The 72089-nt window shown below is 36.8% G+C and overlaps 1 protein-coding gene across 1 annotated transcript; it reads left to right on the top strand.

The window, feature by feature from the left end:
• The first annotated feature begins 29952 nt into the window (after positions 1-29952).
• Positions 29953-42542, top strand: LOC149234818 (uncharacterized). Its single transcript, XM_089371951.1, has 3 exons — positions 29953-30894; positions 39865-40040; positions 40133-42542. Exons 1-3 carry the CDS (start codon positions 30243-30245, stop codon positions 42269-42271), a joined length of 2967 nt encoding a protein of 988 aa, XP_089228077.1. The 5' UTR covers positions 29953-30242; the 3' UTR covers positions 42272-42542.
• The last annotated feature ends 29547 nt before the right edge of the window (positions 42543-72089 follow it).

The raw sequence follows: 72089 nt of genomic DNA, 5'->3' as shown, positions 1-72089 counted from the left end.
CCTTTGTACAAAATAATTGTAAATGTTTTTGTGTGTTTGTTGAGTCATTTTCAGTTGTCCTTTGCAAAAGTAGCGTAATCGTACTGTCGTCCTTTGATTTGAAACTGTCACAAGTGTTGATTTCAATCATAGGAAAGAGTTTGATTGCTGTTGATAGTCGATTATCCTATTACTATTGTTTTTGGTCTGAATTTGTAAATTTTCTAGTGTCGAAAACAAGTATTCATTTCAAAATCGTAAGGTGTTGTGATCGTCTCCATTTTTTATTTCGAAAGGAAACTTGTTGATATTTGTCGCTTGAAAAGAAATTCAGATTTGTGCATCAACTTTCTTTTTAGCATTCATATACTAAGAAAGTCGAAAACAAATACATGCATGTGCATTTTCATATAGACAGTCTGATTGGTTTGATTTAGCAAAGTGCATTTAGAGTGTGCTCTTTGCTCTTTGTGAAAAGATTTTGTCTTTCTTTCCTTAGTAGCTAGGATTTTCATTGCACAAAGAAGATAAAAATATTGTTTATCATCTTAGATTGCATTTTAGGAATTACATCTACATCTCGCAGTGAACCTGAAAGGCAAACTTCATAAACAAGATCAACTACAAAATAAATTCAATGAATCTAACAACACTTTGGAACTTAACGCACAACATTTAGAAGTCTAGGCTAGAGACGTATTCCAGTGTCGTAAAGCCTGGTAACTGTTGTTATCACTGATGGTTGGGTGATTCCTCCACTTTGGGGCGATAAGTGCCAGTACGGACTTGTGCTCCCACGTACCGTCGAGTATACTTTGGGAGACCCCAATAGGCTTAATCCTTTATCCATAGGAAGCCGTGTCTGCCGCCCTATCGATCGCAATGCACTAAACACAGCATTCGGGAAGATTGACTGCTGTACCGTAAAAAGTATTCTGCAGTTTTGCGATTGGTTTGGTAATCCCTCTACCTAGACTTCCAGAGCAATCCCTTTCGTTCCTTTTCAGACTCTTTAAGAGAAAAGGTCCATCTGAGCACTTGTCACTTCAGGCTCATTAAAAATCAAAGGAGACTATAGTCATCTTTTGTTTTTTCTCGACTCTTAAAAATTGAAAAAACAAGTTGTGTCAAAGCGTCTAAAATTTATTTTAAACGGAATATTCATTACCCTTTCCTACGTTGATCTTGGGTTGAGAAAATGGAATCCACCAACCAAGGAATTCCCCTTGGAGGAAATCCTAGTCCCTTCTCCTCTTGGGGAGATGTTGGTGCACCCCATATGGCCACGTTGTCGCTTCCAGGACTGACAATTGGCCTGCCTGTATGGCTCTTCTCAACCTCTGTCATTCAGGACACCGCAATTCCTGAATAATCGAATCAGCAACTAGACGAGTCCAGAGTTACCCACCAACCTTCTACTTCCTCTAATTCTTCCTCTCCTCCTTCCTCTTCGCTTGACGGGGCTGGTAAAGCCAAAAGTCAAGTACCCAAGAAGAAGAAGGAAAAGAAGAAGAAAGAGAAGAAGAAGAAGGAGCCAAAAGCGAATGGGGGCAAACGAGCGTCGTCTAGCGAAAATCCACACACTACACCGACCAGGCCTAAATCACCATGTGTCATTTGCAAAGGAGACCATTATCATAGAGATTGTCCTTGCATCCCTCGGATCTTAAGGGACTGGTCTCCTCATTTGCACAACCCGGTGTCGTCAACCTCTGATGATCATGTTGAAAACACACTGTCAACTAGTGAAAGTGAAGCCCCAGGACAAAAAGGAAAGTATAGATTTCCTTGTAAACTGTGAGAAGGCGATCATGTCGTCCACCGTTGTCCCTTATTAGATGAGGCTAAAAGGGTTTTGGACGATCGTCCGGTTTCACCGTTACGACTTCCTCCTGGATATAAAAAACTCTTGCCAAGTCCGTCACTAGTTGAAAATCCGGTTGGCCTGCTCAGGTGGTCGTCTAAAGCATCTATCATTGAAGACAAAGCATCTAACCCATACCAGATGAAAGTCAAAAGGTCGAGGCGGCAGTTGACCCGGTCTTGCCTTCAGAGGTTCCATCTTCAGATGATACAGTCACCGAAGAGAACAAGGATGATACCGTCCAAATTCTTTTCATAAGCACAGACTCCAACGAACATGGGGGCAATTTACCCATTCCTTTACCGCAGGAAGGAAGTTCGTCAGAGTCGTACCCAGCCATCTATTCGGTCCCACCTCCAAGCAACCTAGTTGTCTCCTTCGACTGGAATCAACTAGGCAGACCCCGTTTACCAGCTAGTATACCATTCCGAATCATTGTTCAAATATATAGAATGGTTATGGCCGGTACCATCATAGATGAAGGGGCTTCTGTGAGTATCCTTTCCTCAACTGCTTGGAAAGCACTTGGTTCTCCATCGCTTTTGCTTGAGATGAGAAATCTAACAGGCTTTGATAAAGGAACCAGTCGACCGTTAGGGATCCTTCCCAATGTGCCCATAACATTGAGAGGAAAAACCATTCACATGAACGTAATGGTAGTTCAAGGACCCCTGGATTATAATCTACTCCTTGGACGAGACTATATTTATTGCATGGGAGCCATCGTCTCCTCACTCTTTAGAGTAATGTGTTTTCCGCACGAAGGAAGAGTGGTCAAGCTCGTAGACCAGCTTTCATTCCCTGGTTCACGCATAGAAAATAGTCATATACCATCCCTAAATGGTCTTTTCACGCAAGAAGTGTCTCAATCTCCAGTTCATCCGCCCGATGAGCGCGAGTGATTCGGGGGACATGACTAAAACCTAGGGGGCATGCACCCTGGTTTGCTTCGACAGGAAAACTTCGGGTATAGGGTAGGTTTCCGCGAGAGAATATGACTAGTCTGTACTCCTGTCCGTGATTGGAAGAGGGGGTTATTCTGGAACAAGATTCTCTTGTCAAAGTTATGTGGGTTGGCAGACATTGCCACTCACCTTTGTTTATTTCGATAAACATCGCCGAAGAAGTGTTTTGTTTACGCCGTAAATAGAGCAATCTTTGGTAACCTGTAAGAGGTAGGCCTCTCCTGGTAAAACAAATGTTTTAACGGAAGAAAGAAGGGGTAACCTTGAAACTTTGTTTTATACCTGGGGGCATGCAAACCTTTTGGAGTGCAAGCAAAGAGCGATCATTTATCTGTTTTTTGGATTGGTCATTTCCTAACTTGCATAAAGAAAGGATGTGGGGCAGAACTCTAAAAATTGTTGTTTTATATGAGACATTATTATCACACGACTGGATTAATCAAGCAGTTTTAGCGCATAGTTCAAGCTCGTTAAAAAATAAACATAAGACATGAGCAAATGTTTCCCCATGCGTTTAAGCTCATTAAAAAATGAACTATTCCCCGGTAAATAACCATCGTGAATGTAGTACTTCAGCCATTAAAGCCTTGGTCATGTTTGCACCATCACCTCCACTTTTGCATTGGCCGATCATTCACCTCCATTTGATTGTTTACCCATTTTGAGGAACAGATGCGAAGAGTGATCTCACTAACCATCCTTGTAACACTGTCGTGATTGGAAATTCCAAACCTTACCTGGAATCAGCTGCTACCCATTTTATCACTCGTTCCTCAAAAGACGAGTCTCCTTTAAGCTCTTTTCAACTGACTCGTAAAATATGAAAAGATTTCCAAGCCATGGGCCTCTCCAGCTCGTTAAAGGGACCGGAAGTGCTATCTCTCCTCTAAATTTTAATCTTTTTGGACCTGAGAGATTATTACACAAAAAGGTCGAGCGCTTGTTTTTTTGGCTCGTTAAAAGTATCGAAAATTCATCCCTTCTGTATTGTTTTATACTTTTTCGAAATTAAGGGATTAGATGACGAAAAAGGAATTTTGGAGTTTCCTTTACGTTCCTTTTCAGACTCTCTAAAATTGAAAAGGACCGAGTTATCTTTGTCGTTAAACTCGTTAAAATTTTAATAGCGACAAACTTGTCTATAGACGAGAATGAGTTTCACTATCGCTAGGCTCGTTAAAACATAGCGATGGGTTTGCCCAAAGGGAAAATTATAGAACAAGCATATGTTATCCTCCTCAAGCTTGACAAAAATAAAGAGGTACTGGTCAGCAATGACTGGGGAAAATTGGGAAGAAAACTTGAAGAAACTTTGTTGGTAGCAAGTCGCTCTTGAACATGACACTTTCACTCCGCATCCAAGTCGGGTTGGGTTGTTTCATTCACCGGTCACATCACCATGGTCCCATCACACCATCCACATTTGGAGTTAATGCTACCAATCCATCACATCAGTGTCACCGATATGTTCAAGAGAAGTCATTCAGAGAATTCACCTGTGTCTCACCCACTACCATACATTTACACTCCATTCTTTCATGACTGCCACCCTGAAACTTATATCACCAGATCATTTTCACCTCCATTAAAATCGTTTGCTCTGTTCCGTGTCATTGATGTGGGATTCATTAAGGCCCTCCTGTGACAGATCGCTTATTGTCGACATCAGCTCATTATCCAAGAAGTCGATCTAGGAACACCCCATTCAGTACTTTGAAGCTTGCATACCTCAATGGCAAGTTTCTCACTTCCGGCGACAGGTTTACATCAATGGCCTTCGACCGAAAGATTTTGCGTGGTGTTCGACGCCAAGTCCTTTATTCACACCACGTGAATTGTACTGCAGTACCTTGAGGGTCATTATCATTATTGGTGATTCCTCTCGCGCCTGTTAACAGCTTACATCATTGGCTGGTAATCAGGCGATGTCTTTCCATGTTCGACTCCAGAACATCTTTCACATGGATCGACTTGTACTTCGAGTGAAGATCGAACGAGATTGAAGACCCCAGATCTAGTTTCATCCATCCGGGCTACGATATATATTCAGGGAAATAAAGACATCAAATGTACATCATTGCTGCACAGATAATCATCCAATAAAAGGGATGATGGCTCTACCAGAATCATCAGTCTTCACTCAGATGATTGTCTGTCCTATGCACATGAAAATGAATTTATAAAGCTGAGCATGGGAATGCCCGCCTCAGCTAGATCATGAAAATATTATGAAGATAATGTATTGTATTGTATCTTATTACAGGTCTCCTCCCAGCTTGAAAGAACTTCAGATCCTCATAATAAAGAATTTCACCCGACATCAAAAGATTAACGACCTCATGCTTTAGGGGGCAACTGTTATAGACATTTCTGGGCACTACAACCCCAAGCATGAAATTTCCATAAACCAAGGGCTCCTAAGTCCCTAAAAGTGTTGTTCTAACCCCTAAAGGAACAAGGTCAACAGATTATAGCTTCTCCCAGAAGTTCTCCATGAAAAACTGCTCAGAATTGGTCAAAACAGGATCATTTCAGTTGCTCCACTGGCCAGGTGCGTTGCATCTCACCTAAATACACTGTGTGGGTGCGTTGCATTTCAAAAATCCCTTCTATGGGGTGCGATGGGCGAGAAATGGCAAATGGCAATGTCATTCCGCGAGGTGGAGAGGCAACGGAAGCTTCCAGAAACTTCTCCTGTGACACTTGCCTCTCTGAATTCGACCAAGGATGAGTAAGAGATCATCAATCTCCAAGTGGAAGCAAGAACTATCAGAGGGAAGATACTAATCAAATCATAAGCTGACTCATCTCCATTACAAACATCTATATATGGATCCCTCATCCCAGAGATCCAGAGGCTGGAATTTTGCATATTGTAAGGAATTTTTGTTGGTTTCTTGAGACAAACATCAGATTGTTGGGTGATCTAAGCTTTGTATGAGGTGAAGAGGGGCTTCCTTGCTGGGAGGTTGATGCTGGGTCAGAACAACTGGTTGTAACTCCTCTTGGCTCTTTCTTGTTTATCAATAAAAGCTATTTAAGTTTTCCTCCATTGTTGTTTGCTGCATTTGTATGGTCAATTTACATCTGATCCTAGATTGTTTATGATTATAGATCCATGTCTTTGTATAGTGCAATGCTACTGTGATCTTACATGTACTTTGTGAAGCTGGGCGTGCAAGAGAACAAGTAGTGAAAGACTATCAAGGAAGAGAGGAATCAAATCAGGAGATTAGCGCAAGACAAAGGTTGGTCTTTATGTTCCTCTCTATCTATAATTTATAAAGGAAAAACGAAAGTAGCTTTACTCTGTTTGTTTCTAAGGTAGTTGTCACACCTTAGTGGGATAGAGCAGTTCTATATAGACACTTTTCCCTGTAACACCATGAGTGTACTACAATCTGGATTCTTTGACAATGGAGTCTTTGGATCAAGTTGAAACTTGATTGGAGTTGCCAGGTGAATGGTTCAGCCTTCTTATGTCTAATCACAATCCACCATCAACAATCAAATCTGAAACTTGATACTCTTTCCTGAGGATGATGAAACCTTGTTCCCCAGTATGGTCGCTAGAATGTTATCACTCTGTAATTTCCCAAGGTTGTGAGAGAAACCCAAAGGTAACCACAAAACCACTTTGGAAGCTGGGATCTAGCCCTTCCAGCTTCAGAGAGGGATCTCTCTATATGATTTAGATTTGTTGATTTAAGATATTAGGCTAGTTATTGAGTTCTGAGTTTGGTTTTTTCAAAGATTTGGTTGAAAATGCAAGGAAAGTCCATTGGGAAATGGAGTCATAAGTCTTAGGGTGATCAAATACAAGAATGTCAGAACAGATGTAACAGGGCAAGGTAGGCAAGCTTTTGGATCTTTAGAGCATTTGTGGAGTGAATGGGATGAAAAGATTTAGATTCAATTAAATATAGAGCATACTAGGATGAATTATATATTTAATATCAGAATGAAAACATAAATATTGTTTACAAGCTAGAGTAGAGTGTATTTAAATAAATTAATCCCTTAATCTTCTTTGAACAATAGAGACAAAAAGAACATATGGCAAATTGGAAAATAACAATTTTACAAGAGAGGAAACTTCACCAATTGCCTAACACAGGAATCCTGGAACAAACTTTTATATTAATGGAAATGATCACTTCATTACATGTACAAATTTACATCAAGGATCTACTTTATTCATATGAGTTTCAACCCTTTGTACTTCGAAATATGAAGTACTTATACAAATTTATCAAAATATCTTGATTTAAAATATCAAAGATTTTCCTACAAAATATCCTACAAATAGTTTACAAAAATAGTACAAGCATATAGGAGAATTAAACTATTGAAGCTCTCTAGCATTGATTTTGAGGATTCTAGTGATGATTTGGACTGAAAAGGCTACTGCTCTGCTTTTGATATCTTCATAAACTTGAAATCTAGAGTTGTTGATTATCTGCCATTTGTCTTTCAACCGATAATTTTGTGCCTTAAAATTCAGGGTTTGTGAAGTTGATCCGGATTTAAGCAGGAACGCAATAGATTACAAAGATAACCATAAATATAGAGATGCGATAACCATAAAAATAGAGATGCAGCGGAAATAATACTTCATTTCATTAATGGAAAATATTGAAATATGCTTACAAATAGAAATAAACCAGCTAGGGCGATGGTAGCTTATCTCTGAGAAGAGATGTGTCGGCTACATGCCTCTGAACTGTTTCGAACTATGTTAGAATGAGGCTCGAGGGCCTATTTATTGTTGAGAAACAATGGAAAACCCTTCACGTTCCAAAACCTAACCCTAGAAGATGAAACGCCAGATTGTGGGCCCCGTTTTTGGGTAAGTTAGTACATCAACTTCCCTGGGTCGCGAATTGGTCGTACTATCTCCGTTTGACGCGCATGATAGCCCGTTGGAAAGATCTCTCCGAGGACTACGACGGAAAAGACTATTTTTATCAAAAAAATCGCTGGTGGTGGATTTCCCGAAAAACGTCGTTTAGGGCCTCAAAACGGCTCCAGAAGTTTAGGACCCGAAAAACTGCTAAAAATAGTAAACTATGCTATAATTAAGGAAACTGAAAAACTGAAAGAGACAGTTGTGGGGGTCCAAATGGGATAGGTGGGTGGCCACCAACATCCACCTGGATCAGAAGTTGACCCTGAAAATCTGTCAATTTTTTGAATTTACTAATGACTTTATGTCACTCTTTGACAATGCTTCACCAATGTCAAAAAATATTTTGGAAGGAAATATTGTATAATTTTTTTTCAAATATTGCGTAAATGAATTTCATATTTCTCTATTTTCATGAATTTACTAAATGAAATCCTCAAAATATCTCCTCAAATATTGTCTCTCGTAAATCCATCCATTATTTGAAATTATGTCTTGTTTTGAAATCTTTAAAATCCATGCCTTGTTTTTCTTTCTCATGGATTTTCAAAACTATGTGTTGTTTTGCCTTCTTATGGATTTCCAAAACCATGTGTTTTCATTTTTACTTTTCCTTTTTCCCTGTAAAATATTTGGATAAATATCTATCCCAATGTTATGTTCCCATACATTTTTCATTCATAATTCATTTTCCTTCCTCATCTCTGTAAGTCTCGTTTTTACTTCAATCTTGTTCACGTCAGTCTTATTCTTACTTAACCTTACATATGTAAATTTATTTTATAAATATATCACCCAAGCTTCAGAGGAATCCAAGCTCCAACTCCAGATAAATTCGATTAATCAAACAGAACCATTGACCTTCCTGCCATACTGTTAGATCAGAGCATACATAACACACAACAGATATTCTTGTTCTGGTGGTTTCCAGGCATTATATTTGTGTGAATGAGCTGGTCTAACCTTGTAAACACCAGTCTTTATCATTCCCAAAGTTTCAAACATTGTTGCACAAGTTTCGTCACGGTCATCGCAAAGTGTACCTTTAGTGTCGCACTTGTCATAAAGTCATCGCAAAATTGTTGCATTGAGGGAAATATGTTGTTAATGTGTTCCAAATTATCTATGTTGTTGTGTCATCAAATTGTTTCAAGTGTGTGATCACAGTCAAGTCATATCACTATTCACATCAGTCTCTTCGGTCCCACACTTAGCCAATTTTCAGAAATTCCCTAGCAACCTAGCCTCATTCGACCTTCCTCAACTGCGCACTGCACAGTTCCAACCCTCTAGTTGCATCCTTGTCCCTTGATACTACGCAATGCACAGTTCCTGCTTACCAAGATTGTTGCACTTCGCAATTCCAATGCTCAAGCCTGGCCTTGCCTCCTAGAACTGCGCAATTCATCTTCCCAGCTTGGCCTCAACTGCGTATTGTGCAATCTATAGCCTCAATCTCATCCCCTAAGCTCCTAAGTGGCAAAATTACATAATGTCCCAGCCTCCTCTGACTCCCATAACTATGCATTTCTCCCAAGTAGTGAAAAACCCTGCAGTTTATCTCCCCAATCCTGCCTGAACTATGCATTACATAATCTCAGGGCTCAAGCTTGACCGCCAAATCCTTGAGCTACATAATTGTGCAATCATTTGGGCTCATCTATCCTCTAGAACTACACAATAGGATGATCCAGTGCTCATCCCCTCAGCCTATCACACTGAGCTACTAGATTGCTCAGATTTCTTCCTCGATCCAGCCTGCATTGCACATTACACTGTCTCAAGGCTCAAGCTTCACCCCTGACTACCTGAGTTGTGCAATTGCGTAGTTACTAAGCTTCTTTCCCATCCTATCACCTAGTTCTGGTTCAGTTAGTGGATCAATATGCACCATCTTAGACTAGGGGTTTATCATATTGATGTCATCTTGTCATGAGTGGATTACAGATGCAGGTACTCTATCATGCTATGGCAAGATGATGAAGAAGGATATGGAGAAGGAGGACATACTAGAAGAAACATATGGAGTTAAAGAGATAAGATGATCATCAAGTGAGAAGACGAAGGAACACTTAAATATAACAGAATATTAAGACCAATATCACATGGAAGACTCCTCATCTTCAAGTAATAAGGAGGAGGAAGAAGAAGAACTTGTAACATCTTTTCAAGAAGACACAAAGAAAGAAGCAACTGGAAGGACAACTTCACACTGTCACATCATCATGCAATCCATGTCATCAGTGTCATGTCATGTCCTATCACAATTCATCATATGCCACATCATTATTGTGGATTATGTAATTACCTATTCGAAATATATTGTAAAGTGGAAGTTCAAAGGACACATTCAGAATATGAAGAGTCATGTAAGGTTGAAAAGTCATAGGAAGTAAAATAGTCATGAGGGTATTCAAAGAGTCACAAGGAAGTTGAAGCATCACCTCTTGGTTATATATACACCCTCATTGTATGAGAAAAGGACTTTTTTCACCTTGACTCCTCCAGTAAGGCATTAGAGAGACAAACTAGTTCTTTTAAGGAGAAAGGAGTGGCTCTAACACTCCAATATTGGAGCTGCTGATGTTCATTGTATAAATGTATCTAAGAAATTTTACTCAATAACAGAAGCCTTCATGGATATCATGTTCTTCATGCATGGATTATGAATATTTGTAAGACTACTCTGTGAATTTTTATATTTCATGTTTTCTTTCATTTGTACTAAAGTAGTTTAACTATTTCAGTTATTTTAGTACTTATCTTGGTGAGAATGTGTTGTAATGGTTTTTATTGTTGTCCCATCCTTGTGGACTATTCCATGGGATGCTAAATAAATCTTTCTTATTGATTGGTTGTAATGACAATCACATCTTTTGTGGACTATTCCGTTGGATGTTAGACAGATCCCTATTGTTTGCATGTGTCTCTTCTTGGTTGGTACTATTACCTCTCTCTTAGAGACTCACCCTACTCTTTCCCTCTGTAGTAGAAGAAATTTGACACACCTACAACTGAACACTCATCAGGCACATCTTCTTTCTTTTTGAACACACCACATGTTCCTCTCTTGCTGATAGTTAAAGCCGAGGAAAATCTATAAGAATACATGGCCATTGGGTTGATATTCTATATGGATCTCCTACTCCAAACAATGTGAGGTCTAATTAGGACTTCACTTCAGGGAGACCCCTTGGTTGACAGATTTCCAGCATTGTCAACAATTGGCACTAGAAGGAGGGCCAGATGACAAGCTGAGCCCTTTGAGTCTGTTTTGAATCTCTTATTGTAAATGGCTCATTCTCAAATCATACTTCTGGGGTGTTTTTCTAACCTATCCCCTTTTGAACTTTCAATCCCCAATAAGTCTCTCCATGACTTGTCTCAACTCAAGTTTGATGGTGAGGGTGATACTTCCTTTGCCGAGTATGAATCTATTTTTCTCAAGTTCTATGAATATTATGAAATCGATTGTGAATATGTGGCTTGTATTGTTTTCTGCCTCACCCTTGGAGGTCGAGTTGGCAATGGTGTCACACTCTACCACTTGCTTCTATTCATTCTCTTAACCATCTCATCGAGGAGCTTCATTTAGCATTTGACAGGTATGATTACTGAGATGTTTATAAAAGAATTGATCAGCTTCGAATGGAGCCTCATGAATCCGTTAAGGATTTCTATAATTGATTCCTTCACCTTTATTATGAATTTCCTGAAGAAGATATGTATCAGGATCTCTTGAAATTACATTATGAGTGTTTGGTTCATATCGCTTTGCATGGTGAATCCAAACAACCTAACGTTTCTTCATCCCCAACTCTTGTAAACCAAGAGACACCCCTAATTTTAGAGGAGGAACCTGTTGTTCCTTTTGTTCCTTGTCCTCTTGCTTTTTCAATTTTGTTGCAGGTGACTCCTTGTGATGACCGTCAAGTTGGGAAATCTACACATCAAATTCCTAATCCATCTTCTCATCCTCCTTTTACTTTTCATGATTCAAATCCAATAGAGGAACTCCCAAAATGGCTTATGAAGCCTATGGTGAAACCATTTTTTCTATTCCTCGAGATGGTATTAACACTCATAAATCCAATCTTGAATTTGATTCATATTTATGTCATCCTCTATCATCTACATGTCAATACTCTTTGTATTGTGATTCTCTTGATCAATCTGTTCCATCAACTAGTTTTTCGCGCACTCCTAATTTTCAAGTTGTTGGTCCAAATTGTGGTCAGGTTCAAGATAGTCAAATTACATAGGTAGGGGAGTAGGAAGGTGAATATTCTTTCAATATTTCTTCTCTTTTTCAAAATCCTCCATGTGAATATGGTGTTTCCTCATTCTTGGTTGATATCAAATCTATCAAACTCGAAACTTCCTCTTCATCTCACTATCCCTTGTGCTCTACCATTTGTGATGCATCTACTTGTGATGAAGATATTCCATGCTCTTCAAGTTCTTCATTTGATGAGTTAAAGTATCAATTAACACAAGGTGGTGAGATTATCAATGATGAGAATGAAAATAATCAAATCATCAAGTACTCTTTCCACCCCTCATCATCTCTTCTCTTGCATGAAGACAACTCTTCCAATCAAACTACTCTTGAAATTTCTTCACTTCATACATCTTCATATTCGTGATTAGAAGAATATTTTGATTTGAGTAATCTGGTTGTCAAAATTGTTAAAGCTAATCACCTTGGTGATAGAGATGGCTTCCATCCAGTTAATAATGATCTCATCGAAATTAGTGAAAAAACTATCCTCACACCATGAATTTTTTGGTTCAATCTTCGGAATGCGATTTTACAATCCTTGAAAGTTCTGGGACTTGCCAGGGAGTCGAGGTGCTTCAACTTCCATTAATGGTTTTGTCAGGATCCCGCAACTCAAGAAAGACCCCTGAACAAAGTCAAGTCTATTTTTCTTCACAAAACTCTTCCTTCTGCATGGTTTCACTTGATGTAAATTCTTTCTTGAAATATATTTGGCATTGCGGATATGATCTTTTGAACTTTCAAGATTTGATTTTTGATCGGATTCAAGTTTCTATTTCAGATTATTCATCTTCATGCAAATCTCCTGTATCAAACTTGGATTTGGAATGTGTATCTCTCATAAAATCATGGAATTGTGAAGTTGATTATTCTAAATATTATCTTTGGCCAAAGGATTCATACCTGTCACACTCTTTTGAAAAAAATCAGCTCCTGATCCTTCTTGTGAATATTCTGATGCTAATATTTTTCTTCATCGCACCTGAAATCCTCTTGAGCATCAGTGAATGCATGGGTGACTTGACGAATCAAATTCTTCTTCACTTGTTTTATGCTGACTAGTTTCATGTGTTTGTTATACTAACATTCCTTTTTACTCCTTTCGACGATTACGATGCTAGTGAAATGTGTAACCAGTTACAAGAAAATGGTTTGTTACACTCATCACGTGAGGAAGATGATTCTATTATGCAAATCATTTGCGATATTGTTCAAATTGATTTATCTTCGGTACTTAAAAACTAGGAATCTGATGCTTTAATCATCTTACCTTATTGTCATTATGTTTCTGATGACTGTCATTCAACTTACTATTTTCCCATCAACACATCCAATGACAGTCATTTTACATCCTTTGATTTTTATGGTTTAACATCTCACTATCCAGGTACTTGTCAAGCAATTGAGGCACTTTCGCACTCACGTACGGTTATGTCAAGTCCTCATTGTCTTGACACACCTGCTGAATATGATCAGATCTATTTTCCCTCATGAGATTCTCATCGTAATCTCGTCCCTCTAATTGAAAATTCATCTTTTCAAAGATTTCAAGGTTTTCAAGAGGATTGTCACGAATTGTACAATACAATCGTTGAATGGTTGGAACAATCTTACCTAGTAAGCTCTGTCACAAATAAAAAGTTTCAATCTCTCCTCACGCTTGTTAAGGAGTTCATTGCAGATGGAGACACATTTGTGAGAATTTTCTAAGGTTTTTTGAATGATGGTTCTCATAAAAAAGGTAAGAATATAAACTGGTTACAAGCGGTGGCTATGGCCTATCTTTCTATTGACAGGCAATACCTTCAAATTTTTGTGCAAGCTATTCAAGTTCTTATATTTTCTATTGCACATTGTTTTATATTTGTTTTAATCGATCACATATTTGTGATTGCAGGTCAAGAATAATTATGGTGGCTACATTGGAAATTCCATTATATGTGACCCTGACCTTCTAGCTGGTTAGGTTAGGAGTAGGTCTAGTTGCATTTTAGTTTACCTGCACATCCATCTTGCATTCGTTTCTTGTAGTTTGTCTTGTGTTTTCTGGTTTTGGTTTCACATCATGGTTTTGCTTTAGCCATTTTCTGTCTTGTCTTCTGGTTTTGTTTCCTTGTTGTGTTGTCTTTCCTTTCATTTTGTGAGATCGTGCATGAAGACGCTCTATTGGCTCAAAGGGAATGTGGCAAAATAGAAAAGGACTTTGTAACACTACAACATTTGGCTAACTCTCTGTCCTTCTTCCTTGTCTGGGTTACATATTTTGGTTGATGATGTTCTAATGGAAAATATGATCCTTGCGTTAAGAAAGCCTTGTGTCAAACCATGACCTCCATGTTTATTCTAGAAACCTCATGCATGCACTCAGGTTTTTATGTTTCCGTGTTTTTAGGATGATCCAATCAAGTAGAGAATGACAAGGGGAAAATCTAAACGAGCAAACCAATATCAAAGGTCTTATATATGCTTCTTGTAACAACCTTGGTTAAAATTCCATGTAAAAGTATAAGACCACGGTCATGGGACACATATTCCAAGTCATATGGTGGGAAAAACATCCTAGTGGGTGTTCATTTCGTTTATTATCGCTAAAGGAAAGACAATGGAAAAGGCTTTGGAAAGGAAAATGGCATTTTGTCACATTTATTTATGAAAATAATGGAAATTAGGAGAAAAGGAAGGTGAAAGGTCACAGGTTGCATGTGAGGAGGAAAATAATTGAAAATGAAGGAAATAGAGGCCTCATTAATAAAAAAGGATTCTAAGGATCAGTGGCTACGCTTGGTCAGTTCATTTTTGGAGCTCTCTCTCTATTCTCTCTCTCTCATACTCTTGGAAACTTAGATTTTTCTTGGATTACTCTTGAAGAGTGTGGCATACTTGGAGTTTTGGAGCATGAAGGCAAGGGAAGAGCAGGAAAGTGAAAGAGGACATCGAGATCAACAACTACAGTGGGTTTTTCTTGCAGGTACCGAGTTGCATGTATGTTCTCCTCACTAATTTTGGCATGCATGGCACATGCATGTGGTTTCTTGGTTATGATATGTCATTCGCATGGAGGATTGCCAAGATTGACAGTGGATTTGCCTAGCCTTACCATTTCCTTGATAGCCATGGTGTTGTGGGTTCGTTCATTTTTATTATTATTATTTTTTTTTCCTGGTTGGTTCTCATGTTTCCTTTAGCTTGGGTTGAGTTATTGGTTCTTGGAGCCTTGGTTGGAAAAATTTCCCTAGAATCCCTATAACAACTTGGGTTGAGTTACTATTCCTAGAAGCCTTGGTTGGAAAAATGCTCTGGAATCCTAGTGACAGTTGTGGGTTGAGTTACTAGTCCTGGAAACCTTGGTTGGACAAATTCTCTGGAAGCCCGATGACAACTATGAGTTGAGTTACTAGTACTGGAAGCCTTGGTTGGAACAAATGCTCTAGATCCCTGGAAGGCTTGGGTAGAGACCAATCTGATGATGGTTTGTGATGTTCGACCATGAGGTGGAATCATTGTTTGATGGGTTGAGGTGGTTTTGCCTCTAGAATCGCTCAATGGTTTTGGATTGATGTGTTCTATGAGATCCCACATTCATGCTTGGAATATGGTACGAGGGTGAATGGATAAAGAGAGATTTGGCTCAGCCATTCTATGGTCGGGTGGAACATGGTGGTCCCATACTATGTTGGATTTATCATCATCAATATGAGGTTATTTCCCCTTGTATTTCTATGAGTATTATAATGGTTTATATGTGGATTATATGGTTGTGATTTCCTAGGTATTTTTGTTGTTATTATGCTGGTTATGTATATGTTTTATGACAATAGCTATGTATGGCTCTCATCATGTTTTTACTTGTATATGAATCAACAATGTATCTATGGCCTAATGGATGATAATGCAATTAAGGTAATAAGGAAACAATGCCTCATAGAAAATCTCAAATAAGTATGAGACCCCTATGCTTAGCTATGTTGTTTAGACCTGTAGATTGCATTAATGCCAAGTGTTTGACAGAATGTCAGTCTCGGTTGGAGATGGTTAGGCCTAGTCTTAGAGTTAGTTTTTGGTATATTAGTCTTGTCATCATGTGTTTAATAGATTCCGGAAGTTACATCAAGTTCTGGGTAGTGGCTGGAATTCTAGGCTTGAAAAGTGCCTTAAATTCCCTAGACTTTGTCACAAGTTTACTGGAAATAGTCCCTAGACGCGAACATGCATGCCTATGGGAGCGTCTAGAGCTCTATAGACACTGGAATTCCCATAGCATGGGAGCATCCATAGGTTTAATTTCTTAAAATATCAATGGGACTCAGGGGCTGGTTAGCAGAAAATTTGGGATGGTTCCTAAGAGTCTTATTGCTAAAGTTGAAGGTAAGTGTGTTTCCTTTGGTTCCACTTCCTTAATGTGACTTAGGATGTCGAATTATATCATAGTAACTTCTCATCACATGTTCACCTCGGTTAGTCGGTTACTTGGGTAGATGTGGGATGAGGGTGTTACACTTCTCTAAAGGGACAACCTCTCCTGCTCTCAATAAGTTGGGATCCATCTTTCGCCCGTGAAATAAATAAGCATCGATGCATAATCCTATATAAATAAATAAATAAAGGTGAAAGAAGAGAAAGGTTTCCTGCACACAGAGGTGAAGCAAGAAACTATGTCAGATTACTAACCACACTCATTGGAAGTGGAGATATGTTTGTGTTCTTGAAGTGACTTTGTCGGGGTATTTTCCAGGCTTGTTGGTAGCAGAATAACACCAGAGAAGAAAAACTATACTCTGAAAATCTTAAGCTCACGAACTTCATTACCCTATCCTGATTTGAAACATTGTGTGATCGTTGATATTATGTTTGTGTTTAACCGAGTAAAGGAATGAAGGAGACTATGTTTATGCATAGGGTAAGTGGGGAAGCCACTGTAATCTCAATGATGAATCAATACTTCCTAAAGAACTAGACCTTGCACAAAAGAATTGACCAAGGCAAAGAAGCTAGAGTTCTACCAATGTGTCACCAAGTGTTGTCACTGCGACAAACACCCTCCAAAATTTTCTGTACACTCGAATTTCGGAACCTACTGTGGATCTTGTGATCAGTTGTTCCATAGTCACTTCTTGGTCAGTTGATGCTTTGAGGTCCCTTCTTGGATCAGAGGTGTCGAAGTCACTTGCTCACACATGCTCAGTCCGCAACAAGTTCATGAGCGCATACTTTTACGAAAACTTTTATGCATGTGTGATGTCCAATCCATGTTGAAAATCAATGTGTACTGACAACGACAGTTTCTCACATTCTAGTTGCATTCACACTTCCATTTCGGTGAGTTTTCCAAACTATTGTCATTCGCACCTTTTTTTTTGCGAGTATCTTTTTCATGCTTTCGACTGTCGCTTTCTCTTTCTTTCATTATAATTAGTTCCATTTTCATGTTATCTTTGCTCTGTCGTGTGTTACTTTCACTGTTGTCCACATATTGCAAGAGTTGTTCACACTTTAGCAATTAGCCTCTTTTCGCATATTAGTTATTGCACAATGTATGTATGCTTTTTATGGTGGTTTAAATGGGTTATATTTGTGTGAATGAGTTGGCATAACCATGTAAACATTAGTAGCACTCATTCCCAAAGTTTCAAGCATTGTCATACAAGTGTCGTCACTGTCATCGAAAAGTGTACCTTTAGTGTCACGCTTGTCGTAAAGTCATTGCAAAGTTGTCACAATGAGAGAAATATGTTGTTAACATGTTCCATATGATATATTTTTTGTGTCATCAAAGTGTTTCAATTTTGTGATCAAATTCAAGTCCTATCATTGTTCACATCAGTCTCTTCGATCCCACACTTAGCCAATTTTCATAAATTCCCTAGCAAACCTAGCCTTATCCGGCGTTCCTCAACTACGCATTGCATAGTTCCAACCATCAAGTTGCATCCTTCTCCCTTGACACTACGCAATGTGTAGTTCTTGCTTCCTAGGACTGTTGCACTACGCAGTTCCAGTGCTCAAGCTTGACATTACCTCCCAAAATTGCACAATTCATCTTTCCATCCTGGTCTCAACTGTGCACTATGAAATCTCTAGACTCAATCTCATCCCTTGAGCTCCCAAGATGCATAATTTCAGTATGTACCAACCTCCTTTTCCCCCTAGAATTGCACAGTTCTCCCAAGTAGTGCAAAACCCCACAGCAAAGCTCACTGAGTCCAGAAAATGTGTAGTTTGTCTCCCTAGTCCTTCCTGAATTGCGCACTGCATAGTCTCAGGGCTCAAGCTTCACCACTAACTCCCTAAGTTACACAATTGCGTAATCATTTGGGATCATCTGTCCTCCAAAAATGTGCAATAGGTTGATCTAGTGCTCATCCCCTCAGCCTGTCACTAAGCTCCCAAATTGCGTAGATTTCTTCCTCAGTCCATCCTAAACTATGCATTGCGTAGTCTCAAGGCTCAAGCTTCACCCTTGATTGCCTGAGTTGTGCAATTATGCAGTTACTGAGTCTCTTTCCTAACCTAACACCCAGTCCTGGCTCAGTCAGTGGATCAATATGCACCATCTTAGACTAGGGGTTTAGCAGAATGATTTCATCTTGTCATGAGTGGATTGCATGTTAGGCCCCTATACTAGTAGTGTAACCCCTTATTGTTATTAATACACCCCCTTTATTATATTTTTGTACCCATGTAGTCCCCATATTGTTACTATTGTGCCCGGTAGAAGCCCACTATTGCTATTATTGTGCCCTCACATTATTATTGTTATGTCGGCTTTGATTATATTATGACCCCCTAGACTCCTATATATAGAAAGGAGGTCTTTTCATTTGTATCATCCAAGAATCATTCATTTGTATAATGTAAAGGAGGTTGCCCCCTCAAAGAGGCTGAATTCTAAGGTGTTGATCTATCTTTTCTATCTTTTTGTGAGCCGGTTTCATTACATTGCAGATGCAGGTACTATATCATGCTATGGAAAGATGATGAAGAAGGAGATGGAGAAGGAGGACATCCTAGTAGACACATATGGATCTAAAGAGATAAGATGATCATCAGGTGAGAAGACAAAGGGACACTGAACTCTATTAGAAGATGAAGACCAAGATCACATGGAAGACTCCTCATCTTCAAGTCACAAGGAGGAGGAAGAAGAATAACATGTACCATCTTTTCAAGAAGACACAAAGAAAGAAGCAACAAGAAGGAAAACTTGGCACTATCACATCATCATGCAATCCATGTCATTAGTGTCATGTCATGTCCTATCACAAATCATCATATGCCACATCATTATTGTGGATTATGTAATTACCTGGTCAAAATGTATTGTAAAGTGAAGTTCAAAGGACACATTCAAAATATGAAGAGTCATGTAAGGTCAAGAAGTCATAGGAAGTCAAACATGAGGGTAGTCAAAGAGTGACAAGGAAGGTGAGGCATCACCTCTTAGTTATATATACACCCTCATTGTATGAGCAAAGGACTTCTTTCACCTTGGCTCCTCCCGCAGGCATTATAGAGACAAACTAGTTCTTTTTAGGAGCAAGGAGTGGCTCCAACACTCCATTATTGGATCTATTAATGTTCATTGTATACATGTGTCTTGGAAATTTTACTTAATAACAAAAGCCTTCATGGTCGACATGTTCTTCATGCATGGATTATGAATATTTGTAAGACTATTTTGTGGATGTTTGTATTTCATGTTTGCTTTCATCTGTGCTAAAGTAGTTGAACTATTTTAGTTATTTTAGTACTTATCTTAGTGAGAATGTGTTGTAATGGTTGTTATTGTTGTCCCATCCTTGTGGACTATTCCACGGGATGCTAGAGAGATCTTTCTCATTTAATGGTTGTAATGATTGTCGCATCTTTTGTGGACTATTTCGCTGTATGTTAGATAGATCCCTCTTATTTGTGTGTGTCTCTTATTGGATGGTACTATTACCTCTCTCTTAGAATCTCAATTTACTTTTTCCCTCCGTAGTAGAAGAAATTTGAAAAAACTACAACCGAACACTCACCAGGCACACCTTCTTGCTTTCCGAAGGCACCACGTGTTCCTCTCTTGTTGACAGTTAGATCCAAGGAAAATCTATAAGAATACATGGAAAATGGGTCAATATTCTGGATGGGGCTCTTACTCCAAACAGTGTGAGGTCTAATTGGGACTTCACATCGGGGAGACCCCTTGGTTGACGGATTTCCAGCACCATCAACATAGTAGATTTATTCTATAGGCTTTGGATAGACATCGAGATGGATCAAAAGATTGTAATTCTAAGCATGAATTATCAATTTATAATTATATTTTATTAAGATATCAATCTCAATATACTATATTATATCATTTCCCAAATGACATTGTAAGTATCAATCTAAAATAACTCACAAAGTGATAGAAAATAATTCACAGTTTTTTTTTTTTTTTTTTTTTTTAAATCAATATAAATCATGTAGTGATAAATCTATGAGGACTTTAACAATGAAAAAATTGTGTATTAGTATGTAAGATTAAATTCTTGATATGAGACGTAAAGTCATGTTTACTATATTTAAATTCGAGCTCTTGCAACATTATGTAAACTAAAAGGAGGTCTTATGCATGCATAAAATGTTGATACAATTTTTAATGGACCATAAGTGAAACAAATGAGCTTACATGGATGCGTAAGATGGTTTAATTTTTTTCTTCATGGATAATAGAAGAGTTTTGACTTTTCTTTTCAACAACAATTATAAATAAAATTTGAATTAATAAATATTTTATGGCTAAGAATTAAACAATAAATAATGTGATGGCGATTAAGAGGCATTTGTTTGACTTTTTAATAGACTTGGTGATGCATTTTTCTTTCCTCTTTAGATTATGTAAAAAAAAAAATATCTATTTTTATGTATTTATAATTAAATTATTTATAGTAGACATGTCTTTATCATTGTGAACATGATGCAATATTAGCTAGGAGAAATGTGAAAACATGAATTTTAGTGACTATCTCATGAAAAGTATGTGGAAAAAAACATATTTCTTGAGTTGTTCATTAAAAAATAATCAAATATATTATTAGTCAAAAAGTTAAATCTAATATAGTATATTTTTTGTATTATTTAACTCATATTTATTATTAATAAAAGATAAATTTAAATTAGTACAATAGCAAATAAAGAACCAAAATAGCACCAAATTGTTATATCTTTATTACTAGAAAAAATTTCACTTGTCTTTTAAGGGAGAACTTCCAATAGAGCAAATCCCCAACTACCCAATTTTACATTTCTTGATCCTCGCATTTAGAGAGACAAATTTCTTATTTAAATTGGTAAGAGTTGCTATAAATATTAAATTAATTTGCTTGAAAAAGTCAGAACTTTAGTGATAAATTAAATTTTATTAAAATAGAATTTTTTAAGTTATATTAAATCTAAATTAATTATAATAAATTATGACTTAAGTTTTTTTAAATTTAACAATAGATTGAATTTTATAAACCAATATAGATTTATCTTAACAATGGATCTACCAAGAGCTAGGGATCGAATCTTATTATATGAAAATATCTTTTTAGAATGTAAACTTGAAAAAAAGATGTGCATGTCAAAAGATTTAGTCTCTTATAATTTTAATAAATATGTAATTAAGATGGAGGGGTTTTTTTTTATCTCTCTATATAGTTTGACCATAGTGTAATTTTTCATTGGTTAAATTGTATTTTTGAATAATTTATTATTATTAATATTTTATATTAAAAATTGAATGAGTTACACATTTTTGTCTTATTAAGAACTAACTAAATTATTTTACCTTTAATTATTTTTTCCTTGTGAGTATTGAAATATTTTACTAATTAGGTTAGAATGAATATGAATGAACTATCTAAGCAATAGAAAAATATTTATGGTAATTTTACAATTATAGTTTCAACCATATTAAACTTTGTAATTTATAAAAATATATTTGCATTCTTTTAAAGCAAGTTGTTTTGCATGCAATTTCATATATAAAATTTTGATATAAGTTCACCAATACATAATCTATAATAAATATTATTTCATAAAAATAAACATCATGATGATAACCATCTAACAAACATAAACATCATCTAAGATACACATTCAAATTCACTACCATCATCTAATTATATACATCTCTAGCTCATATAAATGTCACTAGCTAGCACATAAATCTAATAATCTAACATGGAATCATCATCATGATCACATCTAACAAACACAAGCATTGTAATCTAACATCACCACCACTCACATCCTCAAATTAATATACATCTCGTGTCAAATAATTGCTATCACATACACATCTATCTTCAAGCACATTAAATGAACATATCTAACATGACCTAATAATATACACATCAACACCAACATATAAAGTAACATAAACATGAACAAAAGAAATGATATATATATATATGTGTGTGTGTGCGTGTGTGTGTGTGTATAAACAAGTCAAACAACTTCTTTCAAATATATTATACAACAGACGTAGTAGTGGCAACCTGGTATGTAGCAGAAGATGATGGATGGTCAAGTAATGCCTCAACAGTTGAACTATGAGGTGGAAGAGAAGGTGGTTGATCTTCTCTCTCAGTAGAAACATGAGGCACCTCCTCTTGTTCTAGGATGTGATCATCAAGCAAATGATGAGGAGGTGTACTACAAGAAGGATCAACAACACCCTGACCATGATCTATTGGGGTAGTACTACCAAAAGGATCACTGACACCTTGACCATGATCCAATGAGGTTGTACTACTAGAAACATGATCACCACCCTCATCATGTCTAACGAGTTAGCACTGCGTGAAGACTCATGTGACGTATCTGACGCATGCCCTGCATCCCTCCTCACTGCTAGTAACCTGCTAGCTCTAATGATATGACGTATAAGACTCATCATATCACGTAGACAATCCCTCAAGAGCTCCATGAACCTAGGATTTATGCTAATTTCTCTAGACCTCACAGGGCATACTCCCTCCTCAACCAAAACCCTAAACAATCAGTTGCAATAGTCCATCCTAAATTTGAGACCAGCACTATGGGTTCGCACACCGTGCCCCTTTGCAATTGATCAGGATGTCCCTCACCCACTGGGGCCTCGCTCATATCCACATCATCCCTCTAGTGGGGGAGGAGGCACGTCCCCAACAAATGAGCCGATGTCTACAAAATATTTAGTACACAACAATAATTAGACAATTTCATTAAAAAAATTAATAAAACAAGTTAAAGAACGTGCTAGATAAATTTTATTCTAATTAATTAAGACAAAATGAAACTATATTAATTTAAAGAAAAAAAATATATTACCTCTATCATCTGCAAGATCATCCGGTGTGAAGATGATGTTTCGACACAGTCTCCAATCCATCCTTGCATGCATGCCTGGCACCAATATAAACATGTGGTCAGCCTCACTGGATAGTAGCGCCAGTGCTTGGGCAGAAATCCTGGTCAGATACTCCAGCAAGCTCCTCTTGGGCATCATCTTGCCCCACATGCCCATCCGCACCTCAGTCATCAACCTAGGAGGGTGATGATCAAAAGTAGGCCTCATCTCTAGAAACCTCTCAAAAACAAAAATCTCTGAAGTGAAAGGGAAGTTCGCCCTCCCATGTTTCATCGCATGACATCTACCTAAAGCCCTACAAAACTGTCATAAAAAATGGCAGACCATTTAATACATTGTGGCACCTGCATAAAAGAATCAACATAAAATAAAAGAAAGAAACTAATGTGCTGCCCATCACTAGTAGAATGTGTAATGGTGATCACTAATAATGAGAGGCGCCTAACCTCCCGTACGAAAAAAGAAGAATTTGTAGCTATCCACCATGCACCTGAAAATATGTTGGATGGACTACATGAGCTCCAACATATCTATGAGAGTAGACAAGCTAACTCTCAGCCGCAACACCATGGGGGCCAGCAGGGAACTCAGGAAAATCCTCCCCTCTCCTGGATAGACCAATGATCAAATATATGTCCTCCTCAGAGGTCCTATACCATGTGTCAAGACTGACACAAAAAGACTATTGGTGGACATCCCACCGACAGATCAGTTATGCCAGCAAACCAGAGTGTGCCTTCAAGGATGTAGCCTCCTCATAGTACTTAAGGAGGCCTACATTCCTCAAGAGGACTCAGGTTGTTGTGCTAATAGGGCGAGGGTATAAATCTCTCTCCCTCTCTTGTGCCTCCCATGTTCAAACCATATTGTATTGGTTTTCCATTTCCTCCTACTACTCCTTTTATTGACGTCTTTGCTATATGATTGACATATAAAATACATCAACCTCATACATAAAAAATATATATATTTTTTATTAAATGAAAAATGTATTTATAAATATAGACATATAACTTTCAATTAAAAAAAACAAATCATCCCTGGTGCGCCCAAAAAACAGTAATGCACCCGATCCAGTGTGTTATATAACCGAAAAGCACTAGAAACAATGCGTGCATACATATGACACACCGCTTTTGGTTCGAATACATAAATTTTCAACGTGGTGCATCCGACAACATTATGCACTGATGCGTAAGTATAACCTTATCACACTGGTATGGAACATTCAAGTTATTGAACACATCGAGCTATACTTTTTTTAATATTATGTTTGTGGTGTGTTGGGTAAATATAAACACACCAGAAGTAACCTAAAAACTTATGCACCAACATACAATTTATAGTTTTTCCCAGTGCATTGTAATTTATGAAACACATCGATAACACAATGATACATTTAGTTTATGCACCAAACGATGGTGCACCTTGTAAATTTATAGGGTGCATCACTATCAATGCGAGCCGAACCTGTCAAATGTACCACGTAGGAAAAAAAACATTGGATTTTTTGACCTAATTTGCTAAATTAGAGAAAACATAGACATAACCTAGACATTTGGTTGTAGAGAAGGCATAATTGACATGTAAATGAGAAAAACAAATTTCACCACCGTTTGAGAAAAATGGAAAGCCACACACTAAGCACGGTATGGAAGGATGGTGAGCAAGAAAAGCACCGACGACAAGGCGCTTGCGGAGGCAAGAGTGGCACCGGTGCTTCAGAGCTCCACAACATTGGAAAAGGTAAAAATGGAATTTACGGTTGGCAGGTTTTTTTATTTAACCTTGTTTTAGTGCATTATCATGACAACATATGTGCAAACTATTTCCAAGAGCACCACATTTTTTTAAAACTAAAAACCCTATCGTGATACTCTTGTTGAGACACACAGAGGCGTTCTTATACATGAACCATACCAGTGCTTCGTGGGAATATAACACCACATTTTTTTAAAATTAAAACCCTGCTAGCAGTGCCCTTTATAATACACATTAGGGTGTTTTAATACATAAACAACATCGATGCTTCATGGGAACTTAGTGCACCACAATTTTTTTATTTAAAGAAAATAACTCTAACACAGTGCACCATGTTCTAGGAACCAGTGCATATGTGTATTTGAAAGAACCGATGCGTTTTTATAATATAGACACATTGTTCAAGAAACATCCGCTAAAACATTCACCCGCCCACCTTCGCTAGTGACCTCCGCTACAAAGGCATTTTTGGGCTATTTTTATGGGCACTTCCGCAAAAACCTCAGGTAGAAGGTATTTTCCTTGTAGTGAGTAGAAAAGTGTTGAACTCCAACAACTATTTCTTCATCACCATTCCAAGAACTATATTTCACCTATTTTAAACCTTCTAATTTGTTGCGAAACACACTGATTCCTTTGATTCTTCATCCTTCGAATTCCACGACAAATCTACTTCATCCAACTCCATGTTCGATAAGCTCTAGACAACAACTCTACAAGCCTAAATTGGTCTAGGCCATCAACTCACCAGGCCCAGATATCCTAGTCTTCAGAAACCCATAGTAATTTATGAAAACAATTTCAAAAAGTAAACTTTACAACCTTTTCACCTTATCACTGCATTTAAGGAGCAATTGTTGGTTTTAGGGATTCTTCGGTCCTTAGTTTAGAGTTTGGAAAGAATCATAAAACCACCCTTTATTTTTATTTTTATTTTCTGTCTAGGCCATCAACTCACCATGTCCATCTTAAAAAACCAAAGGTTTTATTAACTTATACATTGTACTTAATTATGAAATCAATTTCAACAAATGTACTATGTAGTGTTTTTGCTTATTAAGGCAGAAACAACTACCACTATTCCACATGGTAGAACCAATATTTCATAAATGCCACAAGGGCCAATATGTCTTCGAAGACTTGAACCCATGCTACTTAGGACACAAATCATGAACCATACCACTTGAGCTAAGTTAATAGGCCTAAACATAAAATTAACATGCAAACTAAATTCAATAATATATATATATATATATATATATATATATATATATATATATATATATATATGAAAGACACAATCTAACTTATAGAGGAAATGACTTTTAACCAAATTTCTAGTTAATTTTAACCAAAATCCATTTAGAAACTTGGATTTAAGTTGTTTAATCTAAATTCCAGTGCTCCAAGGGGTTTTTGAAGGTGTTGAATCCATTTATACATTTAAAAATGCATTTTAAACAACAAAAAATCACATTCTTTATTAAAATTGTTTTGTTGGATTTCTGTAAAAAAATTATTTCATCTATATGTTAGACTTTGTGTATATTAAACATACATCCAAATTAAACATACTTCAATATATTTAAAGTAATATAATATTAAAAACTAATATAAAAATTTAACCTAATAAGAATTAATAAACTTTACACTTGTTTATATGTTGTTCCTATCTATTTTTTATGTAACTATTTGTTGAAATTATGATGGGCATGATAACATTCTTTGTTGTAAAGAAGACTGCAACCCTATTTGGTTTACAGAAGAGAGTAATCATCAATGGGAAAGAATTTTAGAGGACAAAGGCCATAATCTCTTTGGTGAACAATTGCTTACTCCATGTGGGGCTTTCGATTCAATCATTTGTAATGGCTTGACTAAATAGGCAAAGTCCGGTAATTTCACTTACAATACTTACAATGGAGTAAGAGTAGTAGATTATGTAATTTGCTCGCATGGTTTGTGTGAGAAAATGGAGGAAGTTTTGATTGGAGATCAACTTTGGGACTTAAAATCAGATTACAAGCCAATTTATTTAAGTTTCTCTTGGATTGGAAAGAAGCAATTAGATTCAAAAACTCAGTGTGTTCAACAAAATCTCCCAAAGGGCAGAATTCTTTGACTCCAAAAAATTATAATACCTTCAAAATGATGCTAGAGAGGCTCTTTGAGAAGGAGAAAATCCCAATTCATGACCTTCATAGTCGTGTTAACGCATTTAATTCAAAGCGCACTTGCAGAGTGCAAAAAAGAAAAAATTAAGAAGTCTAAAACAATTGATTTCTGATTAATGCTTGGTTTGATGAAGAATGCAAAAAGGCAAGGAGAATGTGGAAAGAGTCAAACAAGGATAACATAAAGCTCAAATCTTACAAGCAGATATTAAGAAAGAAAAAGTCTGATTTCATGGTTTCAAGGAGGGAAGAACTAATCTTCCTTGGGAAAAATAATCCCAAATTATTTTGGAAGGAGTTGCAACCGAGAAAAATGCAAACTAAAAATAATATTACAACTTCTAAATGATTTGACTATGCAAGACAACTCTATGAGTAGGATCCCAAGGTTGACCCTCCCCCCTTGGTCAACACTAATACTGAACTCTTCACGGTGCAAGAGGTAGAGATGGGTATCAAGAAGTTGGGTTTTGGAAAAGCAAAAGACTTAGTTGAACTCCAAGCAAAGTATCTAAAGTGGGGCACAAAGATTCTTGCACCTCACATTACAAAAAATTTCAACAACGTCATACAACAGGAGTTCCCCTTAGATTGGATAACTAGTCTAGCAATACCTCTTTTCAAGAGTGGTGACGTCAATAATCCCTCCAATAATATGACCATAATGATAAACCCTTTGTTTGCAAAGTTATTTGGAAGAATGCTAGAAAATAAAATCAACAAGTGGTCAGAAGAAATAGATAAGTGTGCTAAAGGGCAAGTAGGTTTTAGACCTAAACATTCCACAATTGATCATTGTATAACTTTAAGGCACATCATTGAAAAAGTTTGGGAGAAAAAGGAAGAAGTCTTTTGTTGCTTTGTTGATTTCAAAAAAGCATTTGACACAGTTCCTAGGGATAAGCTTTGGAACAAAATGGAGGAACATGGGTTCCTAAACATTTTAGAGCAGTTGTGCATAGGCTGTATGAAGAGGTGAAAGTCAAAATTAAAACTTTAGCAGACATTTTGAAAGTTTTAGAAGTGATATCAAGGTCACACAAGGTTGCCCACTGTCTCCTACCCTTTTTGGTCTATATATCGACAAACTTGAGGAGTGGTTAAAATTAGAAGGGGGTGATGGTATCTATTTGGGCAAGTTTGTTTTAAGACTTCTTTTGTATGCATATGACCTTATTTTGATTGTTAAATCTGCTCTTGGTTTGCAAGAGCACTTACTATCCCTTGAGCATTTTTGTAGAAGGGTGGGGATGCAAGTCAATATTAGCAAAACAAAAGTAGTGGTTTTCTCTAAAAAAAGAAAACATAACCAACATAAGTTCTACTTTGAAGGCAACATTCTGGAAAAAGTTGCAGAATACAAATACCTCAGAATTGACTTCAACAAAAATCTAAACTGGGATGGTTGTAGAAAGAAAAGAACTTTGGTGGGGGGGGGGGGGGTTTGGAAAACCACTCAAACTCTTTTTGGGCTTCTAGTGATTATGGTGATTCTCTATGGTTGTGAATTGTGGGCCAACAGTACATCCGACATGCAATGGAAACAAATTGAGAAAATTTAGAAGCGTTTGATTACAAACAAATTCAAAATTAAAAGTGCAGTTCCTTATGCTATCTTGTTAAGCGAAACAGGGGTTGCTCCTATTGAAGCAATTGCTATGGTGCGAGTCATAACGTATTTAAAAAAACTTGAGCAAATGGAAGAGGACAAATGGCCTAAGGTTGTCTTTAATGACATATTGTGCAAAATAAAAAAGACTCAGATGCAACAAAATAACAAATGGTTTAGTAAATGGGGTATTTGCTTGAACACATGTCCCATAAGCAGTGAAAAGATAAAAACTTTTGTTATGGATAAGTTCCACAAGCCTACTTGGGATAAGGAGCTAGGGGGAAAGACAAAGTACTATATTGAAGTGTTTAATTCCACTCATAATCATCAACAAAAAGTGTACATAAAGATCAATATTCCTTGGAGAGCCAAAATTATTATAGTTCAATTAAGGACTAATTCTCATCAACTTTGTTTGGAAACAGGGCGTTGGAAAAAGCCAAAAGAAGTGTTGGAGGAAAGAGTATGTATTTTTTGTTGTTCCAGAAAAGTGGAAACAGAAAAGCATTTCATTTCAGAATGCGAGACCTTCAAAGACAACAAGGAAAGTTATGCAGATATTCTAGCAACTAGCTCTTGGGATAATCTATTTAGCAAGGAGTTTATTATGAAACTTAATAGGAACCCAGGCCGAATACATCAACCAAATGAAAAAGCAATATGTCCCATAGGCTATCTTTAGTCTCATAGACATTAAAATAATTTTCTTTTTTTCTTTCTTACACATGACTTGTGTTGTGTAAAGACTACAATAGCAACCATTATTGACACTAAATGAATATAATTTTTATATTTCACCATTCAATTTAAATCCACATAAAATTACTAATCAATGAAAAAAACAACTTAAATTTAAAAAAAAATTAATTTTTTTTTTTTTAATTTTTTCTGATATTTTTTGAACTCTCACACAATGGACTCCACCAGAGGGGAATTCTTTACCTCATAAACCCAAGGAAACTTAAGAGCAAATGACTTGGCACACAGACCTTCAACGAAGAGGGCTAAAGTGTACACCCTTTATTCTTTTATGGCGAAGCCCACCACACAAGATTGGGAAAAACTTGATGCAACCCGGCCCGAATAAAAGGCCCGCCGAGGCCTATATGCACACTCTTTTCCACTGGCGAAACAGATTCATGTTCTCTTTATCACAGTTTCAGCTTCTGAAAATCATTGTCTCTTTGGATTTACAAGCAGTAGCAATGGCGGTAGCAGATCCCGCGATGGAATATCTCCAACGCATTCGGTCAGTGATGTAATCCTTCGACGAGTGTCTGTCCCAGTTGTGCAAAGACAACATCAGCGAGTCAGCCCGCGATCTGCGGAAGAACCTGATGGAGTCTTATCATGACCTCCATAAAACCCCGCAGTCGAGGCACAAAACCCTAAATATAAAGGAGAAAAGACCAGAAGAAACGGTAACCACGGGCCAGAGCCAAGAGAACAAAACATCAAAGGTTACTGGTTCAAATCACGCATTCAATAAAGATGAAGTTCAGAGCGGCTCTGAGATCGAAATCCTCTGCGGTAAAGCTGACGACAATGGCCTCAGAAATTACGTAGTGGACCACATGAAAAAACGGGTAGCCCTGCAGAAAGAATGGTTCGTGGCGGTCTTTAAATCCCCGGTTGCGGCAAAGCTGGTGATGAATGCTTTGGAGCCCCCATTTTCTTGGGGTAGAAAGGCCTGCACTGGGCTATTGGAAAGCCTTTACCGCATTTTTGGTAAGGATGACAGTTGTGATTTTCCCTCGGATGTCAAGGATTTGGCCCGAGAGATTGCCAAGGCTTGGAAAGATAGGATGAATCTGAAGGATAATACTAGTCGTTCCGGGAGGGCGAATGTTTTCGCCTTCCTGAAGCTCTTGGCCACGTTTAAGATCGCGGCGGACTATGAGAGGAATGAGCTTTGGGGGCTACTGTTGGCTGTTTCGAGAAACGCGCAAAATCTAGTGCGTTGTCTTAGATTGTCTCCTAACGTATCAGGTTAGTGCCTTGATTAAATCTCCTGGTTTTAAACATCAGATAAAAAGTCCCGCATCAAGCGAGTGTAAAGTCCCACATCAACAGTTCTGAGATAAAGGTGCTTTATGAATTACTACATGCACTAAAAGCAACTTTGCCAATTCTGAAATTGGCTTGTGGTTGCAGGTCCCCAGAGCTTATGTGCTAGTTTGCTCTCTCGCTGCCTCACTTTGGCTGTACTAAAACTGTTTAGAAGTCTTTGTGTGCATTGTGTGTCCTCTTCACTGTGTTTGTTGTGACGTTTCCTTACTTGCAAGCAACCTAAGTATCCCAGTGCCATACCTCCTGAAAAGGCAAACCAATAAATATACGAACTTTCATTGACTAAACGGCCGTGGCAAGGGTGCTTTTCGGTCAAAATTACCTCGGGACATATAACCCAAGCAACAACTGCTTATACATATCTCTGGGAAATTAGAACTTTCACTTGACTAAGCGGCCAATGCAAGGGTGCTTTTCAATCAAAATTACCCAGGGACATATGACCCTAGAAACAACTGCTTATACATAACTCTATGGAATTCAGCTTTAGTGTGTGCTTGACATGTTAGCATCTTCACTGCTTAACCAGAAGACAGTCAGCAATGAAGCTTTTTTCAACAACCATTTAATTTGTTTCCTTTCTTATACAAAACCATCCACAACAAAGCTTTTTTCACAACAATTTAATTTTTTCCCTTTTTATAAACTCTTTTTTTAAACAACCATTTAGTCTGTTTTCCCTTTTACAAAACCATGAACAATAAAGCTTTTTTCCAGATGCATTCCAGATGCATAGCCAGCAGCGAGGGTAGTGGCATAGACAACAACAAAGTTAGTTGACCATGTGTGAAAGAAATAAATCCATCCTCTTAAGAACATGTTGAAATTGATCCGTACCCGGTTAGAGATCGTTTCCTGTCATTTTTCTTTTCTATTTTTCAAAATGTTTCCTATCATCACTGTGTGGCAAATCCTTTACAGTATATATATTTGACTTGGAAAATAAATCCACCCACTTAAGAACATGTTGATCCATATCCGGTTAGAGATCGTTTCCAATCATTCTTGTTTTTTCTTTTACAAAATGTTTCCTATCATCACTGTGTGGCAAATCCTTTAGAGTAAAATATGTTTGACTTGTAACATTCCAGGAAGATCTTTCTGCTGAAAAGCCACGGGCGTGGTTGATATATTTTTCCAAATTCCTCCCGAAGTTGCACCTGCCCCCACCCACATGAAACTGTTACTTTAATGGGTGAAATGGTGCATGAGGGCCGAAGTACGTCATTGGGGCTTTGAACGTTGGTGTGGGGTATGAAACATGTTGGTAATTGACAACAAATTAATGTAAATGTAAATTTGGGTAAATTGTATTAGTTATTGACAAGTTAGCTTCATACCGAATCAATAGTTATGTAACTGAGGAGGCTCATATAAAACTGATGAATGCCTGAATTATTGTAATGGAGAATCATTTCATTGATTGAATAGAAATTCCAATCCCTTGCCCCGTGGATGTTTCCTTGACACTCTGTCAGGGTTTTACCATGTAAATCTTGAGTTATTACTTGTATGGTTGTTGTTGGTTTCATTTCTTTCTTGTTTTGTAACCTCCATTAACTACAAATGGTATCAGAGCGAGTTGGAGGTGAATGTTGGTGTTAAAGAAATCCAGAAGTCTGCGTGTTAAAGACTAGAAGCGAGGTGGAGGTGTCTCGAGCGAGGAGTCTACGCTGCCAAACTAGAACCTGACTCTCTGCGTAGCAAAAACGGGAAGACTCCAAGGTGAGCTGCAAGAGGTGATCGACCGTAGCAAAAAAAAAAACACAAGTCTCTGCTCTGCATGCGTGTGCCTGTAGCAAAACTTGCTCTATGTAGCAAAATGGTGGCACATTGTTCAAGGTTTGTTGCTGGCCCTGTTCAGAACCTGTGTGGAGCGAGGAGGCCCGTTAGTGCTGCTGCGTGTTACCACTGGCCCTGTCTAGAGTCTGCGTGGACCATTACCATTGCTGGCTGTCCAGAAGAACTGGAGTCTGCGGAGCAAGGTTGCTGGTCGAGGAAGCCAGGTGGAGGCCCTATCCAGGTCGTGGAGCAAGTGTTGCTGCCTATTGCTGGCCAACTTCTGCGTGCTGCCAGAGCCGTCAAGGAGGTTGCTGCCATTGCTGGCCCTGTCCAGGACCCGTCGAGGAAGCTCCTGCCCCTGCATATGAAGGGACCTGCATGGAAGGTGGAAGCAGCGTAGCCTGCGTGTGAAGGAAGCCTTGCGTGGCTGCATGTGAAGGGAGGGACCTGCGTGTTAGCCAAGGAAGCCCTCTGGCTCGGTGTGTCGAGCAGAACCGCAGTGCTGCCCCTGCGCGTGAAGGGACTTGCGTGGAAGTCCTTTGGCCCGAGCTATTGTTGGCCATTTGCATACTAAAAACGAGTATTTTTTATTTTTATTTATTTATTTATTTTTTTTACAGTTGAAGGGTTTTTTTTATTTAATATAAAAAGGGGGCAATATATATATATTTTTGGAAGAGTTACACGAAAATTTGAATAGGGATTTGTTTTTAAACAAAAAAAAACTTAGAATTGTAGAAAAGAGTTCTTAGACTTCTGAAGAGGAAACCCTAAACCCTTCTTTTTCTAAAGAAACCTAGTTAAAAGAAGGATTTATAGGAAGAAAATGGCCAAGATGTTAAATGCAAAGTTTGAGGTGGAGAAATTCACTGGCAAGAGCAACTTTGCTCTATGGAAACTGAAAGTTAGGGATTTTCTAGTGCAACAAGGGTTGCACAAAGCATTAGACGGGGCAAATAAGAAACCTGCTAGCATGAAAGATTCGGACTGGGAGGACTTGGATGTCCGAGCTCTTAGTACCATCAGGTTATGCTTGGCGGATGAAGTTCTCTTCAACATTGTTGAAGAAAGTACAGCTTCAAGCTTATGGGAAAAACTAGAAAAACTATATATGACAAAGTCGTTAACCAATAGAATTTATTTGAAAAGACAATTGTACAGTCTTCGAATGAAGGAGGGTTCAAAAGTTGCAGAGCATTTAAATGTTTTTAATACACTTATATGCCAATTAGCAGATATGGAAGTTAAAATTCAGGAAGAAGACAAAGCTATAACCTTGTTGTGTTCTCTGCCCGAGTCATGGGACCACTTCGTAACTTCAATCAGTTTGAGCACCACTGATTCTTTGAAATTTGAATCAGTTGTGGGAGCTCTCTTGTCTGAAGAAGTACGAAGGAAATCCAGTATTGAAACAGCAACATCAGAAGCCATGATAGCTAGAGGACGGTCAAAGGAAAGAGGAGAAAAAACAAGGGGGTCTTCCAGATCTAAATCAAAGGGAAAGAAGTGTAAGGCAAAATGTTGGCACTGCAATAAAATTGGACACCTGAAGAAAGACTGTTGGAAACGAAAAGAGTCTGATAACCCGAAGAAGGAAGCAAATCAGGTTGATTCAAGTATGATAGACGAAGTTTTATCTGCTGAAGAATTATGTATGATAGATGAAACTTCACCTGTATGTAATGTCTCTCAGGGTTTTGAAAGCTGACTGTTAGAATCTGGTGCTTCTCATCACATGTGTCCACACAGAAATTGATTTACTTCATATGAAGATGTAAATGGTAGTTCTGTGTTTATGGGTAATAATGTATCATGTCAGACTGTTGGGATGGGAAATATCAGGATTAAAATGTATGATAACACAGTTAGAACATTAACTAGTGTTAGACATGTACCTGAATTGAAGAAAAATTTGATTTCTTTGGGAGTGTTGGATTCAGATGGTTATAAGTTTACAGGTCAGAATGGGGTGCTGAAAGTCTCTAAAGGCGCCCTAGTTGTTATGAAAGCAGAAAAGGTCGGAAATCTTTACAGACTCAAAGGAAGTACTTAGGTCAGTGAAGCAGCGATTGTGTCAGAAAAAGAAGAAGAAGGTACTCGCCTATGGCATCAACAATTGGGTCACATGACTGAGAGAGGTCTTCAGATATTGATGAAACGTAAATCTCTTCCCGATCTGAAATTTTTGAAGTTGGATTTCTGTAAACATTGCGTGTATGGAAAACAGTGTAAACAGAGATTTAAAACTGGAAATCATAATAGTAAAGATATTTTAGACTATATTCATTCTGAACTGTGGGGCCATCTCCTATTGTATCATATGGAGGTGCTCTATATTTTTTAACGTTTATTGATGATTTCTCCCGTAAAGTTTGGGTCTTTATGTTGAAAAAGAAAGTTGATGTATTCAATATCTTTAAACAATTTAAAGCAATGTAGAGAAAAGAATAGGCAAATCAATTAAATTTTTAAGAACTGACAATGGTGGTGAATTCACTTCAATAGAATTTGAACAATACTATAAGGATGAAAGAATTGTTAGACACAAAACTGCTGTTTATACTCCTCAGCAAAATGGTGTTGCTGAATGTATGAATCAGACTCTTATGGAAAGAGTCAAAAGCATGATCAACAATGCTAACTTGCAAAAGGAGTTGTGGGCAGAAGCAGTATCCACTGCTTGTTATTTAGTTAACAAATCACCTTCAGTAGCAATTAATTGTAAAATTCCTAAAGAAGTTTGGTTAGGTCAGTCTTGTGATTATTCACATTTAAGGATATTTGGTTGTGATGCTTATGCTCTTATTCCTAAAAATCAGTGTTCAAAATTAGATCCAAAATCGAAATGTTATGTCTTTGTTGGGTATGACTATGCGGTGAAAGGATACAGGTTGTGGGATCCTACATCGCGGAAGATAGTCATTAGTAGAGATGTAACATTTGATGAATCTTCTTTTTTAAAATCAAATGTTGAAAGAATTGAACAGGAACAGGTATCGCCAAATCAACAAATTCAGTTGGAGGCTAGATCTTTCGGTGACAGTCAAAAGGAAGAAGAGACTTCTGGAGAAAAAAGTGTTGAAGATACAAAGGAAACTGCTGAAGTTTCTGAACCAGTTCAGAGACTAGTCACTCTAAGAAGGTCTACAAGGGAAAGAAAAACTCCCAAAAGATATGAAGATTCTGCTTCATCTTTTGCTTTGATTACTGAAGATGGGGAACCTTCTTGTTATTAGGAAGCAGTAGATGATATGGATAGCGAAAAATGGAAAACGACTATGGAAGAAGAAATGGATTCCTTAGCCAAGAACAATACCTGGGATCTTGTAGAAATTCCTGAAGGGAGAAGTGTTGTTGGATGCAAATGGGTCTTCAAACAGAAATGGAAAGTTGATGGAAGTACCGAAAGGTATAAGGTGAAGGTCATGAAGATTTTTTCACCAGTTGTAGAACTTGTTTCTATTCATACTGTGTTGGCACTAATTGCATTACCTAACCTTGAGTTAGAACAGTTAGATGTTAAAACAACTTTTCTACATGGTGATTTGAATGAAGAGTTATATATGGAATAACCAGAAGGTTTTGTACAAGGTCACAACAGAAGATTAGTTTGCAAGCTCAGGAAATCATTGTATGGTCTGAGGCAGTCTCCCATACAATGGTACAAGAAGTTTGACTCCTTCATGGTGAGCCAGAACTTTATTAGAAGTGAGTATGATCATTGTGTATACTTCAAAAGTTTCAATGGCATATTCATTATCTTGGCTTTGTATGTTGACGATATGTTTATTGCAAGCAAAAGCATGGAAGAGATCAACAAGTTAAAGGCACAACTCTCTAGGACGTTTGATATGAAGAATCTTGGAGCAGCAAAACATATCTTGGGCATGGAGATACACAGAGACAGGAAAAATGGTAAGCTTTGGTTATCACAGCAGAAATATGTGGAGAAAGTACTTGAAAAGTTCTGTATGAACAATGTGAAACCTGTTAACGTTCCATTAGCTTCCCATTTTAATCTTTCTTCGGTTTTGAGTCCTAGAACTGATGAAGAAATGCAGTTTATGTCTCATGTACCATATGCAAATGCTGTAGGCAACTTAATGTATGCGATGATATCTACAAGACCTGACATTTCACATGCAGTTGGAGTTGTCAGCAGGGTCATGGCAAATCCAGGTGAAGAACATTGGTGAGCAGTGAAATGGGTGCTTCGATATCTAAGAGGCACAAGTGACCATTGCATCATCTTTAATGGTAGTGAAGGATCAGTCTGTGGATATGTAGATGCTGATTATGCAGGTGATTTGGACAAAAGAAGATCTACTACAGGTAATGTCTTTACTCTTGCAAGTGGAGCAGTTAGTTGGATGTCAAAGCTTTAAGAAACAGTTGCGTTGTCCACTATTGAAGCAGAATATATAGCTGCTTCAGATGCCAGTAAAGAAGCAATCTGGTTAAAGGGTCTACTTGATGAGATTGGAAGGACGCAGGAGAAAGTGAATGTACTTTGTGATAGTTAAAGTGTTATTCACTTGGCTACAAATCCTGCTTATCACAACAGAACCAAGCACATTGATGTAAGGTATCATTTTCTGAGACATGTGATCAATGGCGGAAAAGTAGCTCTTCAAAAGGTCCATACATGAGAGAATTGTGCAGACATATTCACAAATCCAGTTACAGTAGAGAAGCTGCGATGGTGTTTAGCTTCTCTTGGCTTGCAGAAAAGATGATGAATGGGCATGGGCAAGGGATTAGGAAAATTGTTGTCAAGGTGGAGTTTGTTGGTAATTGACAACAAATTAATGTAAATGTAAATTTGGGTAAATTGTATTAGTTATTGACAAGTCAGTTTCATACTGAATCAGCAATTATGTAACTGAGGAGGCTCATATAAAATTGATGAATGCCCGAACTATTGTAATGGAGAATCATTTCATTGATTGAATAGAAATTCCAATCCCTTGCCCCGTGGATGTTTCCTTGACACTCTGTCAGGGTTTTACCACGTAAATCTTGAGTTATTACTTGTATGGTTGTTGTCGGTTTCATTTCTTTCTTGTTTTGTAACCTCCATTAACTACAAAACATCCCCTTTAGCAACTAACCAAGATGCTCTCAACTTCCCATAACTTAGAAAAAACAAACTATATATATATATATATTATAAAAAAGAAAAATAGAAATATAATAGGCATTGTGTAAACATGTTATGTTTCAGAGATTTTGATGAATTTGGTGATTTTTTTGGCAAAATTTTAAATTGTGTTGTTTAAAATGGGTTTTTGACTGTATATATAGATTTAGCACTCTGAAAATTCTCTAGAGCACTCAAATTATAGAGAGTTTACAACTCAAACTTGTAATCCAAGAAATCTCTGCCAGATTCTAAGCAAATTAAACCAATAAATATATCAAAAACCCTTCAAAACATAAACAGATAAACTAAAACAAAAACAAAAACACTTAAACTCATGTTTAATAAACTAACTCTCATGGTCCTAAATCAAAGGAAATACGTTTCTAAAAACATTGTCTTTTATGTTTCATCAGCTCAATGTTTGATAAATGGCTGACATTTCAACTTTACAATGAGACATCCAAATTTCGTTCCCTAACATGACTGTTCAAGGATATCTACTCAAAGTTCAATAAGATAAGTTCCAAATATTGTCTAACGTGACCTTGGGTGAACATGGTTTTCAATGTTGTTAAATCATCCTCTTGAAAATTGAAACCTGTGCTTCAAATGCCTCCGAAATTAGCAGCTTAAACTACAAAGCTGAGATACCCATGTTACACATAAAAGTGTAACATTTATGTGAGTGCCAAAATTTGGCCTTGCTTTTATATCAAGTGTGATTATCAGTAAAATTACTACGAGTCAAATGCCTTTCCGACGACTGTTGTCGTCAAATCTCATATTTTCATAGTGTATCTTCTCAGTTCAACAGTCAAACTTGTGATCTTTGAGTGTTAGTTGACTATATCCAATCACTAACCTTTAAGCCAGAGACGTCCCTTATGTACCATCCCCTTATGTCAAGACCTACACGTCCCCTGTGAACTACGTCAAGGTCCGCTATTACACTTGCTGTCCACATAATGGACACAGCAAAGCAGCAAGGCTAAGGTGTCAGGAATCAGTTCTCAGAATTTAGTTCACCTAGTTCAGTGTTCACACTTCAGATTCCTGTGCAATTACAATGAAATGTAAATGAAAAGTGAATGTGGGTTGTTTATGTGTTTTTATAAGTTGAAAAAGGGTTTAGGAGATGGAAATATTAGGGTTACTTTTTCATTGATATTTTGCCTTTTACATGATATGACGAGAAATTTTCAAGGGCAGTGTCCAGTAGTGCCGAGCTTCCTGGACTACGCATTTAAGAGGGAAGACCCCTGTTCTCTCCCTCTCCATTTCCTGGTGTCTCTCCCACAAGGGTGTGCGGGGAAACATCCCCAGTGGAGTATCCATCCCAAGAGCACAGGAGAAATATGTAGTGCAGAAGCATGGCTATGCAAGAGTTTAAACTTTATATCATCCATTTAACCATGCACGAGTCTATGGCTTTGTTGTTTTGATTTTTGTGGTTCTTTGCATTCGATGTGGAGTTTCTGCACTGGTTTCATGCAGATGTATGATCTTGAAGTGAAGTCTCCAAATTGAGTTTTTTTTTTTAATATGTATTTAAACTGACGAGTATGAGTCCACGGGTTTTAGATAGATGGCGATCATGTGCTTTTGTTAAGACATTTATTAATGTGAAGTTACCCGTTCAATTCCCTGTTCCGATTGGGGTGATATATTAAATATGATGAAGATGTAGTTCTTCTATACTTACAAAAAAAACTGACGAATATGAGAGGTGTGATATCAAGGTGTCTCCACTGGCTTTTGGCAGCTCATTTCCTTGTTAAAATTCTTTGAATTTTGCCCGTTCTTTGTTGTTCTGTGAGAATTCAGAGTTGGGATGCTTTGAAAACTTTCCTGCCCACACCTCCTCAAACTAGAGGTATGGAGTTTCATCAGTAGGAGCTATTATGGAACATTTCTTATGGTTCTTTTAGATGTTTGCTGATCACAGGTTTTTGGTATTTATGCAGAATTTATCGATATGCTTTCCAATGATGGTCAACAGGTAGACGCCCTTAGATACGCTAATACATTTGGCATGTTGGACAAAATAGATCCTGTGGATTTGTTGACATCATATTTGAGAGATGTGGAGAAGGCTGGAAAGGAAGTTGTGACGAATGCACAAGGCATGGCTGCTTCTCAGGTTGTTACTGATGTTTATATCCTTTTTCTAAGATCAAAAGCTATTTGATGTAAATACTGAATTGGAAATGTATATTTTGATTTGTGTTGTAGGCACCAGATTATATGGCAAGACTCCAGCGTGATGAAGATATTAAGTTGAGGGCTGCCGTGAGAGATGTTATTGAGCTTCTCAGAAAGTATGGTTTGGATAGTCACGTTTTCGAAGACAAACTAAGAAAATTGGAACAGGAGAATGACCCAGAAGAACAACCAGAACCCGGAACCAAGGGCAAAAACAATGAGAGCAAAACATCAAAGGTAACCGTTCTAAATCCCGGCGTTTCAAATTTGGAACAGGAGGAAAAAGACAGATTAAAAAACAGCAAGAATGCTGGAAGAAACAGAACGAAAGCTGCTAAGAAAAATGCAAAGCAGGAAGAAGATGGAAAGAAAGCTGCTGAGAAAAAGCTACAGGAGAAAGAAGAGAAAGAAGACGGAAATAAAGGTGCTAAGAAAAAGGCAGAGAATATAGAAGAGAAAGAAGATGGAAATAAAGGTGCTAAGAAAATGGCAGAGAATATAGAAGAGAAAGATGGAAAGAAAGCTTCTGAGAAAAAAGCACAGGAGATAGAAGAGAGAGAAGACGGAAAGAAAGCTGCTGAGAAAAAGGCACAGGAAACAGAAGAGAAAGAAGACGGAAAGAAAGCGGCGGAGAAGAGGGCACAGGAGAAAGAAAAGAAAGAAGGTGGAAAGAAAGATGCTGAGAAAAAGGCACAGGAGAAAGAAGACGGAAATAAAGTTGCTGGGAAAAAGGCGCAGGAGAAAGAAGATGGAAAGAAAGATGCTGGGAAGAAGGCACAAGAGAAAGCTGGAAAGAAAAATGTTGAGAAAAAGTCACAAGACAAAGAAGATGGAGAGAAAGCTGCTGAGAAAAAGGCACAAGAGAAAGAAGAGCAAGAAGACGGAAAGAAAGATGATGCTGAGAAAAAGGCACAGCATAAAAGACGTCAATCTTTTGAGACGGGCTATAAGCTTTCGGAGAATGAAAACTATGCTTCAAAGAGTGCTAAGCATGCTTCATCAAATGAGATAACCAGAGTGGTTAAGCAAAAGGCAGAGCAAGAAGAAGATGGAAAGAAAGCTTCTGAGAAAAAAGCACAGGAGGAAGAAGAGGAAGAAGACGGAAAGAATGCTGCTGAGAAAAAGGCACAGGTTAAAGAAGGGAAAGAAGATGGAAATAGAGCTGCTGAGAAAAAGGCACAGGTTAAAGAAGAGAGAGAAGTCGGAAGAAAAGCTGCTGAGAATAAGGCACAGCATAAAAGACGTCAATCTTTTCAGCCTGGCTATGGGCTTTCAGAGCGTGAAAACTATGCTTCAAAGAGGGCTAAGGAGACAACCAGAGTGGTTGGTGGCATGGATAACTCAAAACCTTCACCCTACAACATTGATGGGGTTCAATATAACTATGGGTTGATTGGTCATGATCACCATCCATCAGCTTCTAGTGCCGCTAACACTGGGCTTCCTGCTGGTGCCTTTGCATCAGCACCTTCCATTGGAGCTCAAATAAATAATGAGAGAAGACGTCATGAAGGGAATCTCTTAGTTTTTGGGACTAGTAATCTAGCACCTATAGGATCATCATTGTACAGAGCTAGTGTCCCTGCTGGTCCTTTTGCAGTCCCATTGTCCAATGTGGCTGCAGTTAGTTATGATGGAAGAGGTCAGCAAAGCTATGCGATGAATTTTGTTGAAGTTGATAAAAATCATTTTAGAACATCAGTATATGGGACTAGGGATTTGTCAAATTCACTTGCCATGCAAAATAATTATAATTTTGGGGGAAGAGGTAAGGAAATCTATGAGTTGAATTTTGGGGAAATTCATAACAATCCTGTTAGAGCATCATCATATGTGACAGGTGTTTCGACAAACTCATCTGCCACTCAATGTCATTATGAGAGAAGGGTCCCAGAACTGTATACATCAACTTTTGGCTGTGATAATACGGCTGGCATTGGGTCATCTATATATGAATCAAATCTCTGTACGATTCCCTCCGGTGTGAACCACGGTAGTCATGAAAGAAGCCTTGGACAGTCTTCAAGTTTTGCTGGTCGAAATGCGGTTCCTGTGGAGCCATCTGGATTTGGATCTGCTCTTCCCACGTTACCACCTTCCAGTGTGAGCCAAGGTCACTTTGAGAGGAGAGGATCTGTTATAAATAAGTATACGTTCAACAGTGGGTAAACTTCTGATGATGAAAACACAACAGGACAGAGATCTGTATTAAATATTGTCCTGCTTATTGTAACCGTATAAAATTCTTATTCCGGCTGAACAAGATTTTTCTTCTGGGTGATCCAAGCACTGAAATTTCATTTGCTTGTGTTGGAAGACAAATTCATTCAGTGGAGGTGTACTTGCATACGATAGTGCAATTTCCTTCTCTATTATGAAATGTTAAAATAATCTCTTATTGATGGTGTGGATTATTATGCTGTTTATAACAAGGGACAAACGTGTCATTGTGTCTCATTGTCTGCTGGTTTGATTGTTGGGTTTCCTTTGACTGTGTTGATTGTGTCAAAGTATTGTAAGTAGGCAGGAGATTAACCTTACATTTAAAAAATTGTTTGAAAAAAGTTTAAAATAGTAATAAAAATACAAGTGAGGGCATGTGCACATATATCAACCTGATTTGTTTGATATAGCATGTTCTTGCAGGGAAGATTTCTTCCTATTTGGCAATACTGAAGGCCCTCAGACAGAGCTTGGGGATAGCTGAAGTTAGCTCGTGAAATAGGAAGCTGATGAGTGCAGAGTAGTGAAATATGCTTATATATATATACACTTTTGAATACTCATGCACTTTTTTGAAAAATTATATAACTTTATACATACACACCTGTTTGAATATGTCACATACCACCGTGGCCTAATTTTACAGTTGCCTACGAGGCTCCCATTCCTCAATTTAACTTTGTTAAAACTGGCAACTAGGGCCAAACTCCATGTGGGTCAGCTTATTTATGGTAGCGGATATTTTTATCGGATCCCTCTCATCGAGAGGTGTAGGATTGATCTAAAGATCATCCGATTCCGATAAGTATTTATGGAAATATGAATTTATTTTGATTATGAAATTATTATCAAGCCGACCAGCAACTTGAGTAGGCTCAGAAGCCCAATAGTCATGCCTATTCCAAATCTGCGTTTTAGTATAAATTGGTAAAGGCTTGAAGTCATTTGCACAACTATTCTTGGTGTGATCTCCTCCTCTCCATGTCTTGGGTTTTTGGTGCAGGAGAGAGACATCAAGGGTTATACGCTGGCCTACAAGTGAAGCCCTAAATTACAGTCATGAGAGACATTAAGACACAGATGAAGGGAGAGGATTCCAGTCGCAGTTAAGGGAGATCTTACCTACCCTAAACGCAGTGATGAAGGCCTTATACGCAGCCCTAAACTACAACCACGAGAAGCCCTAAACGCTGTAAGGTAAAGACTAATTAATGGCCTGAACCTGCTGTCTATTCTGCAGTCACAAAGAGGCATAGCCGCAGTAGGAAGGAGCCCTACCACAGGTTCTACTATGCAGCTATAGAAGATCTTCATACAGCCCTATATCCGCAGTTGAATACGTTGTACAGAGGAGGGCTAAACGCAGTCACAAGAGACCTCATCTATCCGCTGTTGAGGAGCCCTAATCCGCCACACTCAAGAAGATTTATACGCAAACCTATATGCTGCTTGAAGAAGCTTCAAACGCTGTCATGAAAAGGTATTAGAGCTACTTTGCTGTAGGTGACAACGTAGCCTATTCAAGGATTGTTTGGGCATGTTAGGACTGTGTGCAAGGAAGCTGATGACAACATGTTTGTGTAGAGGATACTGGAACTATAGCCTAGCTGCTTTGCTAGGCTGCAAGCCATGGCAAGCAGCTAAGGCTGATATGTATATGAACTAAATAATGAAGCAACAGAAGGATAGCAAGGGCAGCATGATGTATGAGATCATGGCCAACATGATGTATGAGATCATGAGCAGCATGATGTATGAGATTATGGGCAACGTGATGTATGAGATCATGAGCAGCATGATGTATGGGCAGCGTGATGATATGAGCATGGGCAACATAATGATGCATGATGATATGAGCATGGGTAGCATGATGATGAATGAGATCATGAGCATGGACAACTTGATGATGAATAAGACCATGGAAGATGCAGCATGATGAGCAACATGAAGATGAGAGCAACTCAGTCATCAAGGTTCAACACGTGATAGTACAACATGGTGTCACACAGTTATGTGCAACAAATGGACGAAAGGCAGCACTGTGATAGGTGGAGTGACCTTAGAGAGTTAGTGGAAACAATATGTCTTCAATTGATCTCATGCAGATATCAAAAGTCAAAGTGTTGACTTCTATTATAAATGTACTATCTCTCTCTCTCTTTCTTGCTGAACTTTGAAGAACATAAAAGAAGAATTGATCAAGGGTTTCCCCACATTGTGGGGTTTGTCCCTGGCTGGCGCTACATCTTGTGTCCTCTTGTCTTGGCTTGTATTCTGCAATTTATATTTATGTTCTATTTGCAGTTTACTTTAATGCTGATGTGATTGCTAACTGTGAAAATTTAAATAAATTGCTCTCGCATAGAACATACCTAAAATTAACATGGTATCAGAGCTGAGGTGAAGACAATGCCCAAGCAAGAGTGAAAGAGCAATCACCAAAGACAATTGGGACAAGACAAAAGGATCAATGGGTTCCTCATAATTCACCCAGGGTGAAGTCGAAGCAGAGAATATTATCAGAATGGCGCAGCGGAAGGTTCTAATGGCTTACCTAAAGATCACTTCATTGGAAAGTTCGGATCTAAGGGTGGAAGGAAAGACGGATGCCTTGGTTGCAATAAGTTCGGCCACTATGCGAAGGAGTGTTTGAATGGAAAAGGCATTTCTCTTGATAACCATAAACAAATCATTCCAGGGTCAAGGGAATGACAGGTAATATAGTTCATTAAGGAGAAATGGTTGACTCTTCAAAGAAAGCAAGGAACCCTAGTCACTTCATCGGATAAATAATCGTGGGATTATACTTGGAGCTGATACCACCTATCCCGGAAAGGGTGTAGGAAATGTCACCCCTCAATTGAATGAGGGTAACTCGATTCAATTACAGAATCTCTTTTATGTACCTGATTGTAAGAAGAACTTGGTGCCCATTTTAGCAATGGAAGTCAAAGGTTACAGGGTGGCACTCATTGATGGAAAGGTACGTGTTTGAAAATAGATTTTTCAAAGATGTTTTTGAGTTCAGGGCTATATCAAGTTGCAGGAAGTCCACTGGGGACCATGCCCTTTGACACAACACCAGAGGTCAGTAAGTCAGATGGTGATAGGGATACTTGAATTCAAAGAGAGCGTGAAGGTACATGTCTGAAATGTATCGAAGGAAAATCTTATGAGGGGGACCATTCCCCTCATGCAGCAGGTCCACAGGTTTGGAACACCCTGAGGAGTTTGAGATTCATGATCGGGAATCTCATGTATACAGGTGGAAGAAAGCCCTCTATGGCCTGAAGCAAAACACCTTGGGCGTAGTATGAGAGGATTGATAGTTGTCTAATGACGCTGAGATTCACTTGGAGTGAAATCGATCCAAACCATTACTCCAAACCGACACCTATGTTTGACAGGTGCAAACCCTCTCATTTGTAGGAGACAAAGGGAGTTGGATTCCGAATGTGGAAAGATAAACTGCAAGCCTGTGATTACCTCGAGGATCTTAACTTTCAGAAGTTACATGGTAGTGATGTCGGGCCAGATTTGGGAAATGCCTCTGAGTTTCATAAACTCATTTGCGTTGATGTTCTTGGTGAACCTCTGTCCGGACATATGTTTTGTAGTTAGTATGTTGAGTTCATATTTGGTTGAGATTCACTGGATTGGTGCCTAGAATCTTCTGAGATATCTTCAGGGCACAATCTCTCATGGATTGAGATACACTGCCGAAATATTTCAAATGCTGAGTGGGCAGGCAATGTGGAGGATCATTAGAGCACTTCTCAGTGCTGGTTCTCCTTGGGATCTGCTTCGACATCCTAGTTGAGCAGGAAGCAGAAGTCGGTGGCTTTGAGCACCGCCGAGGCAAGGTATATTGCTGCTAGCATAGCTACTTGAGAGGCAATTTGGTTACGAAAGCTCTTCAGTGAGCTGTTTGGATACCACTATGTAGCAGGATGATTAGTTCTCCTATGAGGTCTGGATGATGTGTTCTCCATGACGATTATGTAGCAGGATAATTAGTTCTCCTGCGAGGTCTGGATGATGTGTTCTCCATGACGATTATGTAGCAGGTTGATTAGCTCTCCTGTGAGGCCTGGATGATGTGTTCTCCATGGCTATTGTGTAGCAAGATGATTAGTTCTCCTGTGAGGACAAGATTGATTAAGTTCTCTTGTCGAGGGATCCTACCCATGCAATCTGGGAGTCATGGGAAGTACCTCTCATCTGATCAATGAGCAGGAAAATGAGGATAGGGACCATAGTAGTACCGATGTACGTATCGCTGTATCTACTGTACTCCCTATGCTAGGATGACCTTCATTGATCTGGGATCAATGATATTGGTTTGGGACCAGTTGTAGGAGTTGTACCTACTATGACACTGACTTCGGGTGGATTGAGACTGGTCTGGGACCAATGGTACATACTCTAAGACTAACTTCGGGTTAGTGGAGGACTAGTTTGGGACTAGTGAGAGTGGTATATACTATGACGCTGACTTCGGGTTGGTTGAGACTGGTCTGGGACCAGTGGTACACACTTTGAGACTGATGATACTGGTCTCGGACCAGTGGTAGGAGTGGTACCCACTATGACGCTGACTTTGGGTCGATTGAGACTAGTCTGGGACCAGTTGTACGCACTTTGAGACTGACTTCGAGTCAGTGGAGAATGGTGTGAGACATTCTCGATCAATTCTTCTTCTTCATGGTTCAACAGAGCTAAGCAGAGCAGAGCAGAGCCAGCAGAGTTGAGCCAGTAGAGCAGAACAAAGCCAACATAGCTAAGTTGAGCAAGCAGAGCTGAGCAGAGCTTAGTAGCGCTGGCAGAGACAGTATAGTCGAACATATGGATCAGCGGATGGAGTTCTCCCTAGTTGAGAGGGAGTGTTAAAATTGGCAACTAGGGCCAAACTCCATGTGGGTCAGCTTATTCATGGCAGCTGATATTTTTATTGGATCCCTCTCATCGAGAGGTGTAGGATTGATCTAAATATCATCCGATTCCGATAAGTATTTATGGAGATATGAATTTATTTTAATTATGAAATTATTATCAAGCCGATCAACAACTTGAGTAGGCTCAGAATCCCAATAGTCATGCGTATTCATCATCTACGTTTTAGTATAAATTGGTAAGGAATTGAAGTCATTTGCACAACTATTCTTGGTGTGATCTCCTCCTCTCCACGTCTTGGGTTTTTGGTGCAGGAGAGAGACATTAAGGGTTATATGTTGGCCTATAATTAAAGCCCTAAATTACAGTTATGAGAAACAGTAAGACGTAGATGAAGGGAGAGGATTCCAGCCGCAGTTAAGGGAGATCTTACCTACCCCAAACACAGTGATGAAGGCCTTATACGCAGCCCTAAACTACAACCACGAGAAGCCCTAAACGCTGTAAGGTAAAGACTAATTAATGGCCTAAACCCACTGCCTATTCCGTAGTCACAAAGAGGCATAGCCGCAGTAGGAAGGAGCCCTATCACAGGGTCTACTACACAGCTATAGATTATCTTCATACAACCCTATATCCGTAGTTGAATACACTGTACAGAGGAGGGCTAAACACAGTCACAAGAGACCTCATCTATCCATTGTTGAGGAGCCCTAATCCGCCACACTCAAGAAGATTTATACGTAGACCTATATGTCGCCTGAAGAAGCTTCAAACACTATCATGAAAAGGTATTAGAGCTACTTTGCTGTAGGTGACAACGTAGCCTATTCAAGGACTGTTTGGGCATGTTAGGACTATGTGCAAGGACGCTGATGGCAACATGTTTGTGTAGAAGACACTGGAACTATAGCCTAGTTGCTTTGCTAGGCTGCAAGCCATAACAAACAACTGAGGCTGATATGTATATGAACTAAATAATGAAGCAACAGAAGGATAGCAAGGGCAGCATGATGTATGAGATCATGGGCAGCGTGATGTATGAGATCATGAGCAGCATAATGAGATCATGAGCAACATGATGTATGAGATTATGGGCAGCATGATGTATGAGATCATGAGCAGCATGATGTATGGGCAACATTATGAGCAACATGATGATATGAGCATGGGCAACATAATGATGCATGATGATATGAGCATGGGCAACATGATGATGAATGAGATCATGAGCATGGGCAACTTGATGATGAATAAAACCATGGAAGATGCAGCATGATGAACAACATGAAAATGAGAGCAGCTCACTTATCAAGGTTCAACACATGTGACAATACAACATGGTGTCACACGGTTATGTGCAGCAAATGGATGAAAGGCAACACTCTAATAGGTGAAGGAGTCACCTTAGAGAATCAGTTGAAGCAATATGTCTTCAATTGATCTCATGCAAATATCAAAAGTCAAAGTGTTGACTTCTGTTGTAAATGTACTATCTCTCTCTCTCTCTTTTTCTCTGCTGAACTTTGAAGAACATAAAAGAAGAATTGATCAAGGGTTTGCCCACATTGTGGGGTTTGTCCCTCACTGGCGCCACATTTTGTGTCCTCTTGTCTTGACTTGTCTTTGCGATTTATATTTATGTTCTATCTACAATTTACTTTAACGCTGATGTGATTGCTAACTATGAAAATTTAAATAAATTGCTCTCGCATAGAACATACCTAAAATTAACAAACTTCGATTAAAGTTAGATTCAATAGTCATCACAAGTATAATTATTCCATCATTACATGAACAAATATTATTCATGCAGTGCTACTCTTAAACATTCAACAAAATCAAAAGTAATGAACCATAAGATAACACAATGCAATGATACTCCTAAGTTTAAAGATGTGACACATAAAGAGTAATGAGCCACATATAGAACATCCCAAGCAATTGAATCCAACTAGATTAGCTGAAGAAAGTCACGTGGAGAAACCAGCACCGCCACCCAACCTAGAACCGTCTTTTACCAGTGCACCCCTGAGCCGAGAGTTCTTGCCACGGATCAATTGCCTCTTGTTGATCTCTTCAATGGGTATTTAATACTTTTTTTCATGATATGGTTTCCATTAGCCGTGTCCTGCTTTTATGGATCTTTTTATCCATTTGCCTAGGGTTTTTAAAAAAAAGCTCACATTTTTCTCCTGCGAGGCTTTTCCTCATAAAATTTTGTCTTTCTCTCACAAGGGTTTTATGTTTTTCTTAAACTTAGCATCTTTCTCTAGCTAATTAACTTAATGGATATTTATTTCCAAATCCATTAAGCTTATCTAGATTTGGATCTAGATGTCTTATCATGAAAAAATGATCCATTCTCATTCACCAGTGGGAATTGACAAGAATCTCATGGTGTCTCTCTTTTCCAAGTGATTAGTTTATTTAATAATAAAATATTTACTTTCATTGTTACATATCAAACCTAGCTTTTCTTAGCTTAGGTCAACAGAGTGTTACATACAACAGAGGGGTGTTACATACTACCCCCCAAATTTACACCGTCCTCGGTGTATTACTGCATCTTACAATTTATTTCTTCATTCACCGGTGACTGTTTCTGAATTTCCAGGTTCCCATGGCTTTGCCCCTTGAACCAGATCTTCCAATACATTGGTTACAAGGGAGTTCTACTAACAATCTCCTTCCATTGCTACCTTTGCATTTGTTTCAATCAATTTTGTGAGAGATTGTCAGATGCAGAATTTTGATTTTTGTTTGTTACATGAGTAACCATGGATTAATGTTGCCCGCCCTCTAGTTGTGATTTCTCAATTTCAGTTTATTTAAATAATAGGAAGGAATGCATGTTTCTCCAATGTATTTGTGTTCTTGTCGAACACTCGCTTCCTGCGGTTTCCTTGCATTAGTCACAACAAGTCATACTAGCATATTTGATCAATCCACAGATATAAAATATCATATCAGGTTAGCTCACACATAATCATCAAAATCATAACTCATATGTAACCATCATAAATCAGGATCATATGTCATATGTATGCTAATACTGGGAAAAAAATTATGGATACTTATCCTTAGTTTCCAATACCAATTCTTAAGTTCCACCTTTGTCTTGCTTTTGCACTCTGGATTGGTTGCCACACCTAACAATCTCCTACTGCTTGTTTTTCAACCATGTGCACCTACATAGTGTGTGTAGTGCACACATAAAACTATATATGTCATATATCATCATCCATATCGGTACCATATGTACCATTTGTACACAACACTCCCTGTACAAATTGTACACCACACCAATGTTAATAGCATCACCTGCACGACATATACTTCATCCACATGTTTTCAACCATGTTAGTATTATTATAAAAATTCATTTATTTTTTCATACTACCTTTAGTCAAATTTAATCAAACAATGCTTGGTTTGTTGATTGGAGAATTAAGGAATCCATGGATCTGTTCATTTATGCAACCAGAGCATAATTGAATAATTTTATGTCAAAGTATTCAAGTGCTTTTATTTAGCTAGTTTTTTTCATGTATCTTGTGGTCGCAGGAAATTTTCAGCAAAATAGTAACATAGAGTTAAACATGTAGAACACAACTTTATCACACCAATAACCTTGAGTTTTTGGGATTTAATCTGTTACTTATACAAGGTCTTAATAAAAACGAAATATGACCTCCGCCCAATCATAAAGCAGACTATTGACTATGATAATTAGTCTAGCCTAGACTTTAATGTTATATTTGAAGTTTAATAACAATCTTAACCTTGTCTTTAGCCAATAAAAGTACTCCACACATAATCTAGTTATGCCATTCGATTTTTGGTTTGCCTTTTTTACTACTACTCCCAACACTTTGTTGGCCATTATTAATTTAGTATATATGAAAATCTAATCAGTATGCATGTACCTACATCTATACATAAATCATAAGTGAAGGTTACAATGTTTTAAATTCCACATCAAGTTTTTAGGCACACTGTGTATTAGGGTGTGATCTTAGGGCATTTACATGTTAACACCACATTTTAACATTAAATCACCCCTGGAAAACAAGAGAATATAACTCATTTATCAATTATCAGATTCGTTAAAATGAATTCCCGCGTCATTTATGCAACAATTGTTATGTTGCCCTATTCAGAACCAGACATCACTATCAATGCAATCTGACAGGGAAACCTCCCAATATTGCTTGGTAGGAAATAGTGGTACAAAATATACATCTCAGATTGTACAATTGTCAAATGATTTGAATAGATTGCTAGATATCATTTTATCGATCCCAATCACAATCTCAATTACCGGTACCATTTTTCCATCAATATGGTTGAAGCATCCTATTGATTTAACAATAAGTTGTTGCATGATTTGTTATCCTCTCTTTTCATCACCTAGATCTTTTTATATGTCACCTTACTTGGTGCATGTATTATTTTACTACTAGCATAAGATCCTTAGATCATCATACCAAAAATTTGTTTATTAGTTTGGACAAGTCATGTTCTGAATCTAGTGTGCAATTCCTACTAGTCATTAGGTTGCTCTGAATTGCTCTAATGCATCAAGAACCACCATATCTAGTCTGCAAGTATACTTTGTTTAAATAAAATAGAAGCACACAAATCATTTTAATCTTATTACTTCCCACAAGAAGTACATTTGTAAGATCTTCAATCATTCTGCGGATTGAAAAGGTTCATATTTTGTTAGATTTAAGACTTTTGTGATCCATAATTTAGAGAGCAATTTTCTGGATTAATCACATTGAAAGGATTGGGTCGATGTTTCGAACCAACTGATGTGGTTTATCCTCAGGACAAGGTGAGAAATCAATCGATCTAAGAGAATAAATAGCATGGATGCATCGTGGTTCAGGGTTCCCGCTTAGAATTAGCCGTTGGTGAAATAAAATTATTTAGTTAGAAACTAGCTGTTATGTAATAAATAATTATTTATTATTGAAAAGTTGTAATTTATTAATTAAATAATAATATAATTTAATAAAATAATATTAAAAGCAAGGGTTGACTTAGGAGGAAAACTAGTGGTTATATTAAAATAGTAATATTATGTAGAAAACTAGTCGTTATAATAAATAATTAATTTATATATTAATAATATTAGGTAAAAACTAGTTGTTATGTAATGAATTAGTTGTTATGAAATAAATTAGTTGTAGATAATAAAAATTAATATATCAATTCAATTAATAATATTCAAGAATAATCTATAATTTTATTAGTTAGAGATTGATGGTTATGATATAAAATAGGTTCTTAATATTAATGATTTATATAATAATATTAGGTTGATGATCAATATTTAAATTCATATGACCCAAGCTAATTATTTAAAATATTTATTTTAAGAATATTTGGTTAAAACTAGCCGTTATAATAAACAATTAATTTATATATTAATAATATTAGGTAAAAACTAGTTGTTATGAAATAAATTAGTTGTAGATGGTAAAAATTAATATATCAATTCAATTAATAATATTAAGAATAATCTATAATTTTATTAGTTAGAGATTGATGGTTATGATATAAAATAGGTTCCTAATATTAATGATTTATATAATAATATTAGGTTAATAATCAATATTTAAACTCTTATGACCTAAGCTAATTATTTAAAATATTTCATTTAAGAATATTTGATTAAAACCTATATTTGAATTAGGTATATTCTAAACCACAAAATTAAGAACTAAAATTTATCAAAAATCTAATAGGGATTATACGCTAGAGGAAAGCTCATCTCATTGAAAGGAGGAAAGCAAAGAAAGGAGGAGAACAAAAACATTTTTAAGGAATAAAACACCAAAAGCCAAGTAATGAAAGGGGGAGGAGACGACGGAAGAGTCAAGAGGCGAGAGTTGGGATCTAGCTTTTACTTAATTTCCAGCGGTCATTCCTATTAAGGTTTTTGGCATGCCTCTCAATCTCAATCGCTTCCTATGGTGGAAATGACCAATTTTAGCAATGACCTTATATTCTTCAATGCATACATGGTGCTTTGATTTTTTAGCATGTTCCGCAAGGGCTGATGTGCGGGAACGATTATGTCTGATGTCAGCTACATGCTCATTGATCCTCTGCTTAATGGATCTTCCAGTTTCTCCAATGTAGGGGATACAACAGGAACAAGGAATAAGGTAGACCACTTTTGAGTCCTTTGGGCTAATAGGGTCCTTAACCGACCTAAGATAATTTTTAATGGTATGGAGAGGTTTGAAGGAAGAAGAGACATTAGTCTTCTTAAGAATATGGGCAATCCTATCGGTGGTTCCTTGGATATACAGGAGATGAACCTTAGAGATAGGATCAGAAAGGGCGGGTTTAACCCTTGGTTCTTTGCTAGCTTTGCGAAAGGCCTTAAGGCTAAAGGATCTGCTATACCCATTATTTTCAAAAACCTCAAGAAGATGAGATTTCTCTTGATCAAGGTGGTCATCATAGGAGATTCTTAGAGCATGGGTGGTGAGAGCGCTGAGAACTCCGAATTTATGAGCAATGAAATGATGAGAATAGGCATGGAGGTTCATATTTGCAAGATATTACCAACAGAACCCCATTTATATCTGGATGGATATGTACATTAAGGTACACCTTAAGTTGCAAATTTTCACACATTAGAATTTGAGTGAATTGTTGGGAATGTGCTCTTAAGCTTAATATTGTCTTTCTGCTATTAACCAAGAAGCACCAGGAGTTTCTTTTACACTCCCATTATGTATTTACACTAGATGTACTTTTGGTGTTAGTCTCATTAACTTTATTAGGGTCATAATTTATTAATGTATGATGTCTTCTCCAACATGCATACAATGAGTTGTATTGCATTTGTGCATTTTATTCTCAAATCTGACCCTAGTTTCATCTAGAATAGAATATAACTTGTGCCTTTTTAGTTACAATTATTTTGAAATTGCTTTACTCAAAAGAAACTTGTAGGTTCCAAATTATGCATGTTTAATTAAATAATGAATAATAACCTTGTAAGACTTAGTTCCATTCAATAGTGTATATTTGAAGCATTTTCCCAATAAGGTGAATTAACAGCTCAACCAATGGCAAAACCACATTCCAAAATGGATTGCATCACTACATGTAGAAGCACTAATCAACACAACCACGATTCCACATTAAATCGAAAGAAAATTTTAAGTAATAAAAATATGTAGTCGCATACCACATATAGAGACTTGTCTTTTATGAGATTAACGATATTTCATGAAACTTCATGAATAAATACCATTTAACAAGACCTTCAAAACTGTTCTAGGATGGAAACCAATTAAAGAACCATCAATTTCTTGCTAATAATGATAGAATGTCATGAGCTTTCTTCCAGTGATTTATATAGATTCCCTCTATATATTTTATTTTTGACTTTTCCTCATGATTTATGGGAAAAGTCTTGTTTCTTTCCTTCATCTCTCATCCTTTCTTAAAATCTCTAAGAGTATAAACTTTATTCCATTGAGTTATGTACTGGACTGGGCTATCTTTACCGACATTAGTTTGTATTTTATTAAGCTATGTCCTTGCATATCAATCATACAAGTCATAATTTGATTTTAATATGAGTAAAATAATATGATGACCATATCACTAAAATTAATCAAAATATTAATCCAATAACCATACTTTAAAATCACTTATTCACAAACATTATTTACTCATAACTATATATCAATCATTTTTCCTAAAGCTATTTATACACTTTACTCTTCTTATGTCGAGGCATTTAGTATTTGAGCCTTCTCTTTCCTCAATTTTAATGATACATATTCTTTTTACAAATGTACTACATGTTATCTAATTGAATATCTCATCAACACTGTGGGTATAACATCCCCCTTTTGATGCAATAACTTTACAGAATTGTTTATTCCTCCCGCTCTACTGTGAACTTTTAATACTATGTAAATATCTTAACCCGACTTTAAATCATAGTATAGAGTAGTTGGCCCTAACTACTTAAGTTTTGGGAGACTTCCACACATATAATGAAATAAAATTTCAATCTACACATCTTTCCTAACATTCAACAATTAGGCACAATAAAAAGGGTAACCTAATTATAGTTGGCCATTTCTACATTTGTACATTTGTAAGATCTTCAATCATTCTGCAGATTGGAAAGGTTCATATTTTGTTAGATTTAAGACTTTTGTGTTCCATAATTTAGAGAGCAATTTTCTAGATTAATCACATTGAAAGGATTGGGTCGACGTTTCGAACCAACTGATGTGGTTCATCCTCAGGACAAGGTGAGAAATCAATCGAGCTAAGAGAATAAATAGCATGGATGCATCGTTGTTTAGGGTTCGCCGCTCAGAATTAGCCGTTGGTGAAATAAAATTATTTAGTTAGGAATTAGTTGTTATGTAATAAATAATTATTTATTATTGAAAAGTTGTAATTTATTAATTAAATAATAATATAATTTAATAAAATAATATTAAAAGCAAAGGTTGACTTAGGAGGAAAACTAGTCGTTATATTAAAATAGTAATATTATGTAGAAAACTAGTCGTTATAATAAATAATTAATTTATATATTAATAATATTAGATAAAAACTAGTTGCTATGTAATGAATTAGTTGTTATGAAATAAATTAGGTGTAGATAATAAAAATTAATATATCAATTCAATTAATAATATTCAAGAATAATCTATAATTTTATTAGTTAGAGATTGATGGTTATGATATAAAATAGGTTCTTAATATTAATGATTTATATAATAATATTAGGTTGATGATCAATATTTAAATTCATATGACCCAAGCTAATTATTTAAAATATTTCTCTTAAGAATATTTGGTTAAAACTAGCCGTTATAACAAACAATTAATTTATATATTAATAATATTAGGTTAAAACTAGCTGTTATAAAATAAATTAGTTGTAGATGATAAAAATTAATATATCAATTCAATTAATAATATTAAGAATAATCTATAATTTAATTAGTTAGATATTGATGGTTATGATATAAAACAGGTTCCTAATAGTAATGATTTATATAATAATATTAGGTTAATAATCAATATTTAAACTCTTATGACCTAAGCGAATTATTTAAAATATTTCATTTAAGAATATTTGATTAAAACCTATATTTGAATTAGGTATATTCTAAACCATGAAATTAAGAACTAAAATTTATCAAAAATCTAATAGGGATTATATGCTAGAGGAAAGCTCATCTCATTGAAAGGAGGAAAGCAAAGAAAGGAGGAGAACAAAAACATTTTTAAGGAAGAAAACACCAAAAGCCAAGTAACGAAAGGGGGAGGAAACGACAGAAGAGTCAAGAGGCGAGAGTTGGGATCTAGCTTTTACTTAATTTCCAGCTGTCATTCCTATTAAAGTTTTTGGCATGCCTCTCAATCTCAATCGCTTCCTATGGTGGAAATGACCAATCTTAGCAATGACCTTATATTCTTCAATGCATGCATGGAGCTTTGATTTTTTAGCATGTTCCGCAAGGGCTGATGTGCGGGAACGATTATGTCTGATGTCAGCTGCATGCTCATTGATCCTTTGCTTAATGGATCTTCCAGTTTCTCCAATGTAGGGGATACCACAGGAGCAAGGAATAAGGTAGACCACTTTTGAGTCCTTTGGGCTAATAGGGTCCTTAACCGACCTAAGATAATTTTTAATGGTATGGAGAGGTTTGAAGGAAGAAGAGACATTAGTCTTCTTATGAATATGGGCAATCCTATCGGTGGTTCCTTGGATATACAAGAGATGAACCTTAGAGATAGGATCAGAAAGGGTGGGTTTAACCCTTGGTTCTTTGCTAGCTTTGCAAAAGGCCTTAAGGCTAAAGGATCTGCTATGTCCATTATTTTCAAAAACTTCAAGAAGATGAGATTTCTCTTGATCAAGGTGGTCATCATCAGAGATTCTTAGAGCACGGGTGGCGAGAGTGCTGAGAACCCCGAATTTATGAGCAGTGAAATGATGAGAATAGGCATGGAGGTTCATATTTGCAAGATATTACCAACAGAACCCCATTTATATCTGGATGGATATGTACATTAAGGTACACCTTAAGTTGCAAATTTTCACACATTAGAATTTGAGTGAATTGTTGGGAATGTGCTCTTAAGCTTAATATTGTCTTTCTGCTATTAACCAAGAAGCACCAAGAGTTTCTTTTACACTCCCATTATGTATTTACACTAGATGTACTTTTGGTGTTAGTCTCATTAACCTTATTAGGGTCATAATTTATTAATGTATGATGTCTTCTCCAACATGCATACAATGAGTTGTATTGCATTTGTGCATTTTCTTCTCAAATCTGACCCTAGTTTCATCTAGAATAGAATATAACTTGTGCCTTTTTAGTTACAATTATTTTGAGATTGCTTTACTCAAAAGAAACGTGTAGGTTCCAAATTATGCATGTTTAATTAAATAATGAATAATAACCTTGTAAGACTTAGTTCCATTCAATAGTGTATATTTGAAGCATTTTCCCAATAAGGTGAATTAACAGCTCAACCAATGGCAAAACCACATTCCAAAATGGATTGCATCACTACATGTAGAAGCACTAATCAACACAACCACGATTCCACATTAAATCGAAAGACAATTTTAAGTAATAAAAATATGTAGTCACAAACCACATATAGAGACTTGTCTTTTATGAGATTAACGATATTTCATGAAACTTCATGAATAAATACCATTTAACAAGACCTTCAAAACTGTTCTAGGATGGAAACCAATTAAAGAACCATCAATTTCTTGCTAATGATGATAGAATGTCATGAGCTTTCTTCCGGTGATTTATATAGATTCCATCTATATATTTTATTTTTGACTTTTCCTCATGATTTATGGGAAAAGTCTTGTTTCTTTCCTTCATCTCTCATCCTTTCTTAAAATCTCTAAGAGTATAAACTTTATTCCATTGAGTTATGTATTGGACTGGGCTATCTTTACCGACATTAGTTTGTATTTTATTAAGCTATGTCCTTGCATAGCAATCATATAACTCATAATTTGATTTTAATATGAGTAAAATAATATGATGACCATATCACTAAAATTAATCAAAATATTAATCCAATAACCATACTTTAAAATCACTTATTCACAAACATTATTTACTCATAACTATATATCAATCATTTTTCCTAAAGCTATTTATACACTTTACTCTTCTTATGTCGAGGCATTTAGTATTTGAGCCTTCTCTTTCCTCAATTTTAATGATACATATTCTTTTTACAAATGTACTACATGTTATCTAATTGAATATCTCATCAACACTGTGGGTATAACATCCCCCTTTTGATGCAATAACTTTACAGAATTGTTTATTCCTCCCGCTCTACTGTGAACATTTAATACTATGTAAATATCTTAACCCGACTTTAAATCATAGTATAGAGTAGTTGGCCCTAACTACGTAAGTTTTGGGAGACTTCCACACATATAATGAAATAAAATTTCAATCTACACATCTTTCCTAACATTCAACAATTAGGCACAATAAAAAGGGTAACCTAATTATAGTTGGCCATTTCTACTTATTGTAATAATCAACATGTTCTCTGTTGTCATTTCTTTACATTACTCTTTATTCTACCACAACAATTCAAAGTTTTATGTTATCATATTGTAGAATTATTTGTTCCAAAATAGCCTTTTAGGATATCTCCTCCCCATAATGCTACTATAGCTATCTTGAGAATTTCCGTATAAGTGCAAGGATTAAATCCAACTTTGTTTATTCCTCAAGCTTGATTATAAATATCTAGATCTTAAATCAATTTTTAATTCATGTTAATTTGTGAAAATTTTGATTCATCCATGCATATAAGCCTACCAATGCAACTCATTGTAACCACAAAAATGAGCCCTACATGCAAACCATACATATATGTAAGCATAGGCAAGTAATTATATCATGAATATCCCCTTCAATCATAATTTGAATATGCAACTCTGAAAATAAGCATTCATATTATTTTGTTTTATGCATAAAAGAAAATAACTCATTAACTCATATAAACTGCACACACTCTTTTGTGTAGTTTTGTTTATACACGAAGTGCACACATGTCATTTAATCTTGTTTTTATGTAATGACCACTTTATGCAGAATACGCTGAAACAATATCCTTGCCATCAAGGAAATTACAATTAAGTATTGCAACAATTTGGCATTTTAATAAAATTGAAACTGGTAATATTCTTACCATAGCAAGCAAACAAAGTTTGAAGTTCCACTATCTCGATAATAAGGAACCACACTATGCATTTGGTCTATAATCCGGAAACAATTTCATCTCATGGTCAACTATTGGAAAGGTATGACATTCCTGTGCATTGCTTGTAAAATTAGAATAGGAAGCCTAGTAAGCCAGATTAGGCTTGTCAATGCTTTGGCAAATGGCGAACTAGTTTCTGATGGATGGATTATCATTTACCATACAAATGGAAATTGTCATAGAAGATATTGATTCAGTTGCCTACTACAACCATCTTTCTAAAATATGAAACTCAATCTGCTGTAATTGCTAGTTTCTCTGCCCAGAAGAAGTTATGGCACACATCACCACCTCAGAGTGACCTTTAAACCTCATGCATTGGCTCCCGCTCAAAATGCTACATTCTTCAGCTCCACAATGTGAAAAACAATGGAAAATCTCATTGTGTGACTTCTAATCATCAATTACTTATAAGTTATTGGGCTTTACTAGCCTTCTGCGTCCTATTACCACTTATGTACTTTCTTCATGAAAGATAGCAGATCAACATGCAAAAATGCCCTTGTGTCTATAACCAGATTTATATCCACGAGGTAACTGTTACACAATGAAAAGAGACCAGAACATTCATTACCTTCCCTGTTATCCATTAGGTCCGCTCCGTGCAAAGTTGCCACATCCCATTGTATTCAAAGACTATTGACTCTTTTCGCTTCTGCTAGAGATGGTCGCAAGTCTGTCTATCAGTGTTATTGTGAGGCTTCTCGCTTGGCGCATTGTATGGCCACTAGATTAGTGACTTAAATTGATGTCATGTGCCATCATTAATCAGTAATGCTCCAAGTGTGCCATGATTAGCCATCACTTCTTGTATGTAAAGCAGGAATTGCAGTCTTAGGAAGGTTGGGGTTGCAGCCAACCCAGGCGTGTGTCTTATTGCCATCCATATCACTGATGTTGCCATGACTTATTATGTCAAGATAGATTGGAGTGTGTATATTGAGAACTGTGAAAAGATAAGGATAAACGTCTAAGGCTAAGGATAAGTGCTATCCATGCACTTGTAAGGATAAGTGTTATCCCACTGCATGCATCCCTAGAAGATTCTGCAGCAATAAGTTGTTTCGGAAATGGGTCGACTTCTATGTGTAACTCGATAAGCCTCCAAATCAGCAGATAAGCATGCAAAAGAGTGACGTTGTGGATCAGAAGGAAACAACTGTCCTCAACCAAATTAGAAAGGTGTTGTTTTCTTTGTTTCCTAAGACTGCCATACCCGAGCGGTTGGCTTGTTGGAAGTCCATGCCATGTTGAGGCGTTTTTGTCGGTGCTCACTTTTCACCCGTCTGGAACTCAGGTCATTCATGGACATCCTTTTGCCGAAACTCTCAGAAGGGTTAGGATTACGATTATCTGTTGTCCGGCTATGGACCTCTTGCCCTCGTGTGAGAGGAAACTGTGTGACCGTGGCCTAATACCCAATGAAGAAAGGAGCATGTTGGGGTCCTCCATTCCCTTAAACTGTTGGATATTTCTGCCCTCGACCAACAATAGGTTCTAACTGGGGAGAGGATGGGGACTTGGAGTTGGGGTTGAGTGAGCGATGTTAAATCCCCCACAGTGGGATCCTACTTCGTACTCTGATCGACATTTTCTATGCTCCTTAAGGCGAAAGTTGCATGTATCACTTGTTTTAGAATGAAATTGAGGGATTAATTAATTCAATAAAATAATGCATACCCTGTTTTGTGTGGAACAAAGACTGACCACTACATATATACCTCAGAGCAATTATTTGATGGTAAAAATATAAAGATCTTCCGAGTTGCGACACTATATGAGTTGCATGGACTCAGAGAAATTTCAATTATGACGGGAATCAATTTTGACTGTGTGAACTTCAAATTACCGAGCTATTTGTCACCCAATCCGTGTGTATGTTGTAGCTAATACTGCCATGTATCCTAATCATAGTCCTATACTCGAAGGTATACATCTTATGCACTATGACTCATAGTGAATTAATGTGTATTGTTTCTAACACGAGCCTTCGTGAATGCAATTCAACCCTAGATACCTAATGTGTGGCATCGCTAACCTAACCCATAGTCTACACAATTGCAACCTCAATGACATAATTACAGCCCATAAGGTGAGAAAACCCCTTGACTATAAAATTGTATCGACAACTTGTAACAGTCTTGATTGTAATAACATAAATTGTTTCATTTGCATGCACAATATACCTCTTCATTGGTTGTTGCTTATGAGTCTCTTTCTTCGTAGACATTTTCTAACGAAGTGGAGAGGTATAAAAATATCGAATATTGCAACTTAAAGTACCAACACTTTCTGATTTTATATAAACGTGGTCATGGCCATTCTAATTTGAAATAGCTGATAAATAACTCATACCTCAACTCTTACGAGTTGATTCATAATTTTGACATATTTCATTACTAATCTAATTAAATAATTAGATCATCGAGCAGAGATGAAATACTTACTTACAACTATAGAGAAGAATTCCATCATCTATTTTATCCCCATGCATTCTTTACAAAATCATTATAAGAATAAAATTTTCATCGAAATATACTTTGAATTTATTCTACCTTTCTTTCTTCAATGTCTAATGCTCCAATGCACTAATTCTATTTTTTTTTTGAGTGATCTCTTTATGCAAATGGAAATACAACTAGTTACATGATTGTCAAGTAACATAGGAGACTTCACTCTTCATTCAAATATCCCTTTAGCTATTCCAAAATCCATTATTTCAACAACCTTAGTCAACATTATCTTTGATTCCAAGTAGTCAATATAATATTACAACATATATTATATTATATATGTTATTGCTACAAAATCCTCCTCCAATAAATGATTTTAAGATTTAATTTCAACGTTTATGGATTTTGGAATATTTTCCTTGTAACATTTTATAATTGAACCTTTTAGTGAAACCATTTATTTGTTTAGGACCTATTTGAGGACCTACAACTCACTCATATCTTAGAGAAGTGGGTTGGCCCTTAGGCCGTAATATTCGAACTTAGAGCTCCGATACCATTTGTCACATACCCCCATGGCCTAATTTTACAGTTGCCTACTAAGCTCCCATTCCTCAATTTAACTTCGATTAAAGTTAGATTTAATAGTCGCCAAAAGTATAATTATTCCATCATTACATGAAAAAATATTGTTCATGCAGCTCTGCTCTTAAACATTTGACAATATCAAAAGTAATGAACCATAAGATAACACAATGCAATGATACTCTTAAGTTTAAAGATAAGACACATAAAGTAAGGAGCCACAGACAAAACATCCCAAGTAATTGAATCTGACTAGATTAGCTAAAGAAATTCACTTGGAGAATCGAGAACCACCACCCAACCTAGAACTGTCTTCTACCAGTTCACCCCCGAGCCGAGAGTTCTTGCCATGGATCAATTGCCTCTTGTTGATCTCTTTAATGGGTAATTAATACCCTCTTTCATGATATGGTTTCCATTAGTGGTGTCTCGTTTTTATGGATCTTTTCATCCATTTGCTTAGGCTTTTCTAAGAAAATATCACCTTTCTCTCATGCGAAGATTTTCCTCATAAAAACTTGTCTTTCTCTCCCGCAAGGATTTTAGGTTTTTCTTAAACTTAACATCTTTCTCCAGCTAAGTATCTTAATGGATATATATCTCCAAATCCATTAAGCTTATCTAGATCTAGATCTAGAAGTCTTATCATGAAAGAATTATCCATTCCCATTCACCAATGGGATTTGGCAAGAATCTCATCTCTTGGTGTCTCTCTTTTCCAAGTGATTAATTTATTTAATAATAAAAAATTTACTTTCATTATTACATATCAGACCTAGTTTTTCTTAGCTTAGGTCAACAAAGTGTTACATACAACATAGGGGTGTTTCAGAATACTCTTGCACTTATATACACACATGTTTGGACCCAATTGTGGAAAATTAACTCTCTATTAGCTATGTAGAAATAAGAATAATCTTCTTTCTCAAACCTAATTATGGAAAATTAACATTTTTATAGGTATGTAGAAATAGGAAATAATCTCCTTTGTCAATCTCTTCTTGTGTTTGTTTTGTTGAGAGGAGATTTATTTACAATCTAACAAGGAGTCTTTTTTTTTTTTTAAATTTTAGATGCGACATTTTTAATATATATAATATAATGTGAAATAATAATAAGTTAAATCTTTATTAAAAATATTATTTTATATATAAAATGAAATTATATATAGTGTTAATTCAGTTTGGTAAAATAATAATAAGCTATTTTTCTCTGCTATATAAATATGAGTTAAGGGTGTGTTTGTATAGAGAGAGGAAGTTTAATGGATAAGCGCAATTGGTTCAAACCAATTGGAGGTGAGGCTGTGATGTCATGGGTTTCAAAGTTCAGTGTGGTCCCTAGTATTATGAGTGTTGTTTTTTTATGCCATGTCATGATATTTACTTTTATCATTATTAAGAAAATGTGAGGAATCACCACGAGGATTTCCTCAAGGACATTTTCCACTTGGAGGGTTTCATTGAGAAATTTTTCTAGGGGAACCTAAGGGATGCTTTACCACATTAGTGGATAACATCTTTATTAAATCCTTCAACATAAACTAGAGTGCCTTACCTTTGGAGATCTGAATCTTTAACTCATTAACATAAAGCTTGCTAAATGTCCACATAAGTGGATTTCATACCTATTAAACATTTCAACATAATTCAAATCTCGCACTTGTTGACATGGAACTAGTTAAATGCCCAACAATATTCATAAGTGGTTGAGAAAACCCCTTGAAATTGATCTCCTATATATATGTATATCTCTAAAGGTTAATTCAATTATTTGAACCATTTCCAAAATACATGTTGTTGCGGGGTTCAAGTTTGGTACACAATTCCTATAGGTTTGGATTGTTACACTTCACTAACATTTATCCCTAGTGTCATTTACAAAATATGAAAAAGCACCTTGATTTCCTCAATGACATTTCCTACTTAGAGGGTTACATAGTGAACATTTTTTAAGGAAACTTAAGGGTTGTTTTTCCTACATTATTAGATTGTATCCCTAGTAAACGCTTCAGCTTCAACTTCCTATGGGTTTGGATTGTTGTACTTTGACCATATTTACACCTACTACTGTTTACAAAATGTGACAAAGCACCTTGAGGATTTCCTTAATCACATTTTTCCCTTGTACATTAAGAATGAATTTTAATGAAACTTAAGAGATGTTTTTCCATTGTTAAATTAGCTTGAACCCAACAAATTGGCTAGTTAATTCCTAGCATATTATAGATCCAATAAATAAAAGAACCATTGTGATCTTAACATAAACATTTCTGAGAATAAAAATAACAACCAATCTTAATCACCCATTACACACAAATATTTGTCCCAATCAACAATTCTTCATTAAAATATTATCAGAATATACTCAGGCTCCCTTCTTGAGAAAATGACCCTCTAAGGAATCTAAGCATACAACATACCCTAGATCTTATTAAGCTAATCAAGCTCTAGATCTGTCCTTCTATTTGCTTGGATGATCTTGATGTCCTTTGTTGCACCCTTACACCTTCCTCATACATGATACACTAAATGAAACTCCTACACCCAATCATTGAGACATCCTCTCAAATCTTTTGCTGACTCAGTGTTGTGTGTATTTTTCCTCCCCATCAATCTTTCTTTTATAATTTCTCATTGAGATACATCCCTAACCTAATCTTGAAAGTGACGGATGACTAGGATTAAATCCTAAACCACTTGAACTCAATAGTTTGCCTCAACTTTTTAAAAATAAGTTAGGAGGTATGTCCATTGTGATGCCACCACCTATTTCACTGAACTTGCATAAACAATGGTTCAAACATTAGACAAAGTGTCCAAAATGTAGGGTATATTATAATTTTCCACCAATATATTTAATCGTTTGATCAGTGGCACCAACAAGAACCATAAAAACATGACCATATAACTCACTTCTCAAAAATAATATAACTATATTAAGTGCCAAAAAAGGGAATAAGATTAATAAAAAATAATTAATTATCATAAAATTAATTTATTAATATACAATAATAATAATAATAAAATATAAAAGTAAATAAATAATAAAAGGAGGAGTGGGGTCCACAGGGAAGAAGACTAACACTAACATGCCGAAATTAACCATAAATAGATAAGTGATGTGAGAACTTTGTTCATTATACTTTGAGGATAAAGCATTCCTTAAGATGGCGGCAATGTAACAAACATAATAATAATAATCAATAATGTATATGAAAAGGTGTAAAGGTGTGCCTTATCCACAAAGACACGATTATTTATATGAAAGGGAATCCCACCCAATATTTATAATGGGGACTCCTCATTTGTAACATCATCACTCTATCATTTTATCAATTATATATCTATCAAGACATTTATTACAAATATATTTCTTCTTCAATATTAGACATATATATATATATATATATATATATATATATATATATATATATATATTTATGATACCCACCAACCTTGTAGAAATATTGAAGTCATTGGAAGTATAATCACCCCTTGATCTGACCCCAAGACTTTGATCGTCCTTCACGTCTGATTCTCTACGAGAGCCTTAAACTTTTGGAACTAACTGAAGACATCATCATTGGTATTCTTGAAGTAAACCCACATCCTCCCAAATAAATCATTGATGAAGGTCACATAATAAATCTAACCCCTCATTGATGCTAGTAACATAGAATCACACACGTATGTATACACTAGATCTATTATAATCTTGAATCTAGTCTTGTTGTTAGGCAAAGAAGCCTTGGTAATCTTTCCAAGAACACACCCCTTGCAAACTCCCTATTTCTCCATGTTGAGCTCCGGAAGACTAGTGACAATATATCTTTGTATGGGGAATGCTCTGTGATGCAAGTGATCCATCATCTTAGGCCAAAGCTCGCATAGGTTGTCATAGTCATGAACTATGACTTGCACTGATTGAGCCTTCTCTGCCTCCAATAACTGGCCCTAAGTCAAGGCTAGATTCTTTTAACTAAATGAGAACTTGTCCATCCTGGAAAGTAATGGAACATCCCCTGTCCTTGAAGGATGAGACTTAGAGTAAACTCTTCTTAAGACTCATAACAAACAACACATATTTCACTTCCACAGAACCTCCTAAGTCCAGCTGGAAGATGATAGTCCCAACTCCCTTTACACTATACTTAGCATTATCTTGAAGCTTTAAATGCAATATGTCTTTCTCTTGTAGACTATTGAACAACTCTTGTGTTCTCTTCATGTGATGAGAAGCACCACCGTCCACAAACTAGACAACCTTGGAACTATGCAAAAAAGAAAAGATACTAAAGAGAACTCAAACTTTACAAAAAACTCCTTATTTTGAGTATCTACAAATGTTGCTACTTGTTGCAACTTTTCCTTCCCCTTCTTCCATTCATGATACTGTGAAGCATAATGTCCACTCTTGTGGCATGCAAAGCATTTCATTTTTCTCATATCCTTCTTCTTTCTAGCATATGAAATATCTTTTCCACTCGCATTTTTCTTACTCTTCCCCTTTCTTGCCTCACTAGCCAGGTCAAGGATCTCATCATCACTATTTCATTGGCCTCCAAGAGATTCTTGTCGAAGCTCCTCTTGGAAAAAATCATCCCATAGTCTGTACCAATTAGGAAGATGTTCTTGTGCAATGATGCCCTTGATGAAATGAACCCATGTTTTGGTGAAGCCATTCGAGGTTGTCATTACCATCTCATCCTCTGTCATGGCCTCCCTAATTGCTGCCAACTCTTCAAGAATCTGATTGATTGTGGTGAAATCACTAGCCATGATATATGATTTGGTCATCATGGTGTTCTTGAGTTTTTGTTTCAACACCATCTTCCTATTTGTGTTATCTCTTTGATAGGATTCGTTAGAGTCTCCCACATATACAATGTTGTCTTCTTCTTGGATAGGTGAGGAATCACATGATTTGTCATTGCATTAATTTAGATTATCCTCCTAGCTTTCACATCCTTCTCATTATAAATGACTAGTTCTATAGCATTTGTAGGAGTGGTGAGTTTGGTGCTAGCAAACTCCCATAAAGCATTCTCCATTAGGGCTAATGTAACCCTGACCTCCAAAGTGATGAAGTTTGATGCACAATGTCCAATGATATAATGGAAGGATCATGTATGTGTTCCTTATTCAAACTTTGTATTATTAAAAAAAAAAAACTTAACTTTAATTTTAGGTTTTAGATTGTCAAAGGATATTATCTTGAGTGGTTAGGTAAACAATTTGTTTCCACAACTATGTGAGTTCAATTCTCCAGAGACTTGTTGTATCTAACCCATTAATGGCATCTATGAAAAGTTGTATCTAGTGTAAAAGTGGCAATCAACCTATCAAACTTACTAATTCTCTAGAAATTTTAATTACTATTTAAAACAAATAGGCTTTGAATTGCAAAAAAAAAACCTAAATCTTCAAATTTATTTTGATGAACAATTTATTTTTATGTGAAAAAAATTGAAAATAAAATAAAATATGCATAGATGTATCTTAATTAATAGATTTAATGAAGGTAAAGAAGAATCACTTTTCGTTCATATGTAAGCGTTTTTTTTGTAAGCTTGGTGGTACTTTCTATTAATTTTAGAAAATAAAGTAGGTTGCAGCCATATGTTTGAGTGTTAGGTGGCCTCAACCTGCCCAGAGGGAAACCATATATGTTGGCCACCTAACCACAAAATACGCCATCCATAAACAAAAAATGATAAGTCTAACCAGTCATCATATGTAAACCTGAGAGTCTTTGTACTTCCTATTTTCTAAATAACTATAAACATAACTCCTAATAAGCCTAAAACTTTGGGCCTGGATAACCTGGATCATTCAAAATGAAAAAAAAGAAGGATGCACTGTTGCTACTCATCATCAATTGAATCCACCAGAGCAGGGTCCTTGAAAGTGGGACCTGAAAACTTTGTGGGGTATCCAAAGGATGTGCTGCTCAATTCGGCTCAGTCGACCACTCTGTTGTTGTAATTGAAACTGAATTTCTTGAAATTATTTAGTGTAATCCAAATTACCCTGGGGGGCTACGTGCATGTCGGGAGGAAACTACTATAGAGCTTTCTCCAGAATTATCTTCATCATCCAGAATAGAGGGACTGTCTGCTTGTATTGAGATACTCTGCCACAAGTGTGGCCAATATGTAAGCTTTTGAAAAGAAAGAAAAAAAATAAAATTGATCCTTAGAATACTTGATAAATCCTTGTATATATATATATATATATATATATATATATATATATATATATATATATATATATAGCCTCAAGGATTAGCTCAAGTGGCTTAGAGCTAGATGTGAAGTTCTTTGATATTGTTGCTAGTTTTTTTCTATCACGGGTTCATCTCTCTTCCATTCCCTTGGGGCAAGGCCCCATCATTAGGGCCGACGGTTTACGATCCATGAAATTTAGGGAATTACTCTGGGGTTTTCCTTGCTCTCATTCTAAGTTTTTGTGTGTGTGTATACTTATACGTATACTACTTTGTGAGATTCCTCCTTTTTCCTCCAAAATATTTGAATAAAGTTCAATGCCAAGTGCTAATGTTGATGAGGTCAATTGCCAATTGTAAAAGGCATTAGAAGCCTAAGAAATTCCCCTAGATTTTACTTTTGTTCTATGTCATCCAAATTGACCACATGTATTTAACATAATGTTCAACTAATTGAGTTGACCCTTGGAGTATATTTGTAAGATTAAGCTCAAGAGGTTAGCACAACCATTTGTTGTTGACATCATTGTGCACACACACACATACACATACCTGAATAACACTGTGAGATCCCCCTCCCCCTTTTTCTCTAAAATATTTGAATAGATTCCAGTTGATCCAGGTGGATGTTGGTGGCCACCCGCCTATCCCACTTAGACCACCACCACTGTCCCTTTCAATTTTTTAGTTTCCTTAATTGTAGCACACTTTACTATTTTTGGATTTTTTTCGAGTCTTGAACTTCCAGAGCCGTTTTGAGGCCCTAAACGACATCTTTGTTTGGGAAAAATGGAATTTAGTGATTGTTATAGCAATCACATCAACAACATTATTCCTTGAAGAGATCTTTCCAATGAGGTATCGTACATGTCAAATGGAGATAATATGACCAAGTTACAACCTCGGGAAGTTGGCTGCCCAACTAACCCCAACGAGGCCCATAAACTCTTGGTGTTACATCTCCTCGGGTTAGGGTTTTGGTTGTTTATGGTTTTCTCTTATTTTTTAATAATAAAAATGCCATTGAGCCTCATCGTAACTCAGTTCAGAGGCATGTAGCCGCTACATCTCTTCTCGGAGATAAGCTACCATCGCCCAAGCTATCTTTTTTTCATTCTGTTTGTAAGCATACTTCAACATTTTTATATTAATGAAATGAAGTGTTTTTTCGGTGCATCTCTGTGTTTATGATTATATCTATAAGTTATTGCATTCCTATTTGAGTTCGGATCACCAGTGCCGAGTGCAAAGGATGATGTCAATTGCTAATTGCAAAAGCCACTAGTAGCTTAAGAAATTCGCCCAAAGTTGACTTGTGAGTTATGTCATCCCAATTGAAAACATGTCTTTGACATATTGTTCAACCAATTGAGAACACACTTGAAGCTATATATGTAAGAGTAAGATTAAGAGTTTATCTCAATCAATTTTTCTCAAGAGGTTAGTGCAATCAATTGTTGTTGACATCATTGTATGTGCACACACACATACACATATATATCTGAATCACTTTCTGAGATCCCCCTCCCCCTTTTTCTCTAAAATATTTGAATAGATGTTAGTGCCAAGTGCAAAGGATGTGTTGTAGTGGTTGCAACACCCTCCAAAATTTTGGCTTGTAATTAAATTTCATAGCCTTCCTTGGTATTTCCCTTTATGGTTGCAAACACTTGAGCTCATTTCATGAGATTTCTAAGAGTATTTTCTCCCCTTTTGCTTGTTTGATCAACTGTCATCTTTTGCCATGTTCAATTGTTTTATCATGCTTGTTGTCCTCTTCTAGCGATTTTCAAGGTTAGCCTTTGTTTATTCGAGTTTTCCTAGCTATGTAAACTTCCGTCACACATACACAAAGTTTTAGGCACTATCGCACAAGAGTCGTCATGGTCATCCTAAGTCCATCTTAAGTATTGCATTTGTCGTTTTTCATTCTAGGACAGTTTCAAAGAGGGTAATGCTTTTTCTTGTTGTTCGGGTGGTCTATGTTGTCATGTCATCAAAGCATGCTAAGTGTGTGATCACAAGTTCAAGTTCCTCACAAGCTCAATTTCCTCCCGCACTTAGCCATTTCTCTGAAAATCCTTCCGATCGGGAAACTCACTTTCGCTGGACCTCGACTGAACTGCGCACTGCATAGTCTCAGCCCTCAGTGATGAAACCTTGCTTCTTGGAACTGTGCAGTGCACAGTAACTATCCCCAAGGCAGTTGCACTGTGCAATTCCAGAACTGAGTAGCCTGCCTTCATCACTAGAATTGCGCAGTAACTTCTCCCAGCCTGACCTGAACTATGCATTTCGCAAGATCATTCATCAAGCTTATTCCCTACCTACTGGAACCCCGCAGTGCATAGAGGAACAAGCGTGCCTTACCTCCCATAACTACACATAAGTGTCTCCCTACTGTCCTCCCTTAGTCGGGACTTGCTGATGTCAAGAACTGCACAGACCTATCCTCCCAAGACCCTCTTCTAGCCAATCTTACCTTGCCTATAAAAACTGTGCAAACCTGCCTCCTAGGGTCCCATCCTACATCAACCATTGATTTTCTCAACTGCACAATCTTGTCTCCTAGTGGCTTCTGTGCATTTCCCCCTAGTAGTGAGGTTTGTGCTCAAGGTTCCTTAGCTAAGCCTAAGATGCGCTTTATGCAATCTTAGTGACCAATCTCCCTCCCCATCATCTGGAACTACGCAATGCATAGTTACCGGGCCCTCTTTCCCAGCTTGGCACCTATCCCGGGCCCAGTACATGGATAACAATGCATCATCTTAGACTAGGGATTTTTTGGATTTTATGTCATCCCGTCATGAGTGAATTGCAAGAACAAGTACATTTTTAGATCATGGCAAGATGATGAAGAATGAGAAGAAGGAGCAAACATGTTAGAAGACTTACTCACAACTTGACGGATAAGAATATTATCAAGAACAAGCAATGGGAACACATTCATGCAACCACCTCTCAATACCGAAGATCGTTGAAGACCCTGCATCATCAAGCTATGCAAAGGAGAAGAGAAAGCACATCCAAGAACACATCTATCACTCAGCAACAACAACGGCTTGACATTGCCACCTCAGCAAGCTAGTCCATGTCAGCAGTGTCATGTCAAGTCATGTCATGAGTTTTCAAAGGCCACATCACCATTATGATCCATGTATATTGTAATGTAAAGTGGAAGTACAATGGGCACACATGAATATGAAGAGTCATAGGAAGTTGAACAGTCATGAGGGTAGTGAAAGAGTCACAAGGGTCAAGCATCACCC

The sequence above is a fragment of the Pinus tabuliformis genome, chromosome 8 (assembly GCF_031772625.1).
Source record: "Pinus tabuliformis cultivar Carrire ecotype Pingquan chromosome 8, CPIR1, whole genome shotgun sequence".
Classification (NCBI taxonomy): domain Eukaryota; kingdom Viridiplantae; phylum Streptophyta; class Pinopsida; order Pinales; family Pinaceae; genus Pinus; species Pinus tabuliformis.
This window is presented reverse-complemented; position numbering and strand designations above follow the sequence as displayed.

Coding starts and splice junctions, on each gene's coding strand:
- LOC149234818 (XM_089371951.1), top strand. CDS start 30,243: ATGGAGTCTTATCATGACCTCCATAAAACCCCGCAGTCGAGGCACAAA. Junction 30,895..39,864: donor ATTGTCTCCTAACGTATCAG/GTTAGTGCCTTG, acceptor GTATTTATGCAG/AATTTATCGATATGCTTTCC. Junction 40,041..40,132: donor AAGGCATGGCTGCTTCTCAG/GTTGTTACTGAT, acceptor TTTGTGTTGTAG/GCACCAGATTATATGGCAAG.